This window comes from Xenia sp. Carnegie-2017, unplaced genomic scaffold, assembly GCF_021976095.1.
Source record: "Xenia sp. Carnegie-2017 unplaced genomic scaffold, XeniaSp_v1 HiC_scaffold_13, whole genome shotgun sequence".
In the NCBI taxonomy this organism is placed as follows: Eukaryota; Metazoa; Cnidaria; class Anthozoa; order Malacalcyonacea; family Xeniidae; genus Xenia; species Xenia sp. Carnegie-2017.
Window position 1 is genome coordinate 2,158,158 of NW_025813436.1, and position 72,089 is coordinate 2,230,246.

At 32.3% G+C, this 72,089-nt stretch overlaps 1 protein-coding gene and 3 long non-coding RNA genes across 4 annotated transcripts; 1 reads left to right on the forward strand and 3 right to left on the reverse strand.

Moving 5' to 3' along the window:
- Positions 1-19,794: 19,794 nt before the first annotated feature.
- LOC124455778 lies at positions 19,795-38,537 on the reverse strand. Its single transcript, XM_047006410.1, has 15 exons — positions 38,352-38,537; positions 38,088-38,216; positions 35,244-35,503; positions 32,726-32,813; positions 28,583-29,380; positions 27,677-28,003; positions 26,944-26,979; positions 26,375-26,490; positions 23,384-23,501; positions 22,828-22,869; positions 22,483-22,518; positions 21,499-21,550; positions 21,176-21,317; positions 20,492-20,828; positions 19,795-20,277 (listed from the first exon to the last, which is right to left on the reverse strand). The coding sequence occupies exons 3-15, from the start codon at positions 35,328-35,330 to the stop codon at positions 20,117-20,119; spliced, it is 2,340 nt and encodes a 779-aa protein (XP_046862366.1). The 5' UTR covers positions 35,331-35,503; positions 38,088-38,216; positions 38,352-38,537; the 3' UTR covers positions 19,795-20,116.
- Positions 38,538-48,628: 10,091 nt separating this feature from the next.
- On the forward strand, positions 48,629-48,900 carry LOC124459512. The gene is made up of 2 exons (XR_006953683.1): positions 48,629-48,761; positions 48,862-48,900. It is a non-coding gene; the product is annotated as an uncharacterized LOC124459512 (long non-coding RNA).
- A 312-nt stretch (positions 48,901-49,212) lies between these two features.
- Positions 49,213-49,417, reverse strand: LOC124459511. Its single transcript, XR_006953682.1, has 2 exons — positions 49,336-49,417; positions 49,213-49,249 (listed from the first exon to the last, which is right to left on the reverse strand). It is a non-coding gene; the product is annotated as an uncharacterized LOC124459511 (long non-coding RNA).
- A 2-nt stretch (positions 49,418-49,419) lies between these two features.
- Positions 49,420-49,927, reverse strand: LOC124459513. Its single transcript, XR_006953684.1, has 3 exons — positions 49,874-49,927; positions 49,592-49,807; positions 49,420-49,503 (listed from the first exon to the last, which is right to left on the reverse strand). It is a non-coding gene; the product is annotated as an uncharacterized LOC124459513 (long non-coding RNA).
- Between the last annotated feature and the right edge of the window lie 22,162 nt (positions 49,928-72,089).

The window sequence follows — 72,089 nt, forward strand, 5'->3', positions numbered from 1 at the left end:
TTTCATATGTAACCATATACACTGATTTAATTGTGCACGAATAACAGGGTCATCTAAACTTTCTTGTACAGTAGTATCATAATAATACAATAATTCTCTTTTTTGATTATCAGGTTTAAATCTTAATAATCTTAATTTTTTATTATGTTCAACTAATTTTAGATCATATTCAATTGCTTCAGATATTAAAGTATGTTTAAATGTTTCAAAATCTTTACATTTTTCATAACCTGGTTGATCAGGATCATAATGTTTTAATTTTGTTGGTAAAGCATCAATTAATATATATACATCAAATTTAGATAATAAATTATCATCTAAAAAATCAAATAACCACCCAGGCCCGAAATGACATAATGATATTTTATTATTACTCATTTCAATGTTATTAATATCATCTTTTGTCTTTAAGTCTTTTAAGTTTTTTCTATTTTCTATCATATATATAATTACTATATATTTTTATTTTTTTTAAGGTGCGTTTAAATTATCTTTTGTTCTATAAAATGTTTTTTCAAAATCCTTCAAAACACCTTCTATATTAGAACTAGTTTTTTTACAACATAGAATAAAATTTCTAATCTTTTTTAATAGATCTTTAAGATTCATATATAATAGTAAATTTTTTATTTCTTTGACTCTATCCAATTTTTATAATAAGTACAGTCGATATTTTTATCCCACTCAAGGATTTTATATACTTTACCGAATAATCTATCATCAAAAATCTTCTTTGTCTTACTATTTTTCATATCTCTAACATGGTGTTTTAATGGTATACCCCTTCTACTAGCTAAGCGTATTATATAATAATTATACATACTAATATTCTTTTTTGAATCAACTTATATTTAATCATAGTACTAACAACCTTTATAAAATCATTTGTCAATTTCTCAACATATTCAAAAGTTACACACAATCTAATTTTATTATAAAACCATTTCTTTCTTGAATGAACTGATCGTTGACATTTCCAAATCTCTGGTATCCACTCATTTACTACTTTATATGAATGGACAGAACCACATCGTTTACAAACATTCATTTTATTGTTATCTGAAATAATTTCTTGATTTTCACAACATAAGTATGTCTTAGCAGATCTATTAATATAACTATCACATATCTTTTTATTACAAAAGCAACAATTTACATAACCAAAAAACTCTTCTAACTCTTTATGAATCAATTTATTGCAACACATATACTAATACTATATATTTTATTTTTAAGTAATTTTATATAATAAATAACCAGATATACCACCAATCAAAACCATTGTAATAGATTGATAATTTTTCATATTCTTAGATGGTTTGTAAAAGTCATTTAGTTGAGGTTCTCTATGAAATGTTAACCCATTATAATGTATAGTTTTTACTTTTCTAAGCACATTTAGAGCTTTGTTTGTCAATTCTATATCATCATCAGCATACTGAATTTCTTGTCTTAGCTGTTGAATTTTATCATGCTGCTTGACTTCATTTTCATAGAATGCCTCTTTAGCCTTAGATAAGTCCTCTAGAGCTTTATTGTGCCTTTTAATTTCCTCTTCATAACCGTTTTTATCAAGTTTATGAAATATCCAGCCTGCCAAGGAAAAACCTAGGCCATTAATAACAGCTCCTATAGAAGTTGTTAATCCACTAGTAATAAAACTTGTCATATATATTTATACAGATTTAACTGGATTTTCAGGAATCCATTTTTTGTCTTGAGCATATTTAACTAGCATTGTTGATGATGTAACAGCAATAGCTAGTTTAGCAAAATCTTTTATACTGTTTGTGTCTGTTAATTTTTGACCTAGTAGTTTTTTAGACACCATAGAAAGACCTACAGCAGTTGTTGTCACAAGCACTGCATCAAAAGCTTCATTCATAAATTGTTTCTTATTCATATATAATAGGAAATATTTTATTCAAATGAGTCTAAATTATATTGTTTATTTTTTTGTATCAAAACATGTTTTTCACCAGTTGTTTCTTCTCTCGCTTTATCGTTTGTTAATTTTTCCTGCCTTTTATCATTTTTCCTTGTATAATAGAGACTACAAATAGCAGTTAATACTCCAATAGTTCCAAATAAAAATCCGTAATTAATATTCCATTTATTATCTTCAATTTTCTTTTTATGTTCTAATTCAATCCTATCTCGCATCTTTTTTTCTTTAGCAGCTTTCGATATAGCAGCCAAGCGTTTCCCAGCTTCAACTCTAAGAGGGTCTTTCTCTTTCTTAATTGTAGTTATCTTTACGTTTTCTTCAGACATGTTATATAATACTGTAAATTTTGTTCACAGATAACTCACAGATAATCTTATTGATAATCTTATAGATAACTTACAGATAACTCACAGATCTTTATATTTTTTATTATATTTACTCACCATACTATCTATAGTAGTACAATTGTCTGTTATAATTTCATCGACAACTTTTACGTCTGATAGAAATATCACTGGATCATAAGCTAATCCTCTTAAATAAGATCTGATAGTTATAAGTATTTTTTCATATGATTTATATGCAAATTTACACATCTCTAAGTTATTATTAATCTTACTCTTAACCATATAACCTTGAATTAAAGCCCCTAAACCACTCAGGCTGGCTATAACTATAGGGTTGACGGTTATACTACCAGCAATAGCACCAGTCGAGACTAGAAAAATACTTCCCATGTTTAATGATAGTCTAATTTTCTTTAATTTACTATACTTCCATTTAAAACAGGTATATAACTTATGATAGTACATATACAACTTTTTAAGCTTTTCAAATTCATCTTGACTCAACTCACTCGAAATATGATTAAAATCTAGAACTTTTTTCATATTATATTATAAAACATATTTAACTAATATGAATGATGATAGCGTTGATATACTGAGTAAAGCAATCATATCTGTTTGATGGGGATTATTTACTATCATTTTTGTATGTTTATGTACTAATGGTTTTTTATGAACTTCATCTAGAGTATCTAGGTGTTGTGATGGTGCATTATCTTGATGTACTTTTTTAGGTTCTTCCTTTTTAACTCCATAAAAATTTATTTTAGAATTAATACCGAATTTCATAGTTTTATTAGCTAATGTTAAAATATTATTATACCCATCAATCTTTTTATTCAATATGATCATACGGCTGGGTATTAAAATCATACCAGGGCTGATTGCCATATTTAAAATAACATTCGTGTCTTTTATACTTTTTCTCATGTTAGATATCAATACAGTCGTATCATTCTGTACTATAGTATCATTTAGTAATTTCCTAAATTGACCATCTTGTATCAGCTTGAGAACCAAGAATTGTATAAACAAAACTTTCAATGCTCTCTTGCAAAAGAACTTTTCCGATTTTTGTAATACCTTCAGAATGATATGCAATGAAGCTCCTATAATCAGTGGTTGAATATTGAAAATTAACATAATACCCATCATTGTTTTTATCAAATTTTAAAATACCTTTATAAGGTATATGCTTTTTCAATTCCGTAAAGTCATATTTGTCTAATAACGATGGATGCTTCATAAATTTTTTGATCTGATAATACAAATGGTATTTAACAAGACTTTGTATAATTCTACTTTTATCAAAATTTAAATGATTAAGCGCAATACCACATAAAAAACTGGAAACATAAGCCCCACAAATCATAGCGTAGTAAGCTTCTTTTTTATAATTTAAATGATTTTTAATATTGTATCTTATACCAGTCGGCTGTTCTTTTTTACTTTTAATTTCACTTGTCCACGTAGCTGTTATAGGTGGTAAACTACTCATAAAATAATCATTCTCTGTGACATACAATCTGAAGTTACAAATATCAACATTTACCGGCCTTTGAAATGTAGGTTTTACGATAAACTTTGAGGACCATCCATGTAACATATGATCGAAATAATCCTCAGAATGACCTTCATCTCCATTAACAGCTGCTATGAGATTTGTAAACAAAGGCGTTTTAGTTGTTTTTAAATATATTTTTGGCCATGTTGGTACATGTTTTAAATCATCATCACCTAATTTTATAGCATTTTCTTCTATTTGCTTGTTTGACATATAATATAAGCTATGTTATATATGAAAAAGTTCACTATTTTTATAGACGGAGATAGTAAAAAAATTGACTTACAAGAAAGTATAGTAACATCTAACTATTCATATTTATATATCAAAAAAGCTTATTTGTATTGGGAATATAAAAATGTGAAATTAAATAATACTTTAGCTTTTACAATAGGCGCAACAAAATATAATATAGATGCTGGTTACTGGACTTTTAAAATGCTTAAAACGTTTTTTGAGTCTGTTAATGTAAAGTTTGAAATGGTAGAAAACAATGGAACTTGTAAAATAACTAATAATAATGATGAAGTATTAGTATTATATGATACTATTATTAAAATGTTAGGTTTCAATGATACCATAAAAACTATAAAAAAAGGTATCGCACAAAATGGTGTTTCTAAAGTGGATATAAACAGAGGATTAAACTATATTCAAATTTCTTCTAATATTGTAAATTCAAGTTATAATTATAACCCTGAAGGAAAAAAAAGTAATATAGCTTTAACTTTACCAGTAATAACAATTCAGTCGTTATTTGGTACTGTATACGAATACAATGATATTGAATCTAGAGTTACAATTATAAAAGGGGCCTTTAACGAGCTGATATTTAATATATTAGATCAAGATGGCTACCCTGTTAATGTAGGTAGTATTCTACTGGAATGTTATCTTGAGTAAGTTAAATGGATGAAGACATTAAAATTGAGCAAAGTTTAAGAGATATTTATTATAATCCACAAACAGGATTTCAATCAATAGAACGGTTGTATCAAAAAGCATTACAAGAAGGTATAGATGTTAGTAGAAAACAAGTTAAAAAAAATATCTCAAGATACATACACTAGATATAAACCTATTATTAGGAGACATAAATTCAGACAAACAAGGGTAAACTATCTTGGTGAACAAATACAAATGGATTTAGTTGATATGGGTTCTTATAAGTATAAAAACAATGGTTATTATTGGATATTAACAGCTATTGAAATATTAAGTAGATATGCATTTGCTATCCCTGTTTATAGGAAAGACACAAATAATATGACAAAAGCTGTTGCAAAACTATTAAGTCAATTTAAAGATAGATTTAATGATTACCCGAAACTAGCTCAATTTGATGATGGTAAAGAATTTTATAATGTAGGTGTTAAATCATTATTAGAGAAACATGAAATTAGTACTTTCTACTAAAAATGATAAAAAAGCTGCGATTGTCGAAAGATTCAACAGAACCCTTAAAACATCTATGTGGAAATATTTTTACAGTAAAGGAACATATAAATGGATTGATATATTGGATGATTTAGTATATAATTATAACAATACAAAACACAGTACAATCTTGATGAAACCTAAAGATGTTAATAAAAATAATGAAGATGAAGTATGGAATACATTATACGGTCATGAAGTTGCTTATTTACCATTACCTAAGATTAAAATTGGTGATATGGTTAGAATATCAAAGTATAAATCTATATTTACGAAAGGTTATGAAGCAAATTTTACAGAAGAGTTGTTTAAAGTGACTAAAGTTATTAGAGGAGACCCGAATTTATATGAGATAGAAGATTTAGAAGGAGAGCCTATAATTGGTAAATTTTATGAAGAGGAACTATCAGTTGTGAATAAGAAAGATGATGTTTATAGAGTTGAAAAGATATTAAAACGTAAGAAGGTTAAAGGTAAAAGATGGTTTTAGTTAAATGGTTAGGTTATGATAATAAACATAACAGTTGGATTCCTGAAAGTGAAATACAAAATATAGAGTAATCTATATAATGGCAGAAGGAGGTTTTGATTATATTGAATTAGAAGATAATAAGCAAGAAGATAATAACAATAATAATGAAGATGATAACAATAATAATGAAGATGATAACGATTATAATGAATATTATGAAACATCATTTACTGATGATAATTTTGGGTTAACAATAAGAAAAAAGACAAATAAAACTAATAATCTTCCTGATGTTCCTACTTCCACTCCTGTTTATACAAATATTAATAGACCTGAAAATGAAGTTTCTTTTGCTGTTGAAAAGTTTATTACAAAAAATTATAGAAAAGTGTTTAGATTTAATCAACTAAAAGGTATGGCAAATTATGAAGGTATAAATTTTAGATTAAATTTAGGTAAAACTGATATAAATAATATTACTTACAAACCATTAATTACAAGAAATGAGCGAGGTGTTGAAAGAATTGTTTTAACACGTAATAATAATGGAATACTACAATATAATAAAAATAAAATCGCTAAAGAAGCTGTTAAACAATTTAAAAACGAAATTAAAAGAATTATTAATTTGCAAAATGAATATATAAAAACTGAAGAGAGTATGCCTTTGCTTGATTTAAATAATCAATATACAGAAAATTTCAATCAAATAACTAATGAAGAACTTAGAGAACATATAGGTGTGATGGCTCCTTCTGGAACTATTGATAAAAGAACAAGACCGCAATTTATAGAAGCACAAATAAATCACTTTTCTGAAGAGCTAAACAAAACTATAGCTAGAATAGATGAAATAGAAAATGAAAATGAAAATGAAAATAGTATTGACAATATTGATGAATTAACTAATTTGCATGAAAGAGCCGAGGAATTAGAAATTATAATTAAAGAAGAAAAAGATCAATTAGAAAAAGAGGAAGTACGAGATAAACAGGAAGAAGACATTACTAGATTACAGCGGTTTAAACAATTGGTAAAAAAAAATATCCCAGAAATATCAGCTTTAGCTATATCTGTAGCTAGTATAATTACAGCCATTATCATTGGTGCAAGAAAAGCAATCCTACAAGGTGCTCAAGCTACTAGTAAATTTTCTAAGGCTTTAGCAAATCTAGGAAAAAATTTATGGCCAGTGTTAGGACCGATATTGAATATTATCACTCAGGCTATATCTTGGGGAGCTAAAGGTTTAGCCTGGTTAGCTTCTAATCTATGGGTTTTAGCTATTGCTGCTGCTTTGTTAATATATGACCAGTATAAACAAAGAAGAAAATAAAATATGTTTTAATATATATGAATAGATTATTACAAGAAGAGCTTTTACCTGGTTATAAAAAGACTGCTATGACAAAAATTAAAGGAAACCGTACTTTTTATAGTATAACCTTTAATCCTAATAGTCTTAAACCGAATGAACAAGTTTATATTAATATTCCGAAATTGAAAGCAAATAGTTGCTTAGTGCCTGGTTCACTTAATCTATCGTTTGATCTTAAAATCAGTAATACAAAAAGTCACTTTATAAATAATCTCAGTCAGATTTTACAACATAGACTACAAATTAAAGTGGCTGGGGAAACCCTTTACGATTGTAGTGAACATAATGTTATAAGTGTATACAAAGACTTGTGGTTACCTAAAAGTGATAGACAAGGTCTTATTGAATATGGCATATGTAGTCAAAATCTAAGAAAACTTATTTCTAAGGATGATAGTGGCTCAACAAGTGGAGATACAGGAAAAGTAGCAGACAAATTAATGTATGATATTTATGGTACACGATAGAAAATTAATATTGATAATATTCTTAAAGATCATGGTTTGTATTGCCCTTTCAATATGAATAATAACTTTCAATACATAATAACATTACCCCCAAGTGATCAAGTCCTTATCGCACAAAGTGGCCAAACTATCGGTGATTATGAATTAGAAAATATTCAGCTGGAATATGAAACTATTGAAAATCAAGAAATTGCAGATGAGGTGACAAATTTATATTCTCAAGGAAGGAGTCTATTTTATCAGCATATAACCCTCTTAAAAAAGGAAAAATGGGATAAGTCAAGTACATTACAGAATGTTAATGTAAATGTCCCCCGCAAATCAATGAAAGGCATTATACTACTATTCAAAGAAAATTCAGTTAGTGATAGTGAAAATTTTTATACCCCCTCATCAATGAAGTTAAAATAACTGTCGAAGGAGTGCCTAATGTGATTTTCGCCCAAGGTATGAATAAAAAACAATTTTATGAAGAAGCAAGAAAATTTTTTGATAGAACTATTCCGATAGATTGCTTCATGACAATTGCAAAATTTTATAAGGATAAATTTGCATTAGTTATCGATCTACGCACCTTTCAAGAAAAAAATATTGCTGGTAACGGAAAAAAAATCGTTAATACTCAAAATGGTATTTTACTAGAGATTAAAAAGAGAGCATATACAAAAGATTTAAACTGTTACATCTATGTTGTTAGTGATGCTCTTGTTCAATTTGTTAATAATGATTTACAAAGTATTCAATACTAAAATAACCAGTAATATATAAATGAATACACCCTTTAATATGATTATTGTAGGCATGACGAATTGTGGTAAGAGTCATTACCTTCTCAAATTGATAGAAGAAAACTTTAATACACATTTTGATTATATTATTCTAATTTGCCCCACACTATCTTATAATAAAACCTATCAAGAATGGAAATATATAAATGATTCTGATTTAATTAAAGTAGAATGTGACCAAGATCAGATAGATATTGTTTTAAAATATGTTAGTGATGTATATAAAGGGACCAATAGTCTTATTATTCTTGATGACTGTGCGAGTTGCTTAGATGTTAAAAATAGGACATCGCAATTAATAAAACTAGGGTTCAGTGCTCGTCATTATGGGCTTTCTACTATTGTGGTGACACAGCAATTGACTAGTATTTCTAAACCATATCGTGAAAATATAAGTTATTTAGTTACATTTTATAATACAAACCGCAATGATATGAAAGCCATATTTGATGATTATCTTTATGGTGTTGAGAAAGATGATATAGAAGAAATAACCAAAAAATTGAAAAATAATAAGTATGCACATTTAGAAATACAACTTGTATACCCATACCAATGGAAAATTGTTATTCAGCAATAAAATATGTGTTAATATATATATGCCAAAGCGTAAAGAACCTGAAACAATTGATGATATAATTAATGAGATTGATTCCGCAAATGATACTATCAAAGATGCAGTATGTGATGATAATATACAAGATAAACCGCAAGAAAATTTTAATAAAAGAGATCAACTACTTAAACTAGCTGAAGATGGTGATTTAGACAAGTCAGTTTCTTACATTAAAAAAGCCAGTCAAAAAATTATTGATAAATTATACATTGAATACGAGAAAAAACGATTACAAAAAGCTAATGAGTTTTTAACTGATTTAGTTATATCAAAATTTTCAGATATATTAAAAGGTTTTGATGCTATTGAAGATCCCAAAGAATTAACAAAACAGCTTAAATCAGACGACCTTTTAAAACGAGATGTTTATAGTTTAGTAGAAAAAATATCACCCCTATTACCTTTTCTAGGTTTTTTATCTGGTGGTATAACAACCGTTAAACATGTTTACGAACATAAAAATAATAAACCGGATATAAAATCTGAGGAATAATATAAATGAGCTTATTTTATGGGCATGATAAAACAGATATTAATGTAAATATACAAGGACCTGTAGATAAAACACATCTATCAGATAACCACTACACTAAAACTCAAGTTAATAATAAATTTAATGACTACTATACTAAAACACAAGCTGATGGTAAGTATGCTTTGACTTCTAATTTAACTAACTATTATACAAAGAATGAGATTGATAGCAGAGTAAATGGTAAAGTAGTACGCCATAGCAATCAATTAAATTATAAAAATTTTAATAGCCGACAAGATACTATCAGAATTTATTTTAATAATGTTAAATTTATTGAATTTACACTTTTATTAATAAATTCGTATGATAACTCTAAAACAATTGAATTAGATATGATGGCATATAAGATTAAAAAAAAATTTATCATTAAACTAACAAATGATAATGAAAAAAAGATAGTTAATGCATTACTAGATTTATATCACGTATACTGTGTTGATGATGATTTAAACTATATTTATATTATTATTGAACCAACAAAATCTTCAGTTTCACTAGGTTATGACGAATGGAAAAGAAAATGGCTGGCAGCATTTAATGGATTAACCAAAATTCAAGTTTATTCACAACATCAATCTACATTATCTATGTCATTTAATGGTTTTTCACAAAATTTTAGGGCTACTATAGAAGATAATATTCTATCAACTAAAAAATTTGTAAATGATGAAATCGAAAAATTAAAAAAATTTATTAAAAATAACTATCAAGCTAAAACTTAAGATGAAGAATAATCCTCATGTTTGACTACATATCACATAACTGTTTGTAATAAGTAATTAATACAAAAGCGATATACAAAAAGATTCAAAATCCTGAAACAATTAGTAAAAACACTTTTAACAAAAATTATATAAAACATTGTTAAACATGTACATGTGACACACGCTTGACAGACAAATTAAAAAAACATATAGATTCCATATTTTTAAACGATAGATTGTAAAAGAGCATATATTAATCCTCTGTTATTCGATGAATATTCTTCGAATATTTCGATCCAATGGGGCGACCCAATTTTCACTTCGTGAAAATTTTCCCATCGTCGCCCTAGAATTTTCGGGGGCTCCATCCCCTGCTCGATCACTTCGTGATCTGCGCTGCCGAGCCCCCTCAAAACCGATGCTTTATTAACACTTGATTATTAACACTTGATTTTTGAAAGCCTGTTATTCGATGAATATTCTTCAAATATTCATCGATCAATGGCGACCAAATTTTCACTTCGTGAAAAATTTTCCATCGTCGTCCTAGAATTTTTGGGGCTCCATCCCCTGCTCGATCACTTCGTGATCTGCGCTGCCGAGCCCCTCCAAAACCGATGCTTTCTTAACACTTGATTATTAACACTTGATTTTTGAAGAGCATTTTTTAAGCCTCTGTCGTCCTTCGGACAAAAGGAGCCGAAAATTCTAGCTAAAGCTGAAATTTTCCCACTGGCTCGCATGAATTCTCGGGGCTCCACTTCTGCTTCGTGCCGCGCTGCCCCTCCGAAACAATGCTTTCTTAACATTTATTTCTAAAGATAGTTTTTAAAATTTAAACGCACCTATATATTTCAAAAACATATAGATTCCATATTTTTAAACGATAGATTGTAAAAGAGCATATATTAATCCTCTGTTATTCTCGAATTCTTCGAATTCTCGAATGCCACTTTGAACCCCGAATTTTTCACTTCGTGAAAAATTTTACCCACTGGGTTCAGGGATTCTCGGAATTCCATCCCCTGCTCGAGCATCTGAGCAATATCATTTCATGATATTGCATTATGCTCTGCGCTGCCGAATTCCCTCCGAACCGATGCTTTCTTAACATTTATTTCTAAAGATAGTTTTTAAAACATATAGATTCCATATTTTTAAACGACAGATTTTAACCTCAGATTTTACCCCTTTGAAACAATTGTTTGTTAAAGATAGTTTTACCCAGGGTTAAAGTAGTATCATTAGATATGAGAGCACTTTCTGTGCTCTCGAACCCCCATGTACTATACTACTCGTGATTAAGCTAGCCAATAATATTTCTTTAATCCTATAGATCACGTAAGCGTGATATTTGCAAAATCATGACTTTTCAATGATGCAAGTGTTGGGGGACAAAAAACAAACCGTTTTACAGTTTAATTTGGAAATCTTTTTATTCTTATTCGTCACTTCACCATCACCATCACCACCATCACCATCAATTATCAAGCTTCTCACGTCCATGACCACCAGCAGATATGATAAATAATATGGAAAACTATCACCTCAAAAGTTTGCTACCATAAAGCAAACTATAAGATAAGTAAAAGATAAGTTCACAAAAGATAAGTTCTCATGGATAATAAAGGTATGAAAAGTAATCTTTGCACGACCTTAATTGTTGTGGTTTGAAATAGAAGTTCACACTTTGTAATTAGTACATCTACCTCTGATATCAAGCTCAGCCTTCTATACATTCACTAAATCTTTTTATTGTTCTACGTCACGAGAAAGTGATGTGAGATAGAGCGCGCGATATCAAGATCAGTTTAAGCGTAAATTTTACAGCGATCAGTTACAAAAAGTTCTTTTCCTCACTATATTACAAGTTTCTTGAATTATGGCTTCTACAAGTGAAGAGTATACGACAAGAGATGATGTCGGAGATGAAGCAGCACTCCTGGGTTTTGCTGAACACGATGAACAAGATGACATGATGGAAGAAAGCGAAGAAGTGCAAGTCACATCAAAGAAATTGAATTTGGCAAGCGCCCTTTGAAGGATGAGTGAAGCAATGACTGCAATGAGTGAATCGCACAGAGTATCCTCCACAGCAGAATCTACTCGTAAGGGGAAAGCAAGTGCTTTAATCTCTGAATCAGGGCATGATGCAGATTGTGAAGTCTTGTTGTCACAAAAACGAAGAACATTCGACCAAACCCAATTCTCAAGGAGAACAACTAGCAGTGGACCCGTTACTGGAAGAGATTTCGCAGAATCTAGACGAAACTGAGAAAACTTCACCAATTGTTAACAAGAGGCTCGCTTCAATTATCAACCAGCGTTGGCTGAATAAGCTAAGCGGCTAGCAATTGAAGGAAAAACAGGCTAAATATTTTAGGCCTAAGAACTGCGATCGCCTTATTGTACCAAAGGTAAATCCCGAAATTTTGGGAAAATTAGACCGCACAACTAGAAGACGTGATATACAATTGAGGGCCATTCAATCAGCCCTGACGAATGTCGGTCATATAGCAGCACAAACAACCATTGAACTGTTGGCTGCCCTTAATAACAGCAGCTAACTGAATATTGACAATGTTGTTCGTATGAACGCTGATATCATAGCGATACTTGGACATGTAAGTTTTAAATTGTCTCAACGACGATGTGATGCTATACGTCCCAATCTCCATCGAGAATTTAGTACTTTATGCGCATCGCATGTTCCCATTACGAAATATTTCTTTGGAGATGAATTGCAAATCCAAATTGATCGCATTCGCACATCCAACAAAATTGGTAACGCGACAACAAGCTCTTCTATTACCACTTGGCAACAACATTCCAAACAAGGAAACGACTAAGGCGCCCTTTTTTATCCCATCATCATGACAACACCCTCTATCGGTCGAAGAGGAAAAAATTTGGGAAGAAACGGTCGGACATTATGAGCAATCGCAAGTAGAAAACACTGAGTTTTTAAGATATTTAAGACTTTACAGGTAAACCAGTACTCTTCTTTTGTACCCACGCTAATAGCGTATTTGAATAAAAGCTTGGAGACCTATCAGGAGGGAGCATATTAAATTTTTTAAGTGCTTGGGAAACACTCACCTCTGATAAGGAAATCTTAGAGAAAGTCTCTGGACAAAAAATAGAATTTGACACAATTCAAATACAAAGAGCTTTACCCAAGGAAATATAGCTACCCGAAGTTGAAATGAACAATATTGATTTAAAAATTGACAAATTACCAAAAAAGGCGTTTTTTAGATTTCTGACCCGGAATCAGGGGAATTTGTATCTCCAATTTTCACTTACCACAAAAAGACGGCTCTCTTCACATGATTCGTAATCTGAAATTCTTAAACAGGCATGTCAGATATCACCATGTTAAAATGGAGTTGGTTTGGTCAGCTCTTCGGCTTATGAAACCAAATTGTTTCATGGCATCCATCGATCTCAAAGTTGCTTACTATTCCGTACGTATTCACCCAGCATATCAAAAATTCCCCAAATTTTGCTGGAGAGGGAAACTATATCAATTTGTCTGTTTTCCTAACAGCCTAACCATCTGTCCACAAAACTCCTCAAACCTGTTTTTTCAAATTTACGTCAAAAAGGACATATTTCGGTTGGACTTATTGATGATGCTTGGCTGACATCCGACACATATCCTTCATGTGTTCGGAATATTCGAGATACCATTTGCTTATTTAGTGAAGTAGGGTTTTACGTACATCCGGATAAGTCAGTTTTAGTTCCCTCACAAGTAATTACTTTTTTGGGTTTCCGAGTCAACTCAGTTCTTATGCGAACATCTGTGACGACAGTGCGAGCTGAGAAGATAAAACGCATGTGTTATGAGCTGCTACAAGCTTCTCACACAAAAATAAGGGTGTTTCTCGGGCTTTGGGCACTCTCACTCTCACTTGCATTATCATTGGCTGGGCATTGGATAAAAGCGATGCCCTTAAGTTGAACAGTGGTATTTTAGACAAGACAATGACCCTGTCTTCAGATGCCATACATGATCTACGATGGTGGCAGTCATCAATATACGGTGACCGGTACAGGTCACCAGAAAAATAATTTAAAAAACATAACAAAGAAAAAGAAAGAATACCACAAAATCATACAACACGCTTCAAAATAATCACTACATATTTCAAATACTCACTAAACATTTCAAAATACTCACTACCCATTTCAAAATACTCGCTACACATTTCAAAATACTCACTACCCATTTCAAAATACTCGCTATACATTTGAAAATACTCACTACACATTTCAAAATACTCACTACACATTTCAAAATACTCACTACACGTTTCAAAATACTCATTACACATTTCAAAATACTCACTACACATTCTTCCCAGTCTTACCTTGGTCTGGCCTGCCCATGGTCGTCACTAGTGTCCATATACGAAATTGACGTGACGTCGGAAAGTAATATAAACATACGCTTCCGTTAATAGAGAGTTTACGTTGTTTTTTGCGACTGCGACGTCTTGTGTTTCACAACGCCGGCGCAAGCGTATTTTTAGTTTACACAAATTTACAACGCCACCTCAGCGGAAGAATAATAGGCGGGAATATAAATCAGAAAACATTGCTTTCAAAAAATTAAATAACAAAAAATGCCGAAGTGGAGAGCAATTCGAGAGCTTCTTTTTATGTCTTATTTGGATCAATCAATCGACGACGAAGACTTTATTTTGCTTTTCAACTTATATACTGCTAAAAGTCCGGATTTGCCTTGTTGGAAATACGAAGAGTTTGATTTAGATAAATTAAGCGACGACGAGTTAAAGCAGAATTTCGGTTTATGAAATCACACATTTACACACTTGTGGATGCTTTGAGGCTACCACAATTTATTACATGTTATAACAGCCTTAAGGTTAATAGATTTGAGGCATTGTGCATATTTTTGAAACTTTATTCATACCCTTGTCGATACCAGGATATGTTGCCAAGATTTGGTAGACCAGTCCCTCAACTCTGTACGATCAGTAATGCTGTCATAAACTTTTTATACATGGAGTTTAACCGTTTGCTGTTAACGTTTGAACAACCATGGTTATCTTCAGGCAACATTCAAGAATTTTTTGTAATGCAGTGTTTCAGAAGAGTGGTGCCTTAGAAAATTGTTTTGGTTCTGTCGATGGGATAGTGCGTCCAATTTTTAAACATGGCCAAAATCAAAGAGTTCTTTATAATTTCCATAAAAGAGTTCATGCCATAAAATTTCAGTCAGTTGCTGTTCCAAATCGTCTTGTGGCTAATCTCTTTGGTCCTGTGGAGGGTAGACGCCATGGAAGCGAAATGCTTGCCCAATCCAGTTTATATAACAAGCTTCAGAAGCTGGATCATTCGACAATGAAACTCCTGTTTGCAATTATGGTGACCCTGCTTATCCTCATCGACCTCAACTATAATGCCCATTTAAAGGAGCAAGAATAACTCCTCAACAGCAACAATGGAACGAAGCAATGAGCAGTGTAAGAGTGTCTGTCGAATGGATTTTTGGGGACATAGTTAATTATTTTAAATTCCTTCACTTCAAAAAGAACCTAAAAATACAACTTAGTGCAGTAAGGAAAATGTACACTTGTTGTACCTTTTTTTCACAATGCCAGATGCTGTTTTTATGGGTCTGCAACTTCACAGTTTTTTGAACTTCAACCTCCATCTATACTTGAATATTTTGTGTAAAGAGTTCAAAAATATTCAATCTTATCAAGTTGACTAATTGTTTAATTGACAGAGTTAAGTCATCAAGAACATATTTTAAAATCACTCAAACATACTCTTGCCATGGATAACTTTATGAATGTTTCATCTATAATATCAATAATAGTAAATTGTGTATGTGAAAAAAGTTTGGTCTACTCTCAAACAAAAATATATGGAAGGTTTTAACAAAACATTTCAGTCTTTTTTAACAATATCTGCATCAATGTTAGTAAAGCAGTGTTTTGAAGTTGCAGTTGATGCATTAGTTGCTCTTTCTGCCTTTGCTGAGCAGCAATGCTGTCAGTTAAGGCTTTAGCGACAGCTTCCTGTTGAGAAATGATGTTATTTTGTCGTTGTTTTCTTTCATCAGCTTCAGCTTTTCTCAACATCAAATTATCTCTTTTAAGTTCTGCATTAACTTTTGACTTTTGTTGTAAATAGGCAATTGTTCCACTTCCATTGGATGACATTCTTCTTTCAGGTTTTTCACCATCTTTACTTTGAGATTTTCTTTTGTAAGTTTCAGCTAATGTTTCCATTGACTGTTGTCTCATTTCCACAGACTTTTCTACTTCTGCAACAGAGTTTTGTTTTTGTTTCTCTTCCAAAATTTTCTCTTCTTCATCTCTATTTCTGAAAAATTGAATAATTTACCGAAATTACCGAATTTTTGATTTTCTTGTGCAACAAATTATAGCGCTATGTGCAAATTTCTTCTTTGGTTTCATTGTTATTTTTGTACGTGTCACACAAGTACGTGCGTGACTTAGCGAATGCAAATTCATATACTCAAATTTTTGCTATTAAAGTATGGACATGTGTTGAAAGCCACTGCAAATACACTTGCTTGTGATATGTAGATCGTCTACTAATGTTGTTGCCTTTTAGAGTTCAGCCAATATTTTCATGCTATTGTCCTAATGTCCCAATGTCCTAATTTGTCTGTCTTGTGAAATGCGGAATTATATATTTATATGCTTACTTTATGATATCACGCCAGTTTCTTAGATGGAAACTAATGCCGACCTTAGCCCACACAAGACAAAGCATGTTTTGTCCGTTTTGTTGAAAGAAGTTGATCGAATCTTATGCTTTTTGCGCAAATTGTGGCAAAAAAAATCGAACTATCTGGACTGTAATGTTTATCAGAGAAAGGGCTTCATGAAAAGGAACGTATTCCGGTTACTTTCAATTATTTTAAAAAAAGAAAAGAAGATGAAAGAGCGAGGCACTTCAGACCATCGACTAGTGGCAGTGGCTATAAAGGGAAAGCAAAAAGGGCAAAAAGCATTGATGGAGATCTTAATGAAACTGTTCGGATAAATGTCAGAATTGTGCTTTATGATGGTGAAAAATTAAAGATTCAGTGTTAGAAATCTTTAGTTCTATCCATACAAAAGTCTGCTAATGCTGAAATCTTATTTCAGGCAGCTCTAAATAAACATATGGCACATTTAAAATATATAATTAAGGCTATGACGAAGTATGTGATGCTATACTCAGATGCATCAAAAGTAGCAAAGCTAAAAGAGAGTGAGGAAGATTTTTTTTTGCATAATAACAAGGAAGAATGTAATAAGCCATATCACAGAATTAATTTCTTCCTTTGCCCTGACATTAACTATTCTCTATCAAAATTAAAAGGATGCTTGAAGGATGATAACAGTAGCAGTGATAACACAGATGATGTTGAAGTAAGTAAAAAACAGTCTTCCAAGTCAAACAACAACCATAGTGATCGTGAAAATAAGTCAGTACCCATTGTAGTGAATGATGAACAGCATTTGAAGGTTGATGTGAATAGCAGGAACACTATTGAGAAAGTTGAACAATCTTCAACATTAAACAAAGCCATAGTAATGGTGAAAATTTTCTAATAACATACAGTCATGATATGCTAGCAATGAATTCACCACCTATACCAATAAATGATAATCAGCACGGGGGTGAAAAACTAAGCAATTTGACTTATGGTACTTTAAGTGAAATGTTTCCACAAATAAATGATCAAATTATTAAAGAGACTTTGCATAACAGTGAAAATGATATGAATGTTTTATGCAGTGCAGTGTTTGAATTTATGAGATGAATCGATTCGGGAACCCATGACCGCAGAGGTCATGGGTTCGAATCCCGTTGAGTCACCTGATTTTTTCAGGTCCTGAGACGATTGCTTAAATTGTCCAGCTAAGTGCGAAGATCATATCTCATTTAAGTGAAAATGATTATAAAAATGGCTGTAGTTTACATTCTTGAACTACAAAATCAGGAAACAACACCACATCGAGTGTATGCTTCATTTGGATTCTGAAATAACATTGATGATGATATAGATTTTCAAGGTAATGAAGCATCTCTACCTGGTAACACGCAGGTTACAAAAGATGAGGAAAGGCCAGAAAGCATAACTACCGAGGAGTCTCTTTCTAGCATTGTCAAGAAATTTTTAAAAGATAAGATAAAGTTGATTCAACTTTTAGGATCAAGGTATGTTTTTCACCATGTGCCCAATTCATTCAACTTATTAAAATATTGTATGCACATTTCTTGAACCTTATTTGATAATTCTTATCACAAGATGTTGGGCTTTAATGTGTTAAATCAAGGCATAAATTTTGTTTGAGCAGAATGGTCTAAGATATGAATATTACAGTTGTGATAGAAAGTTAATTATGTCTTAAAATTTAACATGACAGTGCCTTCTTTAATACATTATGCAGTTGAAAGTTAAGATTGAAATATGTTCAAAAACCCGTTTATTGTGTACAGCAGTGCTTATCTAACATGTGTGAATTGCTTCCATCTTAATCAAGTTCATTGTTTTTCAAATGAAGTAGTTGAAATTTGTCTTTACCACTGTAAAAGGAGTGAAAAGGTTGTGAATTTGTTATCCCCATTTTGAACCACCTTTGCATGGTTACAGCACCAAAACCCATTAGTTGTTGATTAAAACAAGATTGAAGAATAGTTTGGTGATCGACTAAACATTGTTATTTAAACCAATTTTCAAAATTCATTTTTTCTGCTGTCACATTAGTCAAAAGTGTGTCACATTAGATTGAAAAAATAAAGACTGTTTTAGCGCAAGTAGGGAAAAGTGGAAAAGAAGTGAGGGGTTAGGGTTGTTGTCAGACTACCAAATTTAAAATGAAATTTATTTGAATTATCAATTTGTTTAAAGTTAACCTTTCATGCTTTTATTGGTATTCTGAGCCTGCGGCCAAAGAATTAAATTCAAAAATTCACAAACTTTTTTCAGGTAAGAAGGAAAAATTTGTGGGGTGATGCTAAATTCAAAATAAGGAAGTGCTCAAATGAGGATCTAACAGCATGATCAAAGTTCAGTTCGTAGGAGAACCTGCGGGTGACGAAGGCGGGCCGAGAAACGAATTTTTCTCATTACTCCACAGTGAAGTATCTAAATCCTGCATGTTTGTTGGTGAGGATTACAGAAAAAGCTTCAACCATGACATTCTTGCGCTACAACAAAGAAGCTTTTACACTTATGGTCAGTTATGTTATGTTGGAATTTTGCAAGGCTCTGCTTCTCCTTGCTTTTTGTCTTCGAGTATTGTAGATTACATTTTATCTGGTGAAATTGATCTGGTAAAATCAACATGCGTTAGTGACATACCCAATCAAAAGATGAATCATAAGCTTCAAATTTTTTGACGTAGTGGTGACGAGCGTGCAAAAACTCTATAAACCAGCCGCTATTCATACGTCAGCAATCTATATTTTATTATATTATACCTACAGTTTTAGGCCACTGTTTTACACGGTCGAAAATCATACCATAAGCACAATATTATTTGTGATGACTATGTTTATTAAGGCATAACCATTATTTTTACGTAGATCCATCATATTATATTATTTCTAAATGAACTAGCACAATATTCATTTACTAGACATAAAACTGATACGCTTCATTTCAGTGTTTTTTTTACCTTAGTGTCTTTGGTTGTGTAAGATAAGTCTAACATTTTTTAAAATGAACAAGTGGTGTTGTGCTTATAAATCTAACTTACAAAAATGTTTATTATAGGCAATAGACTAAGTTAGCTATATTGGAATCACATAAGTAAGTGCAGGCGGCATAATAGCAGATTAAAACTAAGAATTAAAAACTAAGTTCTAGGAGGACGGGAACGAACATAAAAGCTAAAGTCTAGGTAGGAAGCGAAATTAAGTGACATCACATCGGTAACCACACCGTTAACACTGATATTCTTCCTCCCAGGTATTTTTATTCCAACACCAATGGCTTGAGCAACAGTATTATTACATCCTAAAACATAGAAAACACAAATTTGCAGTTACTTTAGAAGTGAAGACTGCTCTTTCAAAATTAATATCAATTATTCTTGCAACTTATCCGCCAAAATTTGTGTTGAGTACCAATAAACTCAAAGGGGATGCAGCATTAACAAAATATTTTTATTTTAAAACATTTGAATGTAGATGGAGTTTGTCAAACAATCCTTTTTTAAAAGTTTTTTTACCTGGTCTGTTAACGGAAACAATACCAAAACGAGCCTGAATGAAATTTACATCTCCAACGTTGAATCCACTTTCGTAACATCGCGATGAAAAATTTGGCAGCTGTGTGTGAATCCATAGTTTTGTAAAAGAATTTAAAAAATATGATGCTGAAATATTCAAGAGTTTTTGACCGAAAAATAAACTACGAGCAGATGGTGCTGAAACTGAAATTTGCATAAAGCCGTAATATGTCTGCAGACAAATAGTGGAGACACTGGCACTCCAAAATTGAGAATTAAAGTTTGTTTGTTCGTCTTCTTTTGACTGCCAAATTCTTGACTCGTAGTTTGTTGAGCTCTATAAAGCATAAAATAAAGCTATATTCCCACCTTTCGGGATCATGATAATATTTCTTTTGAGACTTGATGTTGCAGTAGCTTTTTGCTATCATAGAAGATTATTTTATCAGTATAATACTTAAGTGGATTATACAACACAATACTTTAAAAGGTGAAATATTTGTTATTCAAAAAAGTTAAGCTACAGTTAGGAGTTAGAAACAATTTAAACTTATGCTTAAGTATGTAATCAAAAAACAATGACAACGAGAAAAAAATGTTTCAACATAATGAACTTAGTCGTGCTTAAAAGAGGATTATACTTGATGTAAAAAACATAATCTATAAAAGTATATCATGACTTACTGACGAGGAGCTTCCACTTATGTTTCCAAGAAATGTCCATCCGATACCAGTACATCCAAGGTTTAGGCTACCACCTATATGACATTCCGTTTCAGCATAACCCAAATCGTTTCGTGATTTCAGATAGTATTTTTTTTCATTGCTAGTAAAGTTTAAAAGTAATTCTTCAAATAAACAAAACTAAGTAAAAAAGATAATAAATACTATGTGCAAATGACAATATAAAATAGAAATGCAGTGCGTTGATGTAAACGTAATTTATCAGCAACAAAAATTAAACTTGATGATATATACTTAAATTTTCTATATTTAAAAATTTTTACCTTGAACAAGATTTTTCATGAGCTTCGACACAATCGTCAAATAAAATCGGTCCTTAAGACAAAAAAGTTATATAGTTTTTAAAATTAATGCACACATAGCTGCAAACTCTGATTATTGTCTTAATTAAAAATAATTTTTTCATAAAAAATGGAACATTGATTATTCTTGTGGTTGGCCATATTAAAAAATAACAGACATTTATCAAAGCTTTCATGTGTTGTATAAAAAAATACTATTAATATTTAAATAAAAAATAATAGCTAAATACTGACATAAAAGCACATTACAATTTTGGATTTATTTTCTGCATTTTTTCCAGTCAAACACACGCAGTCTCGTTACTATTAATCACACTCACAGTCACTGAGTATGACTATTATTACCAATGCGTATCTATAATGTTTTTAAAAAATGTAATTAAAATATACAACTATAACTCTATAATTAATACTATATACTAAACACAACAAATTTCACAAATTACTCAGATGTTTTAACTATAAAACTGTGGAACTAATTGGTACTATCATTTGATAAAATAGTAATCATAAAGAACAAAAAAATGGACGTACTTTAAACTTGTTCTACTGAATAATGTATGAAACTTTAGAAATTTAATCTTGACGTATTTCATTTTAGCACACCAAAACACATAAAACCAAGAGCGCAGTACATCGGACTTAAAAATCATATAAATCCACAATGATTATATGTTTAAATTGTATTGGGGGCTGATTATATAAGCCCGGGTAGCCGGGATTCAGCCAAGCGTTGAATGATTTAGGCAAATTAAAACGATTCAATATTCGTCATCAGATAGATTTCAAAAATATAAATTTCAAAGGATTTGTTTTTAAAGTAATAACTAAATTGAATTTTTTAAAAAATGACCACAGCTTTAAGTAACATACACACACTTGAATTATTATTACAATTATTGATAAAAAGTTTAATATAAACAAATACAAAAGTACGACCCTTACCATTTGCACCAATTGTGGTTGTTGAGGTAGGTGTGGCTGTAAAACAAAGAGTACATATATATTGTCTCTCAATTGTCATTATATTGCCAGTTCTGCATGTACTTTAAACAAAACTACTAAGTACTTTGTATAACAAAATTGAAACAATTCTTTTGTTTTTAACAACAAAAGTTAATGGATTTAAAATCATGATAAAAGATTCACAAATAAGAAACTCGTGCCATAATAGATGATTGCATGAGGGTAAGGTATGGGTAAGTGATAAAATTACGTGTTTAATGTTCTTCATTTAAAACACGAGTTGAGAGCAACAAATAAACTCTTTTAAATTTTATACATACTTACCATAAGAAATCGTGGGAGTTGGGAAAATGGTTGCTGTAGTATCTAAAAAATTAAAATTTTATGGAAAATCGTTTAAAAGTAAAAGGAACATGTGACATATCTATACAACTATCTAATACCATTGTTCATAAAAATAAGTTTTTTGATTTAAAAGTTAATAAATTTGATAACTATAGGGAATTCTTAAGATCTGTGTTCAAGAATGTTACATGGTTACAATGTTACAATGCTCGTAGCAATTCCTACAACGAAAAAAAGACAAAACTAGTTTGATTAAATCTTTTAACTCTTTAAAAAAACAATGTTTTACGTACAAGTCAAGGCTTTTTTCTCTAAAACCGTTCTTTTGTTGAGATTTGTGCTAATTTTTATTGGTTGTTTAGGGATAATTTGTCTGGTTAACAACGATCAAAATTTACAAAAAACGTTATTTATACGTCAAAACAAAACTATTGCAGCTGATTTTTCTGCATAGAAAATACGAGAAATACATCTTAAAAATAAAGTAAATTCGTAGAAAAGCCAGAAACACTCGTCATTATATAAAATAACTTACTAATAAAGCGTGGTTCAGCATACGTGGGATGGATATCACAAGAACCATTAAAAAAAACAAAATCATCTAGAGCAATATCACCCGTATAGCTGGAGCCACAAACACCTTCAACGATGATCTACAAAAAACAGCTTTTAAGAAAATTTTTTACCAAGTTTTTAGCAAGAAAATACGCTGTTTAGTGATTCAGATAGACATTGTTTACTTTATTACATATTCAAACTTTTACAAGGTAGTATGCAAAGTTTACTCAAAAACGATTATGCATTTTAGAAATTTAATGTTAGATACATGCGCTTTTTTCACTTTTGATTGCCAAATGAGCAATTAGAGTTCATATGTGCGCTGAGTCTTGGAGTCATAGGTGAGTGAAAACATGCAACATCATGTTTAGTTGCTAATATAGATTGTTTGATCTTTCAATATAAAGTGAGTAGAAAACTATATGAAAAAAAAGTAAGAACGATGTTTTTGAGACAGCTAAAGGCAGCCATAAAGTTGATTGCAATGTTACGTTTGAGAACAAACAAAATTTTGGTCTGGAGACACGTGGCTTACAGGGATATAAGTTTGTAACATTTGTAACACGGATATAAGTTTTAAGACATTAATCCTCCTTTATAATTCTACAACAGCATCCAAAATTTAAAACATTTGTTTTATTAAAACATTTTAAATGTTTTAATAAAACAAATGTTTTATTAAAACATTTAAAACAAATTCAAAGTTTGTAACATTTGTAACACGGATATAATTTTAAGACATTAATCCTCCTTTATAATCCTACAACAGCATCCAAAATTTAAAAGACGTTACAAGATAAAAAAATTTTAAATGGGATATGAAAATGATTTTCTAAGGAAAGTCTACAGCCAAACATTTACCTTGTTGAAGAGTTAAGGAAGAAGATAAAATTACTTATGAGCTATGAACAAACAATTGAAAATTTTTCTTGGAACATTTTATCTTCTCATCTCCCGCCCAACCCTTTTAGCAATCTAAATAAGCTTTCAATGTTGAAACTAAGCATATTTGCACTCTGATATGCAGAGTTTGAGAACATTGATATTTATACTCACCCTTGTTTTTGTTTCCGTGAAGTTGGTTGTAACTTGAGCTCTGTTCCATTGATTTCCTCGATTGCCACTTAATGTCCACAACAGCTTTAATCTACCTCCCATATATTGTTGGTATATATTAAGAGAACCAATTGTTGATCCATACATATTATACCAAAATGTAAAACATTTGCTTGTTGTATTAAAGTAGTCGCTAACCAACCATGCTTTATCACCCAGCACACGGGGACTTGATGTTTCAATGTAAATGTATTTTCCTAAAAGATATTTTTAAGCAAGTCAAGAAATTTTTTTTTGTTTTTTTTTAACAACACTCTCGTTTTTTGAAACTACAATTTGTTTCAAATATGTTTTAGTCATACATTTGCATAAAGGTTTGTATCCATTTCCTTTACTGGAATTGATCTCAGTTGTTTTTAGGTAAAATAGCCATTACAAACAACATGGCATATGGGCAAAGTCCCTAATTTTGTAAGAAAGTCCCTAATCGAGACCGACCTGAAATGGCAGTGTCGACATAACTCTAATGTTAAAAATGATAAAATATTGTTTAAAACGTGTTTTGGAGGAAGTTAGGTAAGATAAAGTCCAGTGTATGTCAACAAAACGATGTTAATCACTTTTAAATAATGCATGATTAGAGTGAATTAAGTGTTCTTTTTTGCTTCGTATGATTCTTTCTTTGAAAATAAAAAATTTAATCGCTGCCAAGAATATTTGTTGATTTATGCAAAATTGACATATGACCATAGTGGTGATTTTCTCAATATATATATTGATCTTAGGCAAATATTGCTTAATTTTTTTTTGTTAAATTTAAGTATTAAGGGATGCAAAGACTGTTTGTAAAATGCCAATGACAAAATCAGCTTTCTATCAGAGATGTAAAATGTATGTAGGATAGTAAAGAAATGACCATTTCACCAATTGTTTTTATACTTATGGAAACAGTCAATGAAAAGACCTGGGTTCGACTGCGTTATATAAAAAAAACTAATTAAATTTTCCTAAAGCGATGTTACAATATTGTTGGAAGACAATTCCATGTGAAATATCCTGAGTACGAGAGAGATATTTCTATAAATTCAAGTATTTGGTTTACCAACCAAACACTTTGCTATCATTACTTCTAGGTATATATGTTTCAGTAGATGAATTATTTCTGAGCATATCTGTGATATATCCTCTGTGCATATCTATAATACATCAAGAAAGATTTGCATTGCTTTAATTGTTGCGTTTGTTAATAGATGTCTTTCGCCTTAAACGCATCATTCATGGTTATGTGATTATATAGAAGCTGTGTTTGTCTAAAAGGAAATATTTTTGCCTTAAAGCACAGTAGACCTTAAAATATAATCTTATTTATTGGAGTGTAGCTCAACTTGCCTTAATTACTTGTTTTAATATATTTAGAAAAAAATAGAATCTTTTAAAACAATCTGAAATGAACAGCGGCGTTTGTTAGGAAACTATAGGCATAGTGTACGGTTGCTCAATCGTGGTTCCATGATCATTCTTAACTTATGAAAAAGTGTATGTAGATGTAGCTGTGTTGAAGAAAATAATAGGAATAATTACTTAATGCTTGCTTCTTTGTATGTACTCTATTTAATGTCGTAATTTCCCACTTTGAAGTAATATCGCTAATTTAGGCTAAAATACTTCCCCGGCTGCACTCAATTTCGTCAATGATAATATTAATAATACTCTTTTTAAAATATCTGTGAAAATCGAATAAGATTTTGGAAAGCTATGTCAACTGAAATGGTCTTTTACATGTAATTACAACTAAGATTTCTATATAATTCACAAAAATTTAGTTGCTTTCGTCATTTTAGACTCTTTTATTTAATTTCAGTGTTTTATTTAAGGATAAGTTTTAAAACATGTATTTTAATTAAAGACTTACCAGTAATCGATCCTCTTCTGTCTGAGCTAGGTCCAGTCCTCGAACTTGATGTTGAGCCTGAATGGATTGTCCAATCAAAGTTGTCAACTGGATAATTAACATTCTTCCATGTGCATCTGGAATTGTCAATGCCATTTTCAAAGGAACAACTACCTATTTAAATGAAAAGTATTTTTTTCATACTCCTCTTTTAGAATACATCAATTTAATGAATTATATGTTTCAAAATCCGTCAGTATAATTTTTACAACAGTTTATAAACAAAGCAAAAATATGTTCAAACATGGATAATTAATAAATGGGCTCCAAGTTGAAAAAATACGATTTTAGATTACCATACTTTCCAAATTTTATCAAAAGATTTTTAGATTTATATTTTGACACGAATAAATGCGCATTTTACGGATTTTTCTATTGCTCCTAATGAACAAAACGTTTGAATAAAAAAGGAACACTTTTTATTAATGTTCATGCGAACATCATTCTATCTTCACGTTTACAAAAGAAACTTTAGGCTATTATTTATTAAAAACACAAATCTAAAAAAAATTGAAAAGTGAAATTATTACCATTTCCCCCAATCGTACTATTTGAATCTGGTGCAACTGAAAAACAAACAAGAAAAGCGTTAGAGGAGACTCTTTACAAGTCAATTAATTCTGCTTTTAATTAAGAAGTTAATATGAGCAAGGTGTGTATAAAGTTAATGGTTTAAACCAGGAAACGTCGTTATATGTTAGTAGAAACAGATCATTCAAGATAGTAGAGTCCTGAGAAGGATTGTTGGTGTTGATGCTGACTAACGTTTTGACAATCTTAGCAGTGTTTATATTCTGATCTAACCAAGGAGTAAACATTAGGTTTGCCCCATCACAACAAATGCGGATCATTTAAAGATGTCATTAATGTTTTGAAAGCTTGCTGTACTGTTTTATGATTTCAACTTGTTTCTTCCTTTCTCCGTTCACGACGCTTAATTTTTTTTTTTTCATTAAATAAAATCCCAATTTTAATTATCATTATCATTAATATACAGCAGTTACAAAAAAACACCGGCACCGTAATAAATAAACGCTAGATCGGCTTGTGCATAATAAGATAACTTCCTGTGAAGTTATAACTAATAATTAACAAATAGTATAATTAAACTAATGCTAATGTTGCTAAACCTGTATATAACTGGTTTATACTAGAAAAATGAGTGTTAGCAAATGGTAAAAAGTATAGCAATTATATAAGTATTTATAGAAAGTTATGTCGTATTAGTATTTTAAAAGCATCATGTAACATGTGTATACTTACAAGTACGTCTGCCCGATCTTCCAGATCTAAAATCAGCATACAGGCTACTTATATACCGGACAAGAACAGAAGCAATATGTTGTATTGTCGTCGTATTTAAAGTTAAATTTTGCTGTCCGGAAACAGTAATAAGATCAATTAAGGTTGTTTGCTTCACAAGCTCAATCTGATAAGGAAGTGCTCGAAAATATCCAACCATATCGATATCAGAAAATTCTCCATTATTCGTTAAAATAACCGAAAGATTCGAGGAATATAGTTCTGATAAGTTTTGAAACACAACTCCAATTGCTCTTGAGTAGTACATGGTTAGATTAGTGTTCTGACCTACAAGAGAAACTCTTGCTAATTATATTACCTCATTTATTGAATTTACATTTCAAATTAATTACTACTTGAATAATTAACATCATATTATTTAAATTTCTTCTTACTATTTAAACTCAGTGGCAAACCAGGCCTGTTTCTTACTAGTACAATGAGCGTAAACTAGTGTTAAATAATTAATAACAAACGAAATCAAAACAGAAAAAATTTTTTTGGCTGAAATTCAACTGCTTGTGTAGAGGCTCTGTCTATCTTTCCTTAAACTTTGAAATATTAGCAAAATGTAAGCAATCTTTGACACTAAAGCAATTTGTAGAATACTTTTCTGTATATCAGTGATATCACTTGAAGTGTTGCTGATAATTATGCAATAATCTACTCCGTGCTTACATCTTTTTACTGAAATTTGCATTACATTAATAAAGAATTTAGAGCTGTTAAAATTCTTTCCATCGTATTAGCGATAAGTTCAGTTGTTGTCTACATTAAAATCCTTTATATTTCGTTACTGCTGATTGTAAAGAAAAAAACTGACCTTTTTTGAATAAAATTAATGAAAAAAATAAAGTTTTTTTTTACCTCTTTGAATTGTTTCAATAAATGGCTGCAAGAATTTTCTGACATCCATAAACACGCTGTAATATCTAGCTTGCACACAAGAGCGTCCCCAAGAGACTATCCCTAATTGTATCCAAGTATTATTGCGTTTACATTGATAGGGACCACCACTATCACCATTACAAGCACTGACTCCACCTGATCTACGACCACCACAGACTGACCTTGGTGAGACTCTCCCGTTAAAAAAGCTAAAACTATTGCATTCTTGAAGACTAATAACATCAAGTTTCACCTGTTGTAAATATGGAGAAGTGAAGCCAGATGCAGTACGTCCCCAGCCAATCACAAAACAATTATCATTTCCGTTAAAAATATCATCTTGACTTGGAAGACAGACAGGCTGCACACGTTCGGTAAAGTTCAAAGGTGTCGGGAGTTTCATCAAAGCAACGTCATAGTCCGCAAAATATACAGGTCCGTTTACATAATATTTAGGATGAATATACATGGCCACTGACGTCAAAGAGTATTCATAAACACTGGTTGTATCTGTTCTATGATCTGCAACATTTATTGTAATTCCGGTGAAAAAAGTTGCAGGTATTGTTGACTGTACAAGACAATGAGCTGCTGTCAAAATCCAATATTTGTCAATAATTGATCCTGCACAATGAATAGAGCCTCTTCGAGTCAAACTAACTATCCATGGCCAAGAGTTTGGTCTAGCCTCTGTTCCTCCTACAATGAGAGACTGTGGAGACTGAGATCCAGGGAGTACCTTGCGCTTGCCACAGGAGCTCATTTGAGAAGAAATACCTGTCAAATTTTCATCAGATTTCTATTAAAGTTAGTCAACAAACATTTTACTCTGTCAATAAATTTGTAATAAAACTTAGTCGGTAATACAAAAACTAGGATGCTCTGTCATTTTATTGACTTGGTTTACTTCTCTTCAATTATAATGTTAAATATCAAGTGAGTTGAAGAAAAATGGGTCAGTGCTATTTTAAGGACGTCATGCCGTCAGTTGTTTTACATCCAAGTAAATATTTTAGACTTTGACAAAAAATTGATACATAGTATTTTTCAAAATAACTAACTGTTTATCTTTAGAGAAAACTAGCTCAGTGTTGTGGAAGTGGATGTATATCAATATTAACTGCTATTAAATGAGATATGATCTCATTCACATTCACATTATCTCATTCATATTCATATTCATATCACATTCATATTCATTCACATTATCTCATTCACATTCATAAAACATTCACATTAATATTAACTGCATTGTACACCTAATGATATTAATATCCTATTATACAAGACAAAGCTTTAATTAATCTATCAATTAAGATAAATCTTCTTCCATTTAAAGCCAAAAATTACTGATGAGTATTTAAAATAGGTGTTTCAGCAACAGTTGTTGGGTACAAAAAATTGAAAGGTGTTCAAAGCTAACAATGAGCATTTTAAGGTCAAAAGTCAGTAGTTCATCGGGTTTGAAAGGTAAAACATTTTGTTTTTATGTTACATTTCTGTTAGCTGCTACATGACGTGATTATTCTAAAAATTTGTTAAAAAATGTGGTTCGTTACAGTAAATTAGTCATAAATAAAGTGGTATTTGGAAAAGTTTTTTTATCAGAATTAATTAAAACCTTGAAATCGAATTACTTGAAAGGTAAAATTTTATTAATGTAAACTTTCTTCTAGCTGGCATCATAGCCTACATTTATAATAGTGAATGTTTTATGAATGTTTTATGCAGTGCGGTGTTTGAAATTAAATGAATATATGATCTTTGCACTTTGCTGGACAATTTAAGCAATTGTCTCATGAACCTGAAAAATTCAGGTGACTCCACGGGATTCGAACCCATGTGCCCGGTGCAGTGCTATGACCAATTGAGTATGTGAAGTCACACAGGTGAGTTGTCAAGAATTTAGTGTTTGAAATGAATTATGATCTTTTTGCTGGACAATTTAAGCAGTCCTGAAAATTCAGGTGACTCAAGGATTGACCCATTCTGCGGTGCTGCAGTGCATGACCAGAGCTATGAAGTCAAAAGCAGGTCAATTTTGTTGGGCTGATGTTTTCTCGAAAATGTCTTGTGAATGGTGTGGTGTTAGTGGAATGATCAATTGAGCTTGTCTCATGGTGAAAAATGGTGACTCAAAACACCTCTGCGGTGCTGGTGCGGTGCTCTGACCGAGCTGAAGAACAAGTTGTTGGGCTGATGTTTTCTCTTCACAGACATTCCTTTCACGAGAAAACATCAGCTCAACAAAACCTGCTCACCACTGTGACTTCATAACCCATCGGCACTGCACCGGCACCGCAGAGGTCAATCCGTTGAGTCACCTGAATTTTTCAGGTTCATGAGACAATTGCTTAAATTGTCCAGCAAAAGTGCGAAGATCATATCTTCATTCAATTTCAAACACCGCACTACATAAAACATTCTTCACAAGACATTTCACGAGGAAACATCAGCCCAACAAAATTGACCTGCTCACCACTGAGTGACTTCATAGCTCAGTTGGTCAGAGCACTGCACTAGCACCGCAGAGGTCATGGGTTAGAATCCTGTTGAGTCACCTGAATTTTTCAGGTTCATGAGACAATAGCTTAAATTGTCCAGCAAAAGTGCGAAGATCATATCTTCATTCAATTTCAAACACCGCACTACATAAAACATTCTTCACAAGACATTCCTTTCACGAGAAAACATCAGCCCAACAAAATTGACCTGCTCACCACTGTATGACTTCATAGCTCAGCTGGTCAGAGCACTGCACCGGCACCGCAGAGGTCATGGGCTCGAATCCCGTTGAGTCACCTGAATTTTTCAGGTCCTGAGACGATTGCTTAAATTGTCCAGCAAAGTGCGAAGATGATATATTCATTTAATTTATAATAGTGTCGGTATCAACAGTTTATTTGAAAATTGACTAAGAAGTTGAAAAAGGAAAAAATAAAATTGTGAATGATTTATGTTATAGTCTTCTTTATGGAATAAGTGCTAATATGTCTTCCAAGCAATTTCGAAAACTTTTCGTCCCTTAAATCTTATCTAAAGCATAAACATCTGTTCAAAGTAAATTGGCACTGTTCATGAGTCACTTATCCAGGAAAGTTCAAATCTAGAATAACTAAAAGAGAAACTGATATCCCAAGGATAGACATATTAAAGTATAGAGACTAAGAGCATATTGATAATAGGAAAAATATTTAAATTTTTAGGAGATAACAATAAATAAAAATAATATTATTCCAATGCTTATCAAAAATGGCTTTGCTAAATTGTTGGAGATGTATTAGAGATTAGAGTTAGGGACAATCTAAAGGTTTATGACTAGAGGTAAGGTTTGGAGTTATCTTTAAAACAAAGCAAGCCGTGTTTTACTTTTAAAACAAGAATCTTTTTTGTGCTCAATCTCTGTAAGGAAAAACAGTTAAAGTACAAATAGCTTGAGCCCGAGAAAATCGTTGCTTGTTTTTAAATTTAGATCGTCATTGTGTAGGTTAGTATAGAGTTATAAGAAGGACTGTAAGTGTTGATGTTGATTGACATTTCCACAACCTTAGTGGTAGTTATCTTCAAAGTCAATTTGAGTTCTCAGAACAGAAATCTATACTGAACTAGACGTTCTACATTTACAAAAATTTAAAGAAAAACAGTTAATGGAAAAGTTTTCTCTAAAGCTATGAATAATAATTTTGAGAAAATCTGAATTTTAGGTTTAGAAGATCGGGCAAGCTTTGCCACTGGACATAGCTAAGAGTTAGTGTTACAAGTTCTGTAAGCAGCAACTGTTTTCTACAATAGTTTGCGAATTGCACTTGTCAATAAGTGGTTATACTTTCTCATGTACTTTATCACCTCTCGCATCTTATATAGTTTATTAATTGTGTTGATGCTACAAAGTCTGTCACAAGTCGAGTTTGTTCACTTAAATGTTTTGGTTATAAGTGTTATTTTAAAATGGGATTTATTTGAAAAGTAGTGATTTTCAAATGTTGGCGGGAATCTTATAAATAAAATTGCCTTATCGGTTCAGAAATGACAAGAGAACTGTCTTTACTGTACATTTTTTAAGAACTTAGTCACAACGGAAACAGTAACTTAAGACAATCAAAAAACCTTCAAAAAAACTACCTTGTTTGACACATTCTCCAAGAACAACTGAAATATCATCTAAGGCAACATAACCTGGGTATGACTCGACGAGTACTTTTAAGACTATCTATAAAACAAGGAAAATTTTTATTAAAACACCCTAAAATGCGCATAAAGACGACGAGTATTTTAAGAATAAACGTGTTTCGACATCGCATGATGCCATCTTCAGTATAAATGAATAATTACCTAAATAATACAAGGTTTATATAAAAATGATATGTACAGTGACATAAATGTATAAATATGGATAAATTTTAACAATGATAAGGAAATGACATAAATTATTGGAAGTATGTTACAAACTAAATATTGTGTTAAATCAAAAAACGGGAACATCGAGGTTAGGGTTAATTAGTTTTAATTGTCAGTATGGAGTGCTTCTTTTAACTTAAGGGAGAACGAGGTGTCTGCAGTGTCGATTATTTTGAAGCAAGTGGGTGAATAGTTGGTTTTACTTGAATGATATTTAAGAAGGGGCCGGTAAATATGAAAGTTTTTGTCTGTTGTGGTATGTTTCCTGATTCTGGTGGATAAATGGCTCAAAGTTTCGCCGGTGTATCGGGAATTACATCCCGCGCAATTGAATTCATATACCACCATGGATTTAAGTGAATCAGGGATTGGGACTTTGAATGTTTAGAAAAGTCAACACAAAATATGAGAACCAGAAAAATTACCTTTATAACGACCCATAGTTTCATCAATGCATACAATTATAATCTAGCTAAGTATTATAGTTCTCTACTAACACCAATTATACCAGAGGACCAGTCCACAAAAAAGATTCTTTTAGTTTCTTCGACGACCTCTCATCTTTCAACTCATCAAACTTCTTTTTAAAAATTCTTCATCTCCTACGAGGTGAAGAATATCAACCTAGCAACTGACGCAGCATTCACTCACAACTCCAGGTTAAATATACACAAGACAGACCTCACACAACTGTTTTAGTAACAACAGCACAGACGCATTTTTATTTGATTGAAAATTTTCTGACGAGGACATAAAGTTTTATAATTACATTAACATACAGCACGCAAACATTTCCAATTTTCGTTGGAAACTTAACAGCAAGATCAACTGCCACTTCTTGACATTTTACTAACAAAAGCCCATGACAACTGTACTACGTTTACATATAACAAACCAACATACACAGGACTTCTGACGAACTATTTTGATTTCACGTCACTTTCATACAAAGCCGCACTTATACGCATACTTATCGACAGAGCATACAAACTTAACAATACAAACATTGGCTTTCAACGAGACATAAACAAAAATTTCAAAATAATAACTCTATAATTTAAGCTACCATACATGGTACATTACCCACGACATACACAGCGCACACTTACCAACATTATGAAATGCTTCTGTACAGATATTTACATTCGAGTAGTTTTCACATCATTCAAAATCAAAAACCTTTTCTCACTCAAAGACCCAATCCCTGATTCCATTAAATATTTGGTGGTATATGAATTCATTTGCACGGAATGTGATTCCCAATATATTGGCGAAACGTTGGGCCATTTATTCACCAGAATCAAGGAACTTACCATACTAGAAAAAACTCTCATATCTACCGACACTTTCTTAAATATCTCTCATGTAAAACCAACTATTCACCTTCTTGCTTCAAAAACATTTACGCTGCAGACACCACATTCTCCCTTAAAATCAAAGAAGCACTGCACAATACCAAAACTGACTCTGACCTCAATGTTCAAGTTCTTAGATTCAACACAATATTTGTTTGTAACACGCTACCCATTAATTTATCTAAATTTCCTCATTATTGTTATGATTTATCTATATTTATATATTTATTTTACTAAATCATAATACTTTTATATAAACTTTGTAGTATTTATGTAATTGTTCATTTATACTGAAGATGGCATGATGAGTTATCGGAAACATGTCTATTCTCATGAAACAAGTCGTCTATATTAAATGCATATTAGCAATAATGCTTCTACGAAATTATGGAAATCTTTCGTTTTAGAACTCTTTTTACCGAAAAAGAAATATTCAAGTGTATAACAAAAATTGTAGCTATTTGAATATCCGTCTATCTACTCGCACGAAAAACTTTTCGAATTACAAACAGTAAATAGCAATCAAACAAGTAACACTTTTGTGGCACCTGATGACAAGCAGTATCAGTCATTTTGTTTTTTGTTTATAGATATGAAACCGAAAACTTTTTTTATAAATATTATTAGGTATTTACAAACTTATAGCTTGTATAGTTTTTTTTCTATTTTGGCAAAGCTATTTTTTGCCATCTGCTAACAATGATTTATGTGCATTAGCTATAATGATCTAAAGGAATCATTACGTATTTGAATGATTACAGTATGTTAACTTTTAAAGATTAAGGATCTAACAAATAATTTGGTAAAGGAAACTTTTATCAGTACGTAAGAAATTTGAATTTTTTTATGACTTATGCATTTGATCAATTTTCTATTGCACTACTTACCGTATAATTTCCATGAGTAAGATTAACAGTTGACTGAGCTTTGTTCCAAAACAAATCATGCTTTAGCGTATCATTCCACATGAGCATGACTCTTTCATTTGATATCAAATAAACGCCAATAGTATTTGGAGCACTCGTATTGCCAGAGCTTTGATACCAAAAACTTAAGCATGACTTTGTTACATTTGCAGTCAAATTGAAAGTGATACTTCCAGACTGAATTCTTTCGTTATAGTTTGTTTGTAGCAAAATATAGTAACCTTAAAAGTGGAGAAATTAAATAATTAACAATAAAAGTGAAACAACGTTGAAGAATGTCAAAATTATCAGTTACCTAATTATACAAAAATTCCCACAACAAAATTTAGAGCACGTATAAAACAGACGATTCAAGGTTAGTAAAAAAGGCAATTTAAATAAATGGGAATAAACGCGTATGAATTTGTCATTAGGAAACATGAATCCTTTAAAAAGCTAAAACCCAATATAAAGCTATGTTTAACTGTGTGTGAGAGCAATTTCTCTTGCAACTTGCATAATTTTTAGTATGTACGTGATTCAATAAAACCATGGGAAGAACGTCAAATCACCTACTTTTATTTCCTCAAATCAACATAAACGCTGTTCTAAACTTAACCGGAAATACAAGCACGCTACGTCACTCAATTTTCTCGTTATCATCGACGTCGCGTTATGTTTGCTAGAGCTGTCTAATGTTAGATTGAGGGGACCAAAAAAAGGGCTTCCTAGATTGGAGACTTGGGTCACCAAGTTAAAAATTTTTATTACTTTCATCCGAAAATTCGTAAAGTACAAACAATTTTAACAACTGCTCTTTGAATTAATACAAAATATAAACACCCATAGTTCGAAATTACATTTTAATGCCGAATAACAAGTTACGGGTTCTGTACGCTATGAAAAAGTTTTGTGCCTTTAAGTGATACTTATATTTCTCGACCATGTTCCGTCTCTTGACGACGTTTGCAGCTTGTGTTTGCTACTCGTAGTTTAAGCAATGGAGAAAAGTTCATTTTAAAGTTCAAACAAAATTTTGAAAATCAATGACATGCATGAGTATAGCATATTTAATCAGTATATAGTAATCAATACTGAGATTGCATTTTCTTAATACTTAGTCGTTTCTCCTACTATTAATATTTTAGCAGCATAAATGTTCTAAATAAATCACATGTATGTAGTCAGCGGAGTGGCAAAAACTTATCACTGACAAGACGCTTCTTTTAACGTTATTTGCCGGGCCGTAGCTTGGAAAAAAAATCAATCTTTCATATTAGTATTAACATTTGGACATAACGTCTGACTTAGACAAATTAAAATACAGATTTAAAAAGAAAAAGATTTTCATAATGAAAATGCAAGCTGTACAGGTAGCCGGAAAGCCCCACAAAGGGCACTTGTGGCTAACTATTGATATCCGTAGAACAATTAGGGGGAAAACAATTTCACGCAGCGTAATTAATATCGATCTCTATGTCTTTATTGCCTTTAATTTGACATGCATTTTGTGCAGGTATTGTAGATATAATAACGCTTAGCTTTTGGGGCATGATTTCCTTTTTCTTTGTACAAGTTAAACAAATTATCCACTTTACATCCCTTTCCCATCGCCAATGCTATGGATTCTTTGTTCAGTTTACATAAAGTGTTTAATTTGTGAACATCAGCAAAGATCCGACATTGAACAAAAATGCTTGTCAAAACCGATAGTCGCCTGGCCTCCGGCCAGTGGCTAATTGTACGTCAAGAAAGAACTGACCTCATAAAATCATGTGCTTTTACGCTTAAGTATTTAGCCTACTGGATGAGCCGCTATTGATAAAGTTTTTGTTAAAAAAAGTAAATTTGTCCTTACCTTAACACAAAAGTTGTTAAGGTATTCTAATCAGAATGATAGAGTTAGTCATTAATTTTAGTTTTAAAATTATATAAATAGATCCTGCTCAATAAGTGTACTGAAGTTTCTTTTATTGTTATTATTTCTTCATAAAAATCTAGTAGTGTTGGTTATAGCTTACAAACTTGCAATAACATATCAAACAAAAGAATTTTTTTTTGGGGGGGGGGTGGAATGAGGCCTTCAGTCTCTTATGCTCTGCAGTTCTTACGTGCAATAACATTATAGTATGTGTCATAGTTTAGATTATAAAATACATGACTTTAATGAGTGAACCTAAACATCCTACCAAGAGCATATTAACAAACTAAAATTAGCATTGTATATATTAGAATGCGATAGAATTTAAGTTCTCAGAGCACAATTATAAAAGAAAGTTAAAATCTTTATACTTTCCACAAAATAACTATCACCGCTATTTCAAGATTTTATTACAAGAGTTTTTAGATGAAGCGTGATACAATTCCTTGGTCATTCTACATTATAAAATTGGCACTTGTCAGATTTCATGCTTACACTTGTCCATAATTGCAAAATCCTTGTTACGGGAAATCGTATTTAAATAGAAAAACTTTCATTCCTTCCAATATTTACCACTTTATTGCAAATCAATTGGCAGAACCTTACTTTTTATTTTACTTACAGCTTATAAAAAACTGACACAATGCTATGTATGACTAATTATTGCAACTTTCAATTAATATAAACTAGGCTTTATTGCAAATTTATATGTAAACGTATAAAATTAAACGAATGCAATGAAAAAGTTCGCAATAAAAAAAGAGTCTATTCTGGGCTATGGTAGAAATTAATTTTTTTCTTAACAGTTCCAGGACTATTTTACATGTCATGTTTTTTTGTGGTCTCTATAATTTTTTTTCGAAAACAAAATATTTAAAATCCGGATGCAACTTAACTCTACATACCTGTTGCAGTGCCAGTTGTATGATCGAAGGTGGGACGATTAATTCCTGATGCTCCATTAGTTCTTACCCAGTTATCTGTCTTTGTCTGGTTGCAAAAACCATTATCAAAAATGCAGTCAATAGACGATCCTAAAAAAAATTTTGAACTGTGACAAAGTGTCGAACGAAATGGAGGTATTATTTGGCACGAGTATAATGCACTACATTGTAAATTTTTCTTACTAATTCAACATTAAAATTATACAACAAGAGTTATCCACTTACTTATTAAAGGAATACTACGAAAAGTCAGCAAAAATCCAGGACGAGGAATAATGACGTCAGACGTAAAACTTATGACAACATTCCCATCGTTGAATTTCTGTGGCTGACCATTGATTGGCGAGTGACCGCAAATGACGTTTGATGTGGCACCATTTGACAATGACAATCTATCCCATACACATGTGGGATGTACTAATTAAATGCATTGAAGTTTTTAAATTCAAAAAATAAGTTAAAATATAACTGATGAGGATTTTTTGTTTGTTTTTATTTTCATTCTATTACATCTTTTATACGCATATTTTTTGATATTCTTTGAAGTTACTAGAGTTGTTTTTGTCTCTATCTCATATCATTAATGAAAATTATCAAAGTCAAAGTACGCAAGTAGAGTCTCTTAATTTAAACCTTTTTAATCGATCAGGACATATTTGTCTATCAACAAAGAAACGGAAAGTCGATTATGCTGTATTTGAATGGTAACTGAAAAATTTCTTTGTGTTTTTGTACACCGTTTCCTGATTTAGGGATAATAATTTACAATTGTAGCAGTAAGGAAAAAGAAATGCCCCCTAAACTGCAACAATCAAATGATGTGTGGGCACTGTGTTAAACTTGAATTAAAGAAAAGATTTGTTATTTTATTCTTCATATAAAAGAATCAACAATTATGTTAGAAAAAAGTTTACAAGATGACAAAATTTTCGTCGCATCTACAACATTGCTTCTGCAATATTTTGTAAACTAATGTCCGAAAGTTATTGTGCAAAAAGTTTTCAGGACTCTAATGTTTTAACGTAACATAAACAAAAACCTATGTATAGCTATCGATGACATTTTTTTAATTATTTGGTAGATACAATTTTACATGGAGATAATGCATAGAAATTTAACTTACATTCAATATCATAATAATTGATGACGATTTCCAGTGCTTTATCAAAAGGAACAACAATTGTGACACTACATCTTAGATTGTTACTGTAGGCATTAGGAAATCCAGGTGAGTAAATTCGACCAGCAGAAGTGTATATCATTTTATTCGAGCAAACACTTGTTGCAGAAGGTAAATCCGTTCCTAGATAATTTAGGACAAATAATGGTTTTATAAAAATGAAAAGGTGGTGCATGTAAGTATATAGCGAAGTGGGCACGAAGCAATTTTTCAAAACAGTTAATTTTAAAAATATTTTTTCGAATATGAAATACGAATGACAATATTCTTTAACAAATTATCGACCAAATTTTGCAAATATTACTATGGCACATTTTTTGCAAAAAAGAAGTGATAGAAAGATTCTTCCATAAGATTTTTATTTGTTTAGTTCTTTTAGTTTTTATTTAAATTTCTAGATTATCAATTTTTCTTTGTAGTTGCAAGTAGTAACAAAATCAACCCACATAAAATTTTTGACACTGTCATTGTCAATTTTGTTAAAGATAAAAGCAATTTTGTCATAGAAAACTCAAGTTTGTTGTTTTTAGAGAACTTATGAAATTGTATTTTTTAATAATTAGCCAATTATTTATGGAAAGTCTCGTCAAAAATTTACATTTGATTGATTTAGACAAAGGTAAACAGTAGATATATGAAAAAGCGATTGCAATGAGTGAAGTATTTACTTTCCCAAATAATTCATAATAAATAATCGAAAATAATGCTCAATATAAATTATGCATAGATAAAAAAAATTGCAGGGTTTTTTGTCAACAGAGCTACAGAGGCTTGGAGTCAAGAGATATTTCGTTTCATTTGTGTTACAATTAAACTGGAACAACGTGAAAAGCCTTAGATTAAAAAAATGATTCTTTTAAGTTAAGATAGATCATGTAGCTGCATTTGCTTGGGGGCTGTAACACATTTTAGTTACACTAACTAATTTTGTATTCTTATTTGTCTTTTAACAACTTTATGGTAAAACTCTACATTTGTTTTTGCAAACAATTTTGTATCATTATTTTTGTTTTTGTATGGTGTGCATTGGTATATAAAGCACCGTTACATACTTACGATAGAAAGTTGTAAATGTAAGATTAAATCCTTCCATAGGTGCCGTTCCACTTGATCTGAATGTCAATGTTACAACATTGGTATATGGTGTAAATGTTAAAGAGGTCTCGTTGCCACAGAATTGTTTTGATGTTCCACCAGATATAGTAATGGAATCCAAACATATTTTTTGGTTACCTGTTAAATTCATTTATCTTGTTATATCAATGAAAGTTTAATTTTGCTTATTTTGATGCCAAAAGGACCAAACATAAATGGTAGTAATGAATTTCCAGTAAAGTCTGACAATGTAGTAATGCAAAATTAATATAAAAGTGAATGAGTTTTGGCTACTTTGTAAACTTTTGGTCAATTTTTTAACAGATTTATTTAATCGGTAGTTTATTCATACTTCATCAGTGAACAATAGTCAAACATACTTACCATTTTTTATATGTTTTAAATTTATATACGAAACATTGAACTTCACTGCGAAGTTTAAAGGTTGCCTGATTGTTAAGATACAGGTCCTGCTTCCAAAGCCATTCGGATAGTTTGGAGATATGATAGATCCTGTCGTTGAGTTGATTGTTGAATTAGAACAGATGTTGATGCCCCGCTCTTAAGAGAAATTTATTTCTAAGAAACTGTTTTTAAAGATTAAATGTTTATTAAAAATAATAATTATTACATTTTTCTATGATAAAATTATTTTCGAGTGAGCTATACATAAAAAATACTTTAAAGACCAGCAAAAGCAAATTTATAACTTCATGCAAATATTCAAATACTCAAATATTCTTATATTACATCCTACATAATTATGTGAATATCAGATCCAACGTTCATTACCTAATAAATTGTTAGTATAAAACCATTAAAAAAATTCGGAATAAAAATAAAAAAGTAATAACTTACGATAAAAGCTCGAAGGTGTAGAAGAATTCACTGAAATTGTTGACGAGTACCCTATAAATTCAGAAAAAAAACTTGAAGAATTGTCAGTCCTTAATTTGCCCATTTTATATATTTATTCATTTGCATTTAAATTACTTCAATATCGTAGGTTCTGTGTGTTTTGGAGATGTAAAGAAAGTAGCTATAACTAATGAGAATTCCAAAATATGTGAGCAGTCCTCACCGTAGGAAATCGTCGGAGTTGGATAAATCGTTGATGAAATGACAGTAACACCTAAAATACAAAAATTTTTAAAGCTAGCAGTGCTAGTTTATATTATGAATAACTTAATTGCACTGCTGTGGAGTACACAATGTTTATAAATGCTTTAATGAAAATTTATTGTCTACTTAGCTACAAACATATAAAAAAATAAAAAAATAAGAAAAGAGAGTCGTAAGCATCAACATAATGAATTAGGAGGACTAAATTAGGAAATTAAATATTTCTATTTGCATCTCGTTAAAAAATTTTTAAAGTCATGATTGCAAATGATGGCAAAGGAGCGAGTGGAAACCTCGCAGTGGACGGAATTTTACGATATCTGACTGCACTCCAGAATCCTATAGCTAAATACTTTAGCAAAGACTTTCTTTGTTTTGTTTTTTCTTTGTTATAAAAACAAAATTATTCTTGCAAAGTCTTAAATTTGTCAAGCATGGGAGGCCTTATGTGTGTTAAGATGATAACATTCAACTATACTTTAATAGAAGACAGGAAGCGTACAAGGTTATTGTACCTTATAGGGAGGATAAAGTAATGATTCCACGTAAAAAGAGAAGTCCGGAAATAGAAGAGTTGCATAAAACTCACAATAGAATGTGCAACAGAAAAAGTTTAGCAATAATCTATGTATGTGTGGTGGCCACAAATGGATAAAGTATCGAAAAGTAAAGTATGTATATATAACAACTGTTACATAAGCAAAAAACTCCTCTTGTGGATATGGCCCAGCAGACCTTTTAAAAGGATTCACATAACATAGGCTGGTCCATGTTAGGAGAAAATTTTCCTATTAATTGTAGATGCTTATTGAAAGTTGCTTGAGCTGCTTCCAACAAACAAGGCATTGTCGAGAGCGGAGATTGAGAAACAACGCTTCACTTTTGTCACCGATGAATTTCGACAGCAGAAATATTCATAAGCAGAAAACCACAATCTCGTTTAGACATGTTACATCCAGATACGAATGAAAGAGTGCAGAAAAAACTCCAGAGAAAACAGAAAGAATTTCAAGCCCAACATGCAGTGTATCGGCGCTTACGACTCTGTAATCCAGTATTCCAAAAACAAATTGGTAAACTACAGAAGAGGAGCCTGGTGTCATCAGACACAGAATGGACCAGTTCAATATACTATGCAAGTAGATGACTGCGAAATTTGTTGTCATTAAGACAAAGTCATTCACATACAAACACAACAAGGAAATGAACTTAGCCAAAAGATTATGAATAACAACCCGATACTGATCAGAGAGTAATGGGTTCTGAAAAGCTGAATCCACAACTAAATATCTAATAACAGTTAAAGTACGTTTACACACAACAATTTGTCGGGCGGACACTGACGCCATATGAGTCGTTCTTGCTATATTTGGAAAATCGCATGCAATAGCATCAGAAATTTGTGACTCAAAAATCGTATGCAAATCTGTGGCAAGTTAAAGATTTTTTCTCAATGTTAAATAAGGTGTTTTGGCTACTGAAACAAGCATATTATGATTATTTAAAAATAATTTTAATAATGTTTTCTGTCAGTTCGGGAAACGAAAGTACCAAAATACGAGAGCGTTGTTGCATCTCATGTGTAAACGCACTTTTAGACATGCACTAGACATTTATTCATAAAGCTTTTCAAGACTAGAGAACGAACTGCTACTTAATTTTTAAGTTAGATAATTGACATTCGTTTACTTTTAAAACGTTGTTTTGATCCCGAAGAGAAGAAATTTTTATCTGGTAGCTTTACTTCCAGAAAGAAAAAAAAACAAATGTATATATATATGGAGATCTGTTCCAGCGAAAATTATATTAGGCGTATTATTTATAGCTCTATGCAACGTCGAAAACAACTTGACCCGTTACATTCCATCTTGGTAAGCTTTTGCATAAAATCAATTGCGTTACTCATAAATATATTCATTTCGCAATTTTAAATGGCCAATATGAGGTTGTGAATAAAATTGAATAAAATTAAACATAAAGAAGCAAAGAGACTCGCTTGCAAGCTAATTTCTAAAAAAGGATTTGCGCCTTTTTACCTTACTAAAAAAAACAGACTGGACAACTTTTGCAGTTTCAGATTTAATTCCTTAGGCCAATTTTGCAGATTCACTTGCAATTAATTCACTACTGATATCAAAATTGAAAATATGTAGGACATGGATAAACAGTACAAAGATGCACTACAAACATTTAATTTTATAACATTGTATTATTTTTATAAAGCAATATTTATTTCAGATGTTGATTATAGTTATTATAGATTGCAACTTTTTTCATTTTTGCAATGCAATAATGACATCAATACATAAATTGTTCCTGATTCAATTCGTTTTTATAGTTGGAACGGAAAATGAAATGTTTGTTTATGTCATGTCTCACAAAGACAATTATTTGCATTACCAGAATATTTTACTTGATTGAACATAGAAATTACCTCCACAGAAATAATCATTTAAAGATAACTTTTGTTTATATTTTGAATTTACTGAAGTAAAGAAAAAGTATTAAAGTTTGTGACATAAATTTTTGTTCTGCTTAGACTCGCTATATTTCCATGTCTATTAAAAACTCGCTATCTGGACACATAAAATTTCTTACAACTTTTTGAAAATGAAGTATAAAAGACCCGCTTACCATATAAGATCAAGAAAATAACAATAAAAATCCATTTTGTGAATGGTTCCAGCCGCATTCTACAAACCACATAAAAAATTTCGAGTATAATCAATAATAGACGTGATGTTCCGTGTTCAAGAATTAACAATGTTTCAATCCATAAATCTTTTAATGATGAGTTAAAATAGAAGCCGTCTGAAGTATAGTTGTAAACTTTACCTGAAAAATAATGTCTGATCCTCTTGTGTTGCTATAACTAAAAATACAGAAGCAAATTTTTGTTAGAATTGAATAAAAGCATCAGAGCCTTATGCTTTGAGTCAAAATATAGAAGCAGTCAAGCATTACGTTACGAAGAAAACGAGTTGTTATAAATCATTAAGAATCTTTGCAACAGCTAAAATATGGTACCTTAACATAGCATTGAAATATATATCATAAGCAACTTCACAAGAAAAGACAAAAAAATCATGCAATATAAGTGTATTTTTTAAAATTCACTCAATAAACCTAAGATAACTAAAGTCAATTATACATGTGCGTCTGGCGAATGTAGTATACCCTAAAAATTGATTCTAAAAGTAAATTATTAATTTTCAAAAATAAAGACTTACCAATTGAAATGCTTTTGGGAAAATTTTAACAGTAAAGATCTGACGCTTACTTATGAACAGTTGATCTGCTCCTGTGTTATGATAGTTATGTTATTTTATGCGCTTCTAAATCTCCTTTCTAAAGGCTGTGGGTGAATAATTGACATTAACCAAGCGTATCAGTATTCTATTAACAGGAACAAGATTTTATAATATACGAAAGCAAACATCTAAACTATGTGTTTTTTCGTAATATATATACGTAAACAGATCATAATATAAGTACGGTATTTGAATTAATAAAGGATCTTTGTTAAAAAGACGATGACGATGGCTGAGGCGTGTATATATATATATGTAAATATACAAAGAGAATATGTTTCATGTTTTTGAATAATTGAATAGAACGAATCAAAACGAGATCAAAACAGCCCACATATATTTAAAAATCAATTTTTATAACTTTGCGTAACTTTCAAGGAATAGCATGCTTAAAGAATTCCAAAGTTGCTAAACACAGCTACTAGAAATATACATATCAGAAATAGCGTGGCGCCAAAATGGTATCGTTAAAATTTGCTAAACAAACAAATATATATGCAAATTATCCCACTCAATATTCAATGTCTGATACCAGTAGCACTAATTTCTCTGCGTACCTGTAAGGCATACAGGGTTCTAAATTCGCCTGTGTTCTTTTATTTTTCTTTGGTGTCGTAAATTTGCTTCTGTGACAAATTTACTCATAATACTAGCTCAAACATGCGCGAGTCCCCCTGTTGAGGAATTCTAGCCGCCTCCGTCGCAGAAAATTTTGACTATTTGTCGGGGAAGGAATAACGAAAAAATGCAATTTCCAATGTTGATTAGTGTCGTTCGTTTAAAGTAATGTGAGCCCTCTCACCATCGGCAATAATCTTCATACACGCCAGCTATCCGACATCAAATTTATAAAATATTAAAGTTACTCTGAAATACTTATTTTCGAATGTAATTAGACAACAGATATACAAATGCTACATGAGATTTAATTTGGTAATGCGATGGCCACGACGCTTGTCCGCTATCAGTTTTCTGTCTGGGTTTTTGCAAAGTTATAAAAATTGATTTTTAAATATATGTGGGCTGTTTTGATCTCGTTTTGATTCATTCTATTCAATTATTCAAAAACATGAAACATATTCTCTTTGTATATTTACATATATATATATACGCTTCAGCCATCGTCATCGTCTTTTTAACAAAGATCCTTTATTAAAGGACACATGCAACATAAAATTCGGATTGTTATTTTTGTACTTTACATGAAGGTATAGCTCCAACTAATAGTTCACCAAAGTTTGAGACTCAAAGGATAAATATTTTTGAAGATATGGAGGTTTAAAGTTGATGCTTTACTGATAACGTATTGAAAATGCCCGACGAGCTAGCGACAGCTACCGATGTCGTTGTGACGTATAGTTTACATTCTCTAAACGCGGTCAATTGCGCGCTTTGTTCAAAATATATTGGTAACTTCTTAACAACACGACAATTTAGCATTGAAAATATGATTTATTGTGCCGCATTTAATTGTAAAAACGGTTCTTCTAAGAACCACGAAACGCAGCAAAAGGTTTCTTTTTTTTCGTTTCCCGAAAACAAGCGTATGCGAGATATTTGGATTGAAAAAATCCGACGCAAAAATTGGAAGCCAACAAAGAGCTCAAAATTGTGCTCGCAACATTTCGAGAGTTCGTGCTTCGTGCAAAATTTTGAAGCGATGCAATCAGTAGGATGGACAGCAGGACGGCTTCGCCTTAAGAAGGATGCTGTACCCACGATTTTTGAATACTCTGTGGAACCCACAAGTGTAGCATCTAAAAGGAAGCAGCCAACAAATGTTAGAACTGCATTTGAGAAGAGACGAAGGCAAGAGGTGAATATTATAGTTATAGTTAGCAATATTTGTTTACATTTATCAAAAACTAAGCTATATAGCATTACCAAATTGAAGACAAATTTATATTTTTAGATTATTGACGACGTTCTTGTAGACGACGACCACGATGTGTCGACATCGGCTCGAAATGTTTGTGCGCTTTACCTCAAAGGAAGTTTGTCTAAGATGAAAGATGTCAAAATATATGTAGACAGCGAAACACAAACATATACAGTGGTAACTAATTCAGACTAATGTCGTTTGATCTTTTCTTTGTTATTTTAACTCATAAAAAATTCCTTAACGTACCTTAGAAGCGCAATGTGAAATGCCAAGCAGCCATAACAATCCGTCCGCAAAAACACGTAAGGTCAAGAACCACTCAAACAAAAGTGCCAAATATGATAAGTAGAGGTATAGACTTTCCATTTCGGCTGTTTTGATTTTTGTGAAAAATCCAGCAATACGATAATTTTATGCTAAGGTACGGAGGTTGAGTTCATTTCAACAAAAAATCACAGCACACAGACGACGTCATGTGAAATTGAACATTTTGAGGATAGCGCTGTATGGTCTGATACAGAAAGCACGTCGACGATGAGCAATAGCAACAATGGATCAGACTCTCAATGTTCAAATGAGTTAAGCGAAAATGAAGAATCCGACAATGACAATGCAACGTTAGTACCAACTATCCAGTCACCTGACTATTCTTTACATTGCTTTTCTCTGTTATGTTTCTCAGAACGTTAAGTTTATCTCTCTCTGATTCTGATGGTAATTTTATGTTATAGGAAGACATTCAAAATGAGAGAAAATACATAGTGTTTGATAGTTGCCTGAGACAGTTAGTGAGTCAATGCCCATGTTGTGGTGAAAGCTGTTCCATTGTGACCAAAACGACTGGTAGTATGGTTAACGTACTAGCAAAATGTCATTGTGGTTATGTTCGAGACTGGAATAGCCAACCTCTGCATGGGCGAATGCCTTTGGGCAACTTGGTCTTTGCTGCCAGCATCTTGTTTAGTGGTAGTAGCCCCAGCAAAGCTCTTCAATTCCTTCGTCACTCAGGCATATAATTTCTGTCAGAGCGCACATATAGCAATATTCAAACAGCGTATTTGATACCCAGTGTTTCAAATGTTTGGCATATGAACCAAAAGCATCTTCTAGAATCAATCAGAGAAAGAAACATTAACCTTGGAGGAGATGGAAGATGTGATTTGCCTAGATATTGTGCCAAGTATGGGTCATATAGCTGCATGGATTTGGAATCTAACAACATTTTAGACACACAACTTTTTCAGGTAACAATTCTTCAACAACTGTACATAAAACATGGTTAGAATACTCACATAATTATGTTACACAGTCCAATGAAGTGACGAACTCTGGAGCAATGGAACTTGAGGGATTAAAAAGATGTCTGGCAAAGTTTGATGAAAGTGGGATGAAGGTGAAGTCAATGACCACAGACAGACATGCTCAAATCAAATCCTACATGTCAAAACAAAGACCAAAAATCGAGCACTACTTTGATGTATGGCATGTAGCAAAAGGTATAGATTGTCATAACAAACCAACCTTTTACACATTTCATCAATAATCAAATTCCAACAGGAATCAAAAAGAAAATTTTGGCAGCATCAAAAAAAAGTGGTTGCAAATTATTGTCGGATTGGGCCCAATCAATTTCCAACCATGTATACTGGTGTGCTGCTTCCAGCAATGGTGATGAAGAACTTGTCAAGGCAAAGTGGTTGTCAGTTCTCAATCATATATGTGACATCCATGACGGACATAGTGATGTATTCCCAAAATGTGAACATGATATGTTAGAGCCTAGAATGTGGATAAAAAAAGGTATTGTAAGCAAATAAATTTCAAAGTAACATCAACATTCTTTTTCTTTTTGTTAACTAACTTCTGATCTTAGGTTCAAAAGCTTATGTTGAGCTGTCTTCGATTGTTGAGTCCAAATATCTCATGAGAGATATTGGAAAACTCAGTTATCAGAAGCAGACTTCATCCATCGAAGGTTTCCACCGAGTGGTGATTCTTTTTGCACCAAAACATACCCATTTTTTCTACAGATCAATGGAAGCAAGGTAATCTAATTATGACTAGTGTATGATTACTTAAAAAGTCATCATTGCAAAAGCAATAAGTTGCAATAGTTGTAAACATAAACTTAACATTCATTTGTAGATTGTTTATTGCTGCTCTTCATTTCAATGAGAATGGAAATAAACCTCAGAAAACGAAGAATGGTGGGCAAACAGAAGAGGCATTGATTTGGAGAGTGGCATATTCAAAGTCAAAAGAAGGACAAGGGTCATCAAACCAGTGAAAGTTGACAGCACTTATGGTTAGCACAGAAAAATAAACTTACCTTTTCTCAAAGTGCAACATAAATAATGATTTGCTTTTCAGGATATGTTAAGGACTTGATGAAAGAAGTTTTATACTGCAGACGCATTAATCCAACACTCTCCAAAGCTCTTGATGTCGCTGGAGTGAAAGAAATACCTGTCCCATTGACTCACCACAAATCAAAAATCAGCAAAGCTGAAGCCATTAAGCAACATAAATCTCGCTTTAATAAATAAAAAGAAATAACGTCCCACATGAAATAAACATAATTACAAATGAACAGACTTTGTCATACGCCATAAGCCCTACCATTCAGTAGTGTTGAGCATATTCAAATCCTTTGTATTCTCCAGAAGGCGAAGGAAATGCTTTCCGGATTTTGTCCACAGCAAAGAAGGTATGGGTAGTCGGTACTTTTTTCCCAACCTGCCATGCACCCAAGCCGTCCACTGTCGGTACGCCGTGTAGCGTAATGCTCTGAACGATACAAAATTTTGTCTAAGATACTTATCGGCATTATACACTTGTCGACATACACGTAATTACACTCTAAGGTAATATTTACTCGTTTTCTTCACTCTCAGGCATAGGTCCAATGTCATGTGTGTACACGACCATAGCTGTTTTTAAGACAGCTTCGTTTGTACATACTGTGGCAAACTCTTCCTCTTGTGTGATGCAAATATGATCGCCATGTATCAGAGGATCAGTGTTGTTTACCTCTTGGCAACATATACTTTCCCGTCCTGTACTCATGACCACACAAAAGCCACACTCGCACCTAAAAGATAAAAACATTCTTTCTACTTTGGGAAAAACAATGAAGCATCAATAAAATGCAACTAACCATTCAACATTTCCAATTCTGTGAATGTATTCATCTTCGCTTTCCGATAACGAAAAATTGTCATTACTATGACCACCTTCCGCGTTGGCCAAAGGCTCAAACATGTAAGGTTGCACCTCATTGCTATTGACGACAATATCATAATCGGCTTCTTCTTCAGAAGAATCCATAAAAAACAGTAATAGCAAACTACCGAAAGTCGTGCAAGAATTGCGTGCAAGTCGTAGAACGATATAAGAACGAAGCTTTTTTATGTCAACTATTACGTCACTCTTTCCCAGTTCCCAGACTTAAACAATCTCACGGCGTTTTAGCAATGGTCATCGAATATCGTGTTTTTACCGATTATAACCCTAAATATCTTTTTAAATATTTTGCGGACGACTTTGAAACTTGGTACGTCTTATTTTCACGCTATAGGCATTACAATAAAATAAAGTTGTTTTCTAGCTTGCATGTGTCCTTTAATTTAATACCGTACTTATATTATGATCTGTATACGTATATATATTACGAAAAAACACATAGTTTAGATGCTTTGCTTTTGTATATTATAAAATCTTGTTCCTGTTAATAGAATACCGTAGTGAACAAGTTCAACGCTAGGTTTCCCAAGTGCAGAATTGATCTCTGAACATGAAACAATCAAATCAAATGATTCACCGTTATATCCTACTCGTGCATTATTTATATTGCCTCTTGTGTTTATAAATTATTTCGTAGTACATCACTGATTCATTATATACATGCAGTCAAAAAGAATAGCTCACCAGCCAAAAAGTTTAACAGGATAACATTAAGATTAAGTGCCAAAACATAAGATTTAAGTTGAACAAGAAAAACATAATAGTATATCTAATAACTGATGCATCCTCATCTTACTTTGATTAGAGCTTTGTATAGGTTAAATAAGATGTCGAATGTGTTTATAAAGCTTTGACGGAGATAATTGATACTTGATTATTACTATCCAACATTACTAGAAAACCTGGTGCATTCTTTTACTTAATGCATAGGTTTTATAGCCAATTACATGTATATCCCAGGATTGCATGCACGACTGGCAGGGCTGTTAGTACAACAGTCATTGGTGGGATATTCATATATTCAGTTGTGTCAGACTGACTTCTTTTAAAATTAAATTTCATTTCAAACAAATCAATTGGGCACAACCAAATATATGAAAAACAATCCATCCCCATTGTAGCATATTAGTTGTGGTTCTCAAAACTAGGGGAATACATAGTGTTAATTTTCCATGTAGATGTAAATTATTATTTCTAAACAAACTATATGTATCAACGATTTAGTTAAAGCGAGGATTGATGATAATTTTTGAAAATTTTTGTTTGAAAAAAGATTTGCCCCCTTCCAATGGAGGAACTTGGCCCCTCCTCTGGGTATTCCTTGCGCCCCCCCTGGAAATATCTGCATTAGCTGGAGTGAGTTTGCCGTATGAACAACTGTGAGTTATCGAGATTTTGGCAATAATTTAACAATGCCATATATAACAATGCCACTACTCCATATCAGACGTGTGTAAACAGCTAACAAAATTATGTGATAGTGATGCCTCAATGCATGTTAAAAAACTTGTTTGCAGTGTTTGTATAACTTGTTTGCAGTGTTTGTTGCAGCACAAATTAAAGATTTCTTCAATATCATGAGTAGTTATAGAAATATATAAATATGAATTGCTCGTCCGCAAGGTTTACAATAGTTTGTTGAACATTTTAAATTTAAAAAGTCTTCTTGTTTGAAAAATCGTATAGGATCTATTGCATGTGCATTTGGAGGAACAGCAATCAAATTTAATTGCTAACTTATGATTAGTCATGAATGTAGTTTGTTTCTTAAAGCTGCCTTTATTGAAACATGCTCCTTAATGTCAAGGTTATGTATAAATCTTCTTTAACAGATCTTTACAATGCTTTCAATCGAATTCATTAATTGCACGTTCTAGGTCATGTTATTTTTCCTCGCGTATTATGAAACCACTTAGCAATCTTCATGGTCAAAAGACGTCTCTTTGTTATATATCAGTTTACTGTTCTTCAATAATGCTCATATTCCTTTTATCATTGGCAGAAAATCTTTCTTTAAACACTGCTTCGGATATAAAGATTTTATGACTTCATAACTCATACAATAATACGAATTCCTAAAGATTGACAAGCATAAACACGACTAAATTTTGTCTATGTTTGTGGACCAAAATTCACTCGCTACATTCGCTTTTGAGGATCTGTCGATCTTCTCATAAGGAGACAGATGGATAGCTATTGTTTTACTTTGTGGAGTATTTCATCGCAACTGATTTAGTTCAAACTACTGGAAACACAACATTTTCCACTGCACGGCAGGTCGTCGCTAGTAATGCTATGCGCCATGTTGGAAGGCAATACTCGTTTCTACGTCATCGGCAATATCAAAAAATTACCAGAAAAGTTGACAAAAATCGCAGCTTTAGATGAGTGTAGAAACAGTTTGAAAGACCGATTTTAATTATGTTTTCCGAATTCCAATCATTAAAGAGGCATTTATAAAACAATCTCAAAAAAAAACAAAGTGAAAGGTTCGTTGCGTAACCACTTCAAGTTAGAAATAAGTGACCATATGAGACATTTCATGGGTGTGAAATAACTTTTCACAAAACCTCAGTCAGTTCTAGCCATTTACTCCAATCCAGCTCCTACTTCCCTGATAGGGCAGCTTTGTTAAAAGGTCACCATGACTTCTCTTCGAACCTCTTCCTGAGGAATTTGGTAAGAAAAGGGTGAAAAAGTGAAACATTTTTTGGCGTGTCAAATTGCTCTTAACTCGAAACATCTCAATCGATTCAAAAAATTTATCCTACTCCTCCCAAATAAAACGAATAAAGTTCACCTATTAAGAAAAATTTACCTAAATAGTAATTCTGCCTTTCAAAATAATTGGGTTTTTTTTCACTTTTTTTCAAAAGCGTACACGTGCATGGTTAAGGGTAATTGCACAATTACTTTTTTGCCTGTACTAAAAATCAAGATGCAATAATGTAATACACCAAACTCCTGCAAAAATAATGCAAAGATAAATAGCGTATGTTCTTCTTATAAACCAATCAACAGCCTTAAACAAAATAGACCGCTACCCCGACGAAAATGAATATACACCAAATACCCAGGTTACGCTTCACATTTACATAAATGATTACATTTTTCCCTGCGCAGGGTGTAGTGTACGTGATAGCTAGTTTATCATTATTTCATTGCTACATAAATTAGTTTAAGTGCTCCGTTTTAGGTTAAGTACTTGATTTGTATTGCGGAATAAATTAGTTCAAGTGATCAATTTATACTTTAGTCTTACCCTAATCATAACCCAAAATTTTAAGGCTTTTTAAGAACAGGTAATTAAGACCGTAAAATTTGGAAATTTTTCATACTTTCAGTATCAATTCCTTCAGCCAATAATGCCCAAACAATCGTTTTGAAAGAAAAATAGAAAAATATGGTAAACTTCCCTTTCTTGATGTCAAAATAACTCGCGTTAATAGTGCCTTCTTCACTTCCGTTTACTTTTAATGGGTTTATTTACTAACTTCCATCACTTCGTACTACTTAGATGCAAACGTTCTTTAATTTTGTGTTTTATTCATCAATCGCTAGAGCATTATATGCAAAGGATGCCTTCCATCGTCAAAGATTTAAGAGAAGGTTTCATCCCTTCGTCCTTCATCCTTTCAAACCTTTTCACCCAGAAGGTTTCGTACGAAAGATACCAGGAACTTGTACAATATACTGCACTTGCATTTAGATCGGATTAGTATAATTACTTATAGGCTTTGTTTATCTGTTGCTCGGTTCATTCTAATCACAGCAATTGGTTGGTAAAATAAAGACAACGCGAAACTATTTTTATTTCAAGTCGGCAGATCAATGCTCATTTGACAGGGGTACAGAATTTTTATGGTAGTACATCCTTATCGTAGCTACAGTTGTAAGGAGCTTTTGAATTTTTATGCTTACAGACGAGTGAATCTTGCGTAGTAAGCTAATGTGTTATTACCTTTTCAAAAAAACTTATAAGTTTTTTTGTGATTGTGTGTTTAATAATCTATTTTAATTTTGATGTATATTAAAAATGCAAATGGTAACACTCAATTGCAGATGGTGGTAGCTAAATTAAAACATGGAATTGCCTTTAAAATGCAAAGTTAAATTCTTAAAATTTTGTGCTTTATTTACACGTGAATTTAACATAGCTACGTTTTTAGTACTATTTCAACACACACGCAAAACAGCACGCGTATTTTTCTCATTTTAAGGCACTACAGTGTAGTGTTTTCACAGCCCATTTATTACCATAACAAAGCATACTATGATCAGAAAATGTGTGTAAGTTAAAATCGCCCATTTTTCGTATGGCTCGTAAATTTCCCCTTCGTTGCAGCACTTGTAAAATAAAGCGAATGTTTAATTTTATTCATAAGTTTTTGTGATTTTATCTAATGACTTTTGAACGCATTGGCTTCACAAAATGTTAGTGAAAGATATGTGGCTAATCGTTGACACGTGTTATGTGTTAATGTTTAATATCATTTTGACGTAATGTTAATCAGCTCAGATAATTTTTGTAATTTTTATAAAACTACAAAACATTTAACATCAAGCTTAAAAACATTTTGTTTTATTCATAAAGTCTCCACTCCGGTGTGGGAAAAGGAATTGTATACATTGAGCGTATAGTGGGATACAGCAAATAACTCTTGAGTCACTCCAGAGGCGGATCTAGGGTATGTCAAATCAGTCAGGCGACTGATGTTTATAGTTCAAAAATTATTAATCAAATTTAATGATTACAATATTTTGTTAAATTCCCGTTCTGTAATCGTTTGGATTTCATCGTCAAAATTCTGTTTTATATATTAAAACTTATATAAATACCACCTTACCAAACAGATCAGTATATTTAACATATCTGGAATTATATTAACTGGTTAACTGATAAGTGGGGTGGCTCGACTGGTTCGGCCGATAACGGAGTTCAAGAACGCTTATTTAGCCGTTTCATTAGTCAATAGCTAGATCAGTGGACGATCTGGAGTAATCTCGACCAATAAGCGGGGTGGCCGGACCAATAAGGGAGTCCAATTGCCATCATGTAATTGGTTCGTTTAAATTTTTGTCTAACTGTGATTGGTTTGACGGATTTCGACTGACAGCCAACTGAACTAACATAGCCAAGCTAACTGTTAGAATTGAATGTTTGAACGTTTAATAGTAATTTACTAAAGCATGGTAGAAACTACAATCAGATAAAATTTAGGGAAATCTTTTACAAATTCATATCTTCACATGAATGCTGCTGTTCAGGCTGTGAATTTTTTCAAGAGGGTGAAAAATTGATAGATGAATTGAAAATGCTGTGCAAAGACGATCTCGCGAGAGACATTTCAGTCATTGATGTTCAAAAGCGAGCAAACATTGTTTCGAGTTTTCTCAGCAGAAATTTACATCCAAAACCCTAAGTAATGGACAACTGAAGTGTCTGCATGAATGTATAATATCAAAGTCAGTTTATGCGAGTATGTGATCTGATTTATGTCAATGTGGCGTATTGTATGCAGATTGATGCTTCTAAAATTGTTGTTGCTGAAAGACTTTTAGCTTTGACTTCTTTAGTGCTTGGGGAATCTTGGCCGTTATATGGCAGCGAAATCCTACATTCCTTCAAATGTATTTCAATGGACAAAAAATCTGTAGCCATAAGGTGCCATACTATTATTTACTTTATCATAAACAAATGTTTGGGGCTTTTCAGTTAATGATCATTGATCATTCAATCATTGGACAGTTATACTACACATTGTTTAAGATTTGAGACAACTAACATTGATTACATGAGCAGCTGCTTACTGTGATTGTGAGTCTTTCTCATCCATGAAGCTTTTTATTTTGACAATTTGACTGGAATGGCATTACACTTGAGAATTTCACATACTTAAAATGTTGTGGCATGTCACATATTGTCCACTTTTCTAACTGACCACCTCATGTAGAGATGTCAAGGTGTGTTGATCTTTGGCTCATACCAGATTTTTTGCTAGAAATTCCTAAGGCTATTGATGTATGAAAAGCATTTTCTATAAAGTAGAAATGTGTCCTTAGATATGAAGATAAACCTTCAAATTTGGCAAAACAGCCAAGTATTTTTCATGATCACTAGGTAATTTTTTTGATAATCGTTAAAATTTCTAAACTAAATTATTTCAGATTTACATTTAAACTAGTTTTGATTATTTAAAAAGATATTTATCATGACCAGTAAGAATGACACATAAACCAATTTTAACATTCATGTATTATATGATTAGAGGCATGTTGGTTACATTCTGTTTGTATTGGCAAATACAATGCTACTGGTAATTGCAATATAGCACACTTTGCATAAACGTACAGAAGATAATAGTCTATTGAAATGCATAATAAACATTAATGGCATTAAGCTGTCCTTAATTGCAAATGCTCACTCTGATTATCTTTGTTTAATCTTTGGCAGAAAAAATTTTGAGTTTTTTCTCAAAAGTTGAATTTCCTGGCACTGTATGTGGAGATTGGTAAAGGGTTACAATAAACTTGCATGGTTTGAAGTCTATGCTTTTCAACATCTATGAACTGTCCCTTGTAGTACCTATTTCTAACTTAATTCATTACATAGAGGTGTGAATAGGGGTTTCTAGGGGGGTCTATGCGTGAGAACTTGGTAGAAATATTCAAAGACCATATCTTTTTTGGAATAGAGCTATTTTAAAGTAAATTTTATGGTCCTAGGCATGCTAATGAGCCTTATATTTGACATGATAACGAGCCTAAATTTTTTGCAAAACATTCAAGTACTGTTTACACCAAAAAAACGTAAGCAAAATGTGTATCCTTTACTCAAAAGCAATGCCCACAAAAAACATTTTTTTATTGCTCTAAAACGCTAAATATGGCATTTCCAATGCTTTGGACTTCAAAATTTCCCAGGAGAGAATGCCTCGGACCCTCCCCAGATGCGAAACGCCTCCAGCGTCCTATGACTGATGTTTGAAAAATCCTAGATCCAACCCTGAGTCACTTGATCAGAAAATACAGCCAGGTGCCTTCGAGAAAGGTTTATTCGTAAATTAAGTGATAGCTTAACACATTTAGCACGGTCACATGAATATGTTTACATTGATAGGCAATCATTACAAATGACATGTTGCTTAATATTTGCAAACGTAAACTTTTTGTTGCATGCATAACACCTGTCATATTTTTGCTTGAAATTTTGAGAGGGTGCGGCAAAACTAGAATCCTAATGAGAGAGGGTGGAGTAAGCATTCATCTATCTAGCTCTGGTTACTGATTTGTTTTAAAAGCGATTTTGCCGTGTCCGCCATACTTTTGTTTATTACTCTCCAAATGGTTAAAAACTACATCCCAGCGTTTAAATGTCAAGTGGTGTGGGCTGAGAAGCTAAGAGAAGATGCAGGTAAAACTGAAATAATCAGTTTGGCCTAATTTGAAAATTTCAACAGGAAATGACTTGTGGCGCTTAAAGAACAGTTGTAATTTTTAAGATTGAATTTTTGCCCCCTTTCAATGCCTCAAAATAATTAGCTCATGATAGCTCAGATCATATGTACAGCCCCTTAGAGGGGGTTGAGTGAGCATTCATTTATTTAGCAGTGCCCGACTGATTTCTTTTAAAAGTGATTTGGCCAAGCGCACTATGTTGTTTTTTAACCTATCATGTGAATTACATAAAAGCTATATGGTACGTCTAGCTCAGATACATCAATGATATAGACGGATTCCGTGCAGTAAAAAATATGACCAACTATGTTACTTTACATAAAAGGTCTGTAAAATCATAATTTTGTTATTCAGAAATCATATATTTGTAGAATTTTTGAGTTATAGAAACGGGGTATGCGCATACGCGCAGTGGGCACCAACTATAAGTATTGTTGATAACCATTGAGTTCTATTAAAATACCTAGAGGAGGAAGGGGGCCTGGAAACTGTTGTAAAAAACATGGATACTAAAAAGAAATTATGGGTGAAAAATTTCCACTTGAAAAATTATTTTTATCATCCACTCCATCTTGATTTCTGAATTCTGTGTCAATACAAAATACAACCAGTAAACAGTCCCGATAACAAATCTTCAACGTTTCGATAGAAAGGTGTGCTTTAGCGTTTCATAGAATGCATATAAATTAATATGTAGAAAATTCACATAAGAGAAACCTTGGCTGTTCTTACATGATGACTTTAATCAAAAATAACACTGCACAAGATGGCATTCGTCAGGTGGAGTTTGGACAGTGGGTGTATTCTTTTCAAGCTTATTACAACTATTTTTATTTATTTAATCGACGTAAAGACATGAGAAAGTGTCCAAGGGCCAGTCAACTGCTTGTTGAGTTATGGCTTGATTTGCTGTCATTTACTTTTGAGTAAGCATTGCTTGGATATTGGCTGATGTTATAAATTAATTCTGGTAGTTCTATTGAATACATAAGACAACAGTTTGAACTTGTTGTTGATGAAACATAAGAGCGGAGCTCAAAATATTATGATTTAATGCTATTTTTGGTTATAAATCTTTAAATAATTTTAGCCAAGATGTTACTAAAGGATTGTTAAATATTTTGCACTACATTGGACCAACTGATGATTCACACAACAAAACTACAGTATTATATTTGGAAACTACGACTTTAGTAATTGAAATGTATTGGTTTCTTTGACATATATATCATTGTTTTATGCAGCATAAAAACAAAAGTATGCCAATAATAGTGTCAATCTAGATATTTTTTAGCAAGTTTTAGTTACCGTCAGCGTTTTTATGGCAATGGCTACCGTCACAAATGCAGCTACCAGAGATAAAGAAAAAATTAGTAAGAAACATATTTGATGTGGTTTATCCTATAAGCATCTAACTTGAATTAGAATTAGCTTTCTTTGATGTGTTCCATGTAAGAAAAATAATAAATGTTTGCAATAATCAGTTGCTTGCTTTTCTCTTTTCTTAAAAAATAAAAGTTTCTCCGGATTTTCAATGAAAAACGGAAAAAATGACGTTTCAATGACGAAACAGTAAAATCGTCACATTACCATACATAAACGGAACATCAGAAATGACTGCAAGACTTCTTCAACATTTAATATTAACTTCGCCCACAAACCTACACAAAAACTCAAATCGTGTTTCACCAGACATAAAGACAATACAACAATTCATGATACAACTGACGCGATCTACATGATACCATGTAAACACTGCTGAAAGCAATACATAGGACAAACATCAAAGAAAATCGAAACAAGACTCACAGAACACAAAAACGCCATAAAACGACGAGATCCGAACTCACTACCGGCAGAACATACCCACGAAAACAACCACACATTTGATTGGACAGAAACTAAAATATTCGGACACGCACAGACTAAACACGCACGCGAATTTAAAGAAGCTTGGTACAGTAAAGACAACGACATAATAAACAGACATATCGACAAACCCATCATATACTAACAACTAAAGAAAAAGGACAAAAAAACTATAAACGACACCAAAACTACAACATTAAACTCTAATAATATTTACTCCGATCATATTCACAACACACCAAAACCCATGGCAACGCATTTCACCCCATCTAATCACATTAATCCACCCGCTAATCCAATTAGACGCTCTAAACGTCTACAAGCTAAAAGCAAGTGTAAATAAATTTCCCTATTCTGATGAAGGCTCGAAGCAACGAGTCGAAAGCTCTATATAAATCATTGAAAATCCAAAGAAACTTTTACTTTCAAACAATATAGTGCATGGACTACCAATCTTTAAGCATAATTATATAATTATATAAACTACTATTTTTTGTAAACATGTTGACGTAGAGCAAATTATCGTTTACGTGTTCAAGCAAACTAAAGCATTTTTGATTTATCAATAATGCGTTACTTAAAACAAATTTTGAGATGGCAAAGTTTTACGGTTTTCATTAGCATTTGGTGATTTATGTTTGATTTACATTTTGTGGCTTGAAGAATTTAAATGTACAAGTACTGCGTTTTTTCAGGATGATTAAGAAACTCTAAAATACAATGCTTTTCAAACGCTTGTTCAGTTTAAAATTTCCATAATCTTCATACTGGTTTCCTCAAGGCCTAAGCTAAGTTACGACGAACCTTCTAGATTGTAAAGCAGGTACCCTTAAATTAACCAATATACTTGTATGGCACAGTCATCTTCTCAACATTTCTTTTGAGAGTCAGATATTAAAGAGAAAGTTTAAGTTTCATCACTCGTGAAAGATGGGACTAGTGTCAACTTTGGTAAGCAAAACCATGCTCTCATTTACGCCCTCTCCTCCATTAGCGTTGTATTAACGCTCCTGATGACACGTCCTCTATCAAGTTTTCAAGGAAAAAATATTATGGAAGTCAAGCTGGATGAATGATAAGAAACATGTCCCTTCTAACGATTTGCATTAAATATAAATATATGCTTATATGAGCATTAACATGATGTGTGTTAGAAGTATTACTTGAAAGAACCAAATGGTGTATCCGGGTTAAGAAAATTCTTTCATGCTTATTTAATTTTGCATGACTCACAGATACTCTCTAGCTGTATCTGGCATGGACTAATCAAGCTATAGGCAAAATAAATTACTTCAAAACATCGATATGTTTATTTTATTCTTTAAAATTCATAATTCATAATTCATAAAATTCATAAAATTCATAACAAATACCTTTGTTATAAAGGTATTTTAGATTTAAAACTAGCAGTTATAATATATTATGGATGCGCTAACTGGTATCTGGGAGTCATTTCAAACAGTCTAGCATTCTTTGGTGCTGTTAACTCAACCAGACTTCTTTAAAAAAATGCTAACTTACTTATCTGGTTTTCGACGTGATCAAATTTAAAAATGGTTGTTTCCTTTGCTTTCACATCTTGATCTGTATTGATAAATACGTAGCGTCTGCAATATGCCATACCTGCTGTAAAAATATAGGTTAATAATTCGACATACACAAAACACATGGTTAAAGGTAATGATCTGCAATAAGTGCTTTTACTAATGATGCATAGAAATGGCACCGACCAAACACCTAAAAACATTACCTAACATTGAAGCATGAACTTGCACTATAGTTTATAATGATTGATAAGTGATTATGGTTATCATACCATGTATTATTTATAATTCCATTGCACTTGTCCCAAATGACGTTTGCTGCGTGCATCTAAAGTCGCTGGTAAAAAGTCGCGTGTCGCGGGTAAAATGTTGCGGGTATAAAACCCTTTTCATGGAAAAGTTTGAAGAACGTTGCTGTTGAATTCTCAGAAATTATTTATTTCTATGTATGCCCACTTAAATCTTCTCTATGAATCTACGTCGTCTGGTGTCAATATTGAACCTGCGACATCCAACACATGACCCACGAATTTTTGCCCTCAACCCGTGACAATGAGATAGACTTCGTGTGCTCGTGACTGAGGTTGGTGAAAAATCGATGCAACCATGACTTACTCTCATTTAAGTTAACTTTGTCAATGGAATTGCAAAACTGAAATCCCTTCGACCGTGGAGTTTAATATGAATTAATGCAGCAATGTGGTAGTTCTAATTATTATCTAGAATCTCAAGCAAAACAGGAATCTTAAAACGTAGAAAATATCTAACCTTTTTGCAGACAAAAGAGTTCAAAAATTCAATATTGCCACTAGAATAGAAAAATTTGTAGCTTACACTTCAGATCAATCATAACTAAATTATCAAGTACTGGACGTTTGCCAAATGACGCAAACTTATAGTCAGCTAGGTCAAATTGTATACGTTTCTTCAAGTATAATCACGTAAAGTCCCTGTCCACGTGTAGCAAGGTTATAAAACGGTATTGTCGTGACAGGCTTGCAGAGTTTTCCTTGCACGAAATTGTACATTCAAAAGTGCCACTGTGCTTGGCACACACTTTCATAACCTTACTCTATGCTTACTGATCAGTCACATAACTTTTGCTTGTTTACTGCTCAGTCACACAACCCATTTATTGACGTTTTTTAGCTATTTTCCATGCTCTCTAGATTTAAATGACATTTTCTATTCTCTCTGGCTTCATATCATTTTAGTGCAAAAGAGAGTTAACCGCAGTATATCTTGAATAATCTGATTTAAACGATATAAATAAAGCTTACTAAAATGAAACATAAGGATGAATAAGCCTTAGGTTGTCAAAGAATCTCTAGGAAGCGATTGAAATTCTCCCAGAGAATAAATTCAAAATTATGTTCATATGCTTGACAATAAAGGAGCATATTTTAATCAAGGCAGATGTAGCCACCAACAAACTACTTGCATGAACAATCATGGGTTTGGCAATTAAATTCAATTTCTGCTCCATCACTGCCAAAAGTGTTTAAGTAGAACATTCGTGATGCTGTATTTGTAAAATGAAAGCTTCTTTTTATAAATTTTCCAAGCTCTTTTTCTTTTTCCAATGTAAATAAATACTCACACCACTCATACCAGATGACCACTCCACTAAAGATTCTTTCACTTTCCTCGACGACTTCTCATCTTTCAACTCATCAACTTCTTGTCACAAATTCTTCATCTCCTACGACGTTGAAAGCCTATTTACTAACATACCACTTACTGAAACCATTAACCTAGCAATCGACTTAATATTCACTCACAACCCCACGTTCAGTATAAACAGGACCGACCTCACACAACTGTTTTTAATAGCAACAGCACAGACGCATTTTTTATTTAATGGAAAATTTTATGACCAGACGGACGGTGTTGCGATGGGCTCTCCCTTAGCACCCATACTTGCTAACATTTTCATGGGCTCACATGAACGAAACTGGCTAAACAACTACAACGACACTAAACCACTATTTTACCGCAGATACGTTGACGATATTTTTTGTGTTTTTACTAACGAAACTGAGGCCATGAAGTTTTATAATTACATTAACACACAGCACGCAAACATTAGATTTTCTTTGAAACTGAACAACAAGATCAACTGCCATTTCTTGACATTTTACTAACAAAATCTCACGACAGCTGTACAACATCTACATACCACAAACCAACGTACACAGGACTTCTGACGAACTATTTTAGTTTCACACCACTTTCATACAAAACCGGACTTATACGCACACTAATCGACAGAGCATACAAACTTAACAATACGAACAATGGCTTTCAACGAGACATAAAAAACATCACATCCACTCTCTTACGAAACTCTTTCCCACTTCACTTTATTAACAGAACCGTAAAACGATATCTCGACAACAAACATAGCAACAACCTCAACCTAGACACCGAAACTCCTGACACGACGATCACAACCAACACAAATGAAAATTCCAAAATAACAACTCTATACTTCAAACTACCATACATCGGACATTACTCACGACACACACAACGCAGACTTACAAACATTATGAAACGCTTCTGTACAGATATTGACATTCGACTAATTTTCACATCATTCAAAATCAAAAAACCTTTTTTCATTTAAAGACCCAATCCCTGATTCAATTAAATCTATGGTGGTATATGAATTCAATTGCGCGGGATGTAATTCCCGATACATTGGCGAAACTTCGCGCCATTTATCCACCAGAATCAGGGAACATACCACAACAGACAAAAACTCTCACATCTACCGACACCTTCTTAAATCTCACTCATGCAAAACCAACTATTCACCCTCTTGTTTCAAAATCATCGACACTGCCGACACCTCATTCACCCTTAAAATCAAAGAAGCACTCCACATTAACAAAACTAACCCTGACCTCAATGTTCAAGTTTTTAAATTCAATACAATATTTAGTTTATAATACGCTCGGACGCTCCTCATTATATTATCTTATTTCCTTTTTATTGTTCTAATTTATGTATCATATTACTTTTATATAAACCCTGTATCACCTATTATTTCATTCATACTGAAGATGGCATCATGAGATGTCGAAACATGTTTATTTTCAAAAAAGTTGTCGTGTATATTAAATGTGTATTGGCAATAGTGCTTTTACGAAATTATGTAAATAAATAAGCTTTTTCATGACGATCTGACTATGACTATGTTTCTGTAAGTGATGTTATTGAAGGTCACTAAAAATAGATTATATAAAAAACATTCGCTAAATTTATGTGCTAAACCTACATGTTCAATGTTTTGTCCTTTGAACAGTTTAGTCACATACCCCATTTTTTGACAATGCTGTTTTTTGTAAATTCTTGCTAGGAATGTGTGTCATATGAGTGCAATGGACAGTTAACCTTAGAATATGTAAATAAAGCTCGCCAAAATAAACATAGCGATGAATGAATCTGAGCTTTACAAAGAATATTTAGTAGGAAAACTTTGCCACTCTGTCTGGACAATAAAGTTTTGTTAATAAATTGTCTTGTTACAGTGATACAGACATATAAATTTTTCAAACAAGTAAACATGTTGAACATAAACATAACAGGGACTGATATGTTCATGCAGTTTTTTTTTATATTTAGATGTTCAGTTTATATTTAGATGTTCAAATAAATATAGATTTGATGTAGCTAACAAACCATGTGGGTTTGCAAGACCTAAAATAAATTTTTTTCATTGCAACATGACAAACTCATTTCCTATTTGACGGACAATTTTTTGACTAAATTTAATAACTTATCCCCACTGCAAGAATTGCTTTAATTGCTAGAACATTCGTGTTGCTGTCAGTGGCGTAGCTAGCGGTCCCACTGATTTGGAGATGAAATATTATGTTTCATTTGCTCATTTTCACATTTTTTATTCTGTGGTTCGTAATCGTAATACCGCAAAATTTCAAGATTTGTCTTGTAACCTAGCAACCGTCTTTTCTCGTCCATTTCAATGCATACTCGCGCAATTTCTCCACGTATTTCGCCTATCTTCAGAGCGCGGAACATACAATACAATTTTATATGAAAAGTTTTGAATTCTGGTTGGCTAAGACACTTGGCGCATGCTCAAATTTGCTGTTTTTATAGTCGAACTCATTGAGTTCTATAATAACTGGAGCGGCTATCTCTAACACGGCTTTAATTAGCGGCTGACGCCAAAAAATGGAGGATTTGTCCCTTACCGCTGAGATTTACCGAAATTGACTGCTTTTCCGAAAATCTCATAATTTCTCTCCCCCCTTAAGAAAGAGTGAGGAAAAGTGTATGAGTTTTTCGCATATTTGGCAAGCATTTTATGATGAAAATCACTGTAAAAACATAAATTTCATAAAAGCGAGTCTACTGTGGTTGCCATTTGTCGGCTTCTACCACCGATGTCTTTTTTAAGTATTGACGAACGAACTATTTGTTGGGCACATATGAATGCAGATGTGCCGTAACTGTCGTTCAATGATTTGCTCGATATCAAAGTTTGTAGTCTGCACGAAACAAAATATATCATATTTTATCTCAGCCGATCACGAGAGAAATGTTAGCTCAATTATTCTCATTAGTTTTTTGCTTTCTTTCATGTGATGGCCTTTTTCTCAACAATTGTAGGATATGTTTTTGTACATGCATTTCACGTTTCGTAAATGAATAATGAAAAAATATTGTATACAAATCATGAGAACCTTCGAGATTTTTGTGGTCTTCTGAACAAGAACTGCATCACAACTTGTCAAGTTGTAGCATATTTGATTTTGTTATAATGATTGTGAAATGGCAAAAATGCAAATAATTTAAACACCTAAATTACAATAGTGTTCATAATACTTGAATACATGAATACACAATTGTGTATTTAATACTTTTCTTCTTTTCGCTTTTTTTTTGTGTTTCCTAGAAGCCATGTGAGTTCTGAGTTTGATTGACTAATACAGCTTTCACCTCAATAATAAATTTTATTCCCATATTTAATACCAGTTGCTATGGGATTTTTCCCTCTAAGTATGGTGTCATTTATACATAAATGATAAAGTGCATGTACACATGTAAAAAGGAAGCAATAAAACCAAATGAATTAAACACATTTTGTTTTCTTTAATGCTAGAAGCTTAACGGCTTTTAAGAAATTGTAGAGTTATTAAACTGTACTACCTGTATTTCATTCATATTATGAAATGAACTAAAAATCAAAAAATTGAAGAAAATCTTGGAAAAGTCAAAACATTTCCCTGGTTTAATAAAGCAGAAAATAAAGCAAAGGGAAAATGCCCATTTCTGTACTTTATTAGGTAAATAAGCTCAAAATATTTTTTCAGCTAAAACTGAAATTAACAAGAAATGTATAGCACTGAAGTTTTCATCACTGAATCTTTAATGCCTCGATATGGCATGAATTACATATATAAGTAACATTCATGCGACAAGATTTTACAATTTAATTATACAAAACACACTGCATGGAATGTACAGTTGCAGTAAGTCATCATCAATCTCAGTATCAATATTGACATAAGCACAAAGATTATGACCTTTTTACATGAAATTTCATCAAGCATCAAGACACACATAATCTTGTTATCATTATTTGGTACTTTACCTTTACTTTCAAAGCATTCAAGTCATCTTTATTAAATCCATTATCTCCATCCATAGAATTAGTCCAAGTTCAAACAACTTTTGGACAGGGAAGTCTGTAAATCATTTACCTTCGTTTGTATTCAGCCATAGCATTTTGCAAATAGACTCTGTCTGCAGGGGCGGATCTAGGATTTTTCAAACATCAGTCATAAAACGTCGGAGGCGCTCCGCACCTGGGGGTCTGAGGCATTCTCCCCTGAGAAATTTTATTTTTAGAGCCTTGAAAATGCCATTTTCAGAGTTTTAGAGCAATACAAAATGTATTTTGTGGGCATCGTTTTTGCGTAAAAACAACACATTTTGCTTACGTTTTTTTCAAGAAAAAGATGAAGTGAACAATACTGGACTGTTTTGCAAAATATTTAGGCTCATTATCATGTCAAATATATGGCTCATTAGCACGTCTAGGAACGTCTTTAAAAATTTCTCTCAAGTTGTCAGGCATAGACCCCCTAGAGACCCACATTCAAACCTCTATGTAATGAGTTAAGTTAGAAATTTGGTACTACAAGTGACAGTTCATAGATACAGAAAAGCTCAGACTTCAAACCATGCAAGTTTATTGTAACCCTTTACCCATCTCCACATCAGAGCCAGCAAATTCACCTCTTGAGAAAAAACACAAAATTTTTTTCTGCCAGAGATTAAGCAAAAATTATCAGAGTGAAAATTTGCAGTTAAGGACAGCTTAATGCCATAAATATTTATTAGGCATTTAACTAGACTATTATCTTCTGCAAGGTGTGCTATATAGCAATTACCAGTAGCTTTGTATTTGCTAATACAAACAGAATGTAACCAACATGTCTTTAATTATAGAATTACGTGAATGTTAAAATTGGTTCATGTGTCATGCTTACTGTTTATGATAAATATCTTTTCATATGATCAAAGCTCGTTTAAATGTAAATCTGAAATAATTTAGTTTAGAAATTATAATGATCATCAGAAAAATTACCTAGTGATTATGAAAAAGACTTTGCTGTTTTGCCAAATTTCAAAGTTTATCTGCATACATAGGAAGACATTTTTACTTTATAGAAAATGCTTTTCATACATCAATAGCCCTTTGGAATTTATGGCAAACAATCTGGTATGAGCCTTAGATTAACACACCTTTACATCTCTACATGAGGTGTTCAGTTAGAAAAGGGACAATATATGACATGGGACAACATTTCATGTATGTGAAAAACTCAGGTTTAATACCATTCCAGTCAAATTGTCAAAAAAAGAGCTTCATGGATCAGAAGACTCAAAATCACAGGTTATAGTAAACAGCTTCTCATGTAATCAATGTTAGTGTTCTCAAATCTTAAACAATATGTAGTATAACTGTCCAATGATTGAATGATCAATGATCATCAACTGAAAAGCCCCAAACATGTGTTTATTATAAAGTAAATAATAGTATGGCGCCTTATGGCTACAGATTTTTTGTCCATTGAAATATATTTGCAGGAATGTAGGATTTCGCTGCCATATAACGGCCACGATCCCCCAACCACTAAAGAAATCATAGCTAAAAGACCTTCGGCAGCAGCAATTTTAAAAGCATCAATCTGCTTACCATACGCCATATTGACATAAATCGCATCACACACTGCATAAATTGACATTTATTACATTCATGCATACACTTCACTTGTCCTTTACTTACGATTTTGGATGTAAATTTCTCCTTATAAAACTCAAAACAATGCTGGCTTTCTTTTAAACATCAATGACTGAAATGTCGCTCGCAAGATCGTCTTTGCCAAGCATTTACAATTTATCCATAAATTTTTCACCCTCTTGAATAAATTCACAGTTTCGACAGCAGCATTCATGTCAATGTATGAACTTGTAAAAGATTTCAATAAACTTCATCTGATTGTAGATTACTTTCTATCATACTTATAAAAATTACTATGAAACGATCAAACATTCAATTCAGACAGTGAGCTTGACTATGTTAGTTCAGTTGGCTATCGGTCGAAATCCGTCAAACCAATCACCATAAAACAAAAATTCAAATGAACCAATTGTAAGACAGCAATTGGACTCCCTTATACGTCCGGCCACACCTTTTATTGGTCGAGACCATTCCAGACTGTCCACTGATCTGGCCATTGACCAATAAAATAAGCGTTTTTCGCGTTCATAGACTCCTTTATCAGTCAAATCAGTCAACCCACCCCGCTTATCAGTCGGTTATTCCAGGTCAATTAAAATTCAACTGATCTGGTTACCAACGAGATATTCATTGATTAGTCATTAGTTTTCAATAATAAATAAAGCTGGATTTTTAATCAGAAATCATGATTGAAAGAGGTGAGATTACCTTAAAAAAATTGTTGATGTTATGTGATATATTAAGTTGGAATACATTTTGTAGTTAAAACACAATTAGTATTCAAAATTTATAAGCTTTCTTTAACAGTTATTGTGTGGTCAAGTACAAGTTATTGTGAACAATTATATTGTGAATCAGTTACTGTAATTGCTTATTGTGGATTTACACCACAATAAGTTAGTCACAACAATACAATAGTTTTTCGGCCTCTTGGATAACATATGTTCGAATTGAGTTCATCCAAATATTGACCAGTGTTCAGATTGCATATGAAGGGACTTGAACAGGACTTGTTGATAGCAAAAAAGATGGTGTACCTCCTCCTGATATTGTGTAGACACATGGTGACAAGGATATGACACGCAAATTCGCAAAGAGTTCAAATTTTATTTTGTTTCTATTTCTATTTTATTGTTTGTACTTTTATTTCGATGTCTTGCTTTTATGCTGTTATAGCCACAAACAGAGAATAGCCATATTGAAAACAATTGCAATCTAAAATCTAAATTGATTTTTGTTGCAACCAATTTAGTGGCAGCTTCCAACCAACCCAGGAAACCAGACAAGAAGCAAGTCAGCAAACCCATGAGAAACGAGAATTAACATGCTGCTCTTTGGTATCACCTGATAAACAATTCGAAAAGATCTTCAAGCAGTGTAACGATGCATTCATGTAAAAAGATTTAATAAATATATTAAGATGGCGTCGTCGATAGAGTTATAGGTTTGTGTTCTGTATTCATTGTTTTTAACACTATTTTGTCGGGCCTTGATTTGTCATGATTTGTATGAACTCGTTGTTTGTTAGCGCTTAAGTCATGCCAAACATTTGTGATCTTTAACTGTTTTTTTTTATTGCTTATTTTCTACCAAGAACTTGTCAAGATTTTTATGAATAGTGTTGTTATTATCACTGTTGTGTTTTATTTTGTCTCTTATTATGATAATCCAAGAATTTCGATCTACATTCACGAGATTAAGAAGAGGATAATTCAAACTTGATCATTTCCAAGACGCAAAATTGTTTAAAGTAGCAAAATGATGGATGTGACATCGTCTCGTTGCAAGGCGAAGACGATGTTAGGCGAATGCAATGGCGTTCTTCATATGTTGGGTGGAGATATCTCAAATGAAACATTTATTCTTAGGCAGTATAAAGTACAATTTGAAATTATCAAAGGAAAAAGGTATAAATGGTTAGTTGAGAATTGTCTGAGATATGCAACATGGCTTGTGGATGACATGAGGAGCGAAAATACAACAACAGCTCCTTTGTCTAACAATAAACATAATTTACCTTAAAGGTTTGTGAATTTGGTGCCCTTTACATTTTATGTTAATCTAACTGCTGTTTCTGATAGAGAGCAAACTTTTCTTTATCTTAAACAAGATTGCTAAGGTTATGAGCAACACATGACCGACTGCAGGACAAAGTATGATGATCTGAAATGATGTGAGTGATGCTGAACTCTTTTCCATCGTCTTCCTTATAGAATCGGCAAAACAGACATGTTTGGAAGACACGACTTATAACAATTTAACTTGGAAATAATAACTCAATGAAACAAACAATAACAAAATATGTTACAATGACTTATTAGTTGATAAATTTTTCGGAGAATTAGCGTTGTAAGTTGTTTGATGTATGAAACTAATACCTACTCATGGATAAAAAAAAATTTAGATACCGCTGAACTTCCCATAAAAATAGTGAAACGCCACCATCAAATATTCAGGTAAATCTAATTAAAGGATGGAAAAGCATGTTGTTTCTGATAGAGAGCAAACTTTTATTTATCTTACACAAGATTGCTAAAGTTATGTGCAACCCATGACCGAATGCAGGACAAAGTATGATGATCTAAAATGTGAGTGATTTTATAAAAGAAATAAAAGATGTTTTTCATGTTTGCACTGGCTTATGCAAACCTCGGAGACGTTTGTGAGAACTCTCGAGCATGTGCAACGCTCGACCTTCGGTCTCGGGCTTGCACTGCTCTGATCTCGAGTTCTCCCAAAGGTGTCCTCAATTTGCATAAGCCCGTGCAAACACAGTAAACATCTTTTCTTTCTTAAATAATAATTTTATTGCTTCCGTGCGTTATTTTGTAGTTTAAATTGTAAGTAGGAGATATGTTAATCAGGGAGAAACGGAAAAAGGGTAGGAAACATTCTGTTAAAATATACAAAAGTACTGGAGAAGTTTGTTACTTTTACTTTATTTACTCAAAACACTTTGCGTGGTAACGTCATGAAGTTCTAGGTTAATTGCGGACGCTGCAAGAGCAAACAGGCTGTTTGCTACAATTAGTTGTATTTTTTTCACATGCACATAGTGTGATTCACGTGCAGAGGGATAGCATCATCGGTAATGCACAAACAAATCCCATCGGAGTTCCGTCTCTAGTCTCAGTCTGATATGCCCAGCGAGACGTCAAGGAAGGCAAACCACTCAACAAAGATTTTCTCATATCACCCAGAAGGATGCATTCTTAGTGTTTAGGTCATTGTGTAAACTATCGATGAAACCGCTTGCGGAAGTACCGTAAAAGACTAAACAGTATTTTCCGGATTAACTAAAGTATCGATTAGTTGTTTTTGAGCGTTCAGCGTATTGTTTTGGATTCGGTCGTTCGCACTTCGAGTTTCGATTTTCGAAACCTAAGAGATGGAATTGTTTCAAGAATGTTGTGCTTTTAATGCAACTAGTTTCATTTTTTATTGTATCAAGTATGCCTCCTAAAAAGAAAGCAAAGACTCAGTCTATTCAAGAAAGAGAACAAGGGAGTAATTTAGTCTGGTCTGACGACGAAATCGAACTGCTATTTCATTATATCAAATTCATTCACTCCTGTGTTATCCGCCATCTTGAATTTTTTGTATTCGGATTCGTCCGGCTTTCCGTTTACACGCAGATTTTAGGGAGATAAAAACTTTTTACATACAATAATCCCACAAACTTTTCCGGATTCAAAATATCCAGTTTCCTCATGCATCCGAAATAATTTTGTATCGGATTTATGACTGCAAATGTAAACAGAAAAATGAATCCAACATAAAATATCCCAGATTTACGATGAATGCGAAAACTTTAGCCCGAGTGGAAACAGGGTCTTAGCACGTGGCCATCGTCAGGGAAAGTTTCGAAAAAAATCCAGGTACTACATTATAAGTTTTTGCGTGCATTTTATTATTCTGCGCTTATCTTGTTAAATATTTGGATCAATGTCCCACTAATTTCAATTTTTGGACTTTCA

Excerpts from the sequence above, each read along its gene's own strand:
- LOC124455778 (XM_047006410.1), bottom strand. The coding sequence starts at position 35,330 with ATGCTCATGTGGAATGATACGCTAAAGCATGATTTGTTTTGGAACAAA. Across the intron at positions 32,814-35,243 it reads TTACTCATGGAAATTATACG|ATAGTCTTAAAAGTACTCGT; the intron begins GTAAGTAGTGCA and ends CTTGTTTTATAG. Across the intron at positions 20,829-21,175 it reads TAAGTGGAAGCTCCTCGTCA|AGCTCAACAAACTACGAGTC; the intron begins GTAAGTCATGAT and ends TATGCTTTATAG.